This window comes from Mytilus trossulus, chromosome 3 (genome assembly GCF_036588685.1).
Source record: "Mytilus trossulus isolate FHL-02 chromosome 3, PNRI_Mtr1.1.1.hap1, whole genome shotgun sequence".
NCBI classification, from domain to species: Eukaryota; Metazoa; Mollusca; class Bivalvia; order Mytilida; family Mytilidae; genus Mytilus; species Mytilus trossulus.
In genome coordinates this window covers 31,593,281-31,651,963 of record NC_086375.1, presented here as the reverse complement: position 1 = coordinate 31,651,963, position 58,683 = coordinate 31,593,281, and the positions used below count along the sequence as shown (strand labels likewise).

General features: G+C 30.7%; 1 protein-coding gene across 8 annotated transcripts; it reads right to left on the bottom strand.

Annotated features, from left to right (window-relative positions):
- Positions 1-6,837: 6,837 nt before the first annotated feature.
- On the bottom strand, positions 6,838-53,958 carry LOC134711239 (leucine-rich repeat-containing protein 9-like). 8 transcript variants are annotated; one of them, XM_063571724.1, is made up of 35 exons: positions 53,921-53,958; positions 45,957-46,109; positions 45,202-45,423; positions 44,405-44,545; positions 43,833-43,896; positions 43,423-43,493; positions 42,069-42,248; positions 41,064-41,219; positions 39,720-39,812; positions 33,154-33,248; positions 32,270-32,401; positions 31,595-31,780; positions 30,655-30,778; positions 30,250-30,376; positions 29,848-29,908; positions 29,050-29,117; positions 27,462-27,568; positions 26,425-26,573; positions 25,555-25,741; positions 24,898-24,954; positions 24,380-24,511; positions 23,582-23,848; positions 23,202-23,312; positions 22,254-22,541; positions 20,291-20,413; positions 19,406-19,581; positions 18,778-18,841; positions 18,238-18,410; positions 17,660-17,733; positions 16,055-16,272; positions 15,229-15,297; positions 14,462-14,590; positions 13,746-13,893; positions 12,665-12,830; positions 6,838-9,247 (listed from the first exon to the last, which is right to left on the bottom strand). In XM_063571724.1, the coding sequence occupies exons 2-35, from the start codon at positions 46,074-46,076 to the stop codon at positions 9,217-9,219; spliced, it is 4,509 nt and encodes a 1,502-aa protein (XP_063427794.1). In that variant the 5' UTR covers positions 46,077-46,109; positions 53,921-53,958; the 3' UTR covers positions 6,838-9,216. The 8 variants fall into 8 exon arrangements, with proteins under 8 accessions (XP_063427794.1, XP_063427798.1, XP_063427800.1 ...); XM_063571728.1 differs by lacking the exon at positions 39,720-39,812 and adding an exon at positions 40,483-40,500 and having other exon boundaries at positions 53,818-53,947; XM_063571730.1 differs by lacking the exon at positions 12,665-12,830 and adding an exon at positions 12,893-12,908 and having other exon boundaries at positions 53,818-53,947.
- Between the last annotated feature and the right edge of the window lie 4,725 nt (positions 53,959-58,683).

Here is a 58,683-nt window from a genome sequence, read left to right as displayed (position 1 = left end):
ATCGAAAATGTGACAAGAATTCAAAAACAGGACCAGCAGACATCCTTAAATACTTAAAATTTTGTCTTTGCCGCTTCTGGGCTAAGTATATAAAATTACAGAGGATTTGCAGACACTGGTTGGGCTGGAGTCAGAATTATGTGTCAGGGTATGGTGAAGCATCTTCACTCAGAGTGTTACCCTGTAAACCAGCTCATTCTGTTGGTGTACTGAATATTTAACAAATCACCATCAGTGTTAAATATGCCAGTTTCAATTTTCAAACTGTTTAAGTTAAAATCAATAAAATTGAGCATAACTGTTGTATGCTTGAAGGAACATCTTATAAACTTTTTGGCTTTTGATAAAAAACTATACAAATTATCAATAAGCATCTCCAAATTTTTTAAATTAAAAAATTGTATACATCATGTACATCAAGATAATACAAGACTGTTAAAAGAGCCTAACCGTATTATCAGATGATAGAAGTTGTGCCTGTTCAAGTAAAGAATCTTGTCACAGAAGCAGAATTATAGGGGAGCCCATCCAATGTGACTAAACTCTGATCTGATTCCAAGTTATGTACAAGAGTGCTCAAGCTGAAATGTCCCGCCTGCTTTACTGAAAATTGATTTTATGTTGCAAGTCTTAAAGATAAAGGTTTAACTAATAACATCCCAGAAAATGGGTCAGAAAAATACTGTCAGACAGACATAAACACCTTACATTTAGACACAAAATATAATAGACCTAATGCTTATAATTTAAAAACAGACCATATGGAAAAAGACTTTTCATTGAATAATGAACCATGAAAATAAGGTCAAGGTCAGATGATACCTGCCAGACAGACATAGACCAAACATAGCTGACCTTTTGCTTAAAGTACTTAAACAAGAGTGCACACGTTGAAATGTCTCGCCTTATACTAATCATTGATATTATGTTGATAGACCTAAATATAAAGCTTTATTACAACTGTCACATAATCTCAACATTAGCCAAGAAAATGAAACATTGATCAATGAACCATGTGAATGAGGTCAAGGTCAGATGAACCATGCCAGGCAGACATGTACAGCTAACAATTCTTCAATACAACAAATATGGTTGATTTATTGCTTATGAATTAAGAAAAACATACCAAAACACAAACACTTAACACTTAGCAATGGACCATGAAAATGCGGTCAAGGTCAAGAAAACCTGTTTAGTTTAAACATATTTGTTTATAGTGGATTGGGAAACAAGTTTTACAACTTATATTAATCCCTTTCCACTTTGCGGGTGCGAGTGCTGCCTTGTAGCGGCATTAGCCTACTCTTTTTCGAAATCTACAAGGGTGTCTTTAACGTGCAAGAGATATGGCTCTCTCCACGGGTCAGCCATTTATCGTCCCCGTCCGACGGACTATCATCGTTTCCTCAAGACCATACTCGCAAATGGTGTCAAGGGAGAGCCGAAAATTGAGTTCCTGAAAATTTTCATCCCAAACGGGAATCGAACCAGGAACCTTTGTGTTAGTAGTCCGATGCACTAACCACTACACCACGGCTCTGTAGAAAACCTGTGTAACAGACATATAGATCATAAAATATTTTCATACACCAAATATAGTTGACCTAATGCATAAGACATAAAGCTTTATTTAGAGTCGGTATAAGCAAGCAATTACAAACATAAGCTCTGAAGAGCTTTTAAAACCGACATAATGCATAAAGTATTAGAAAAATAGACCAAAACTCAAACTTAACTTTGACCACTGAACCATGAAAATGAGGTCAAGGTCAGATGACACCTGTCAGCTAGACATGAACACCTTACAATCATTCCATTCACCAAATATAGTAGACCTATTGCTTATAGTATTTGAGACGTTAAAATACTAAATCCCTGTGATGTGTTTTAGTCGATTTTAGTCTCTGATGCATGATTTTTTACTATTAATTGGTTTTGGCTTTTAACTAGCTGTCAGTAACTGCGAGTACTCTCAAATGGTATTTTCTTGTTAATTCGACCTGTTGATACTGTTTATAATGCTTTTTTGTCATTTTTTATTTATATGGATCTTTGCTGTATACCAGCTTTGATTATTTGTAATATCTTCAATTTTTCACTTATTCTTACAACATTTGTATAAACTTCAAGATTATAAAAAAACGTTTTTTTTCTAAAGTGAACATTGATTGGTTAAATATTTCTCAGTGTGTTTGAATTTGTTTGTTAGCCTTTTGGTCATGAATGTTTGTCTCTAATATTTAATTAACTGTGCATTTGTATTCAGATATCGCAGATCAAATTTATTCGTTCATTGTGTAATCATACGTTTTTTGATTGAGTTAAGTCTGCCAATTGATATTTTATCGTATGTTTTTATATGTTGTGATGTTATGCTATTGTTTCAGAAAAAGGGAGAAGGTTTGGGCCCATTAAAACGTTTAATCCCGCTGCAAATGTTTGCACCTGTCCTAACTCAGGAATCTGATGTACAGTAGTTGTCGTTTGTTTATGTAATATATACGTGTTTCTCGTTTCTCGTTTTGTTTATATAGATTAGACCGTTGGTTTTCCCGTTTGAATGGTTTTACACTAGTTATTTTGGGGCCCTTTATAGCTTGTTGTTCGGTGTGAGCCAAGGCTCCGTGTTGAAGGCCGTACTTTAACCTATAATGGTTTAATTTTTGAATTGTTGTTTGGATGGAGAGTTGTCTCATTGGCACTCACACCACATCTTCCTATATCTATTGACCACCAAAACTTAACCTTGTTCACTGATTCATGAAATGAGGTTGAGGTCAAGTGAAAACTGTCTGACGGGCATGAGGACCTTGCAAGGTACGCACATACCAAATATAGTTATCCAATTACTTATAATAAGAGAGAATTTTAACATAACAAAAAACATTTTTTTCAAGTAGTCACTGAACCATGAAAATGAGGTCAAGGACATTGGACATGTGACTGACGGGAAGTTCATAAGATGAGGCATCTATATACAAAGTATGAAGCATCCAGGTCTTCTACCCTCCAAATATAAAGCTTTTAAGAAGTTAGCTAACGCCAGATCACTATCCTTATGTGGAGCTTTCTGCAACAAAAGTTGCAGGCTCGACAAAAACAGACCAACATATAACAAGAGTGCACACACTGAAATGTCTCGCTTTCTTTACTAATCATTGATATTATGTTGATAGTCCTAAATATAAAGCTTTATTACAACTGTCAGATAAACTTAACATTGACCAATGAACCGTGAAAATGAGGTCAAGGTCAAATAAAACCTGCGTGACTGACATTTAGATCATACTATATTTCCATACACCAAATAATTAGTTGACCATATAGTATTTAAAAAAAACCACCAAAACTCAAAAACTTAACTATAACCACTGAACCATAAAAATGAGGTCAAGGTCAGGTGACACCTGCCAGTTGGACATGTACACCTTACAATCATTCCATACACCAAATATAGTAGATCTATTGCATACAGTATAAGAAAAACTAGACCAAAACACAAAAACTTAAGTATAACCACTGAACCATGAAAATGAGGTCAATGTCAGATGACACCTGCCAGTTGGACATGTACAACTTAGTCCATCCATACACTGAATATACAAGACCTATTGCTTATAGTATCTGAGATATGGACTTGAACACCAAAACTTAAACTTGTTCACTGATCCATGAAATGAGGTGGAGGTCCAGTGAAAACTTGCAAGGTACGCACATACCAAATATAGTTATCCTATTACTTATAATAAGAGAGAATTTAACATTACAAAAAATCTACATTGGACACGTGACTGACGGAAACCTCTTAACATGAGGCATCTATTTACAAAGTATGAAGCATCCAAGTCTTCCACCCTCTGAAATATAAAGCTTTTAAGAAGTAAGCCAACAACGCCGCCCTGGATCACTATCCCTACATTGAGCTTTCATGTGTACTTTCCAGTATGTTCTATTATGAATGGACCTAATTTGGTCAGTACTGTTTCCTAGGTCTATCCAAATAATTTTGCAACGAATTTGACTAAAACCCTAACTCAACTGAGTTAAAAGTGGGTTTTTTTTGTGTTGAAGACTTCACTGTCTGTGAGATGAAGATTAGCAATAATAGTATTGTTGTTCCTTAGCTATTTATGTGTTTCTTGCTGTATATGTACTGTTTTGTGTCATGTATTAGATACCCTATCCTATCCTGTAGCTACTATATTTATGCGAATTTTAATTATATTGATAAGTAGCACCTCACGGCATACAAAAGTATACTGAGGGTAGACACAAATATAGAGCGATATTTTATATCTTATGTGGTATAATCGCCAATGAGACACAATCCAATGTTTTCAAATACAGCCAGTATTTCTTTTGTTTTTTCTACGTAGTTGGTAAAATTATAAAAAAACAAATTGCAAAACTATTTTTAAGATTAACTATATTTAATCCCCATAATGTAAAAACTTATAAATACATAGTATCATTCTAGATAATTTATTAGAATAATTTAATGTTTTCTTGAAAGGTATATTTATCAATTTATTAATACATAAATAATCAGGGAAGATAACTCTTTATGTGATGGTAAATTTTTACTCATGGTTTATTATTGGCCATGGTTCTTAATTATATGACACTTTTGTCTGTTGATAAACAAGATTAGTACATAGTCAAAATAGAATCATTGTTTTTCTTACAAAGAGACATACAAAATGAAATTAGCCAGCTGTGAGTTACATTTGCATGTTTCTTGAAAGCATATTATTTGTCCCGATTTTTCTTATCAACTTATTTTTAACATATATCGGACATATAATATATTGACAGTATAACAGTCCCAGGGTTTGGCAAAGATAACTCAATCAAAGCAATTAAAAGGAAAGATGTGACTGTTTTAAATACACTTCTGCCAGCCTACTTATTGATCATAAAAATGTAAATTGACAAGGACCTCTGGCAATTCATTTACATATGTTTTTAAAGTGCTGTTAATTCAGAAATACACATAATCGCTATTTATTCCATTCCGGATAAGTTCTAAAATTACACAACTTTTTCATCCAGTTGAAGCTATCTGGGACCCTGTTTAAACAATTCACCATGCATGATACTTTTTAATGAGACCTGTTTAAACTACCTAAAATACTTCGAACAAAATATTTTTTTACTTTAATTTTAATTTTGAAAAAAGTGGATCATACTATAACAAAGTTTCTTGATGATCACTTTCTAAAGTTTTTCCTCCCTCAGCTCACTGCTGATGACCTCCATTGTCGGCCCGCATGACCTAAACAGGAAGTTGTATAAATGACTGTTTTTCCAGGAGTGGACTAAATAGCGATAAGGTGTATTATTGCATGCATTTATTATTGCGATTTTTTCATTTTAAACTTAAATGCGATTTTATTTTTTACAATTTTTTGAAAAATCCTGTTTTAATTCATATCAAATATTTCAAAATGCCAGTTTAAATTATTGGGTTTACAACTTTGCAATAATAAAAACCTTGCAATAATATCTGAATTTACAGTAGTATAGAAAATAATAGGACTAAAACATTAGTTTGCTCTATCATTTTAATAAGTACATGTATTATTTGACAATAATTTTTTAAATATACTATTTATATAACAATATAATACTGTAAAGTATCATATTAATTTGATTATACATATCACAGATTGAAATCTCAAAATATTTTGATCAAACTTTTGTTACCACACTTAATTGACTAACAAAATATAAGTAATTTACACAGTAAACTAAAATATAGCAAATTGATCACCTTTTGATACTTAAGATTTTGAAAACTTTCTAGGAAAATTATGAAAAAGAAGCTGATAAAAGTTGAAGAGAAATAACAGATAAACAAACTGTATATGGCCTATATTTGTATAATTCAGCCGTGGCAAGACCAAATCTTATGGCACTTATTTATTAAATAATACCAGTATTCATACTGCTAGAGTGCAATTTGAGCTGTCAAAAGAATATAAGCTGTTTAATATCTGTTATATTTAAATTGCTTACTTTGAAGTTTAATTACAATGTGTTTCTGTTGCAATTTATTTATGGGATAACTTAAAGATGTAGGATTGGGAAAATGTTGATGTTCTCGTTTCCATTGCAATTTATTTATTGGATTACTAAGGTGTTAGATTAGCAAAATTTTAATGTCTGTTTTGTGTCCGAAATTCATAATTAGTATCATAAATGTAATATTCTACATACATCTAAATACTGTAGTAAAAGTGATTATTTCTATTAGATATAAAACCATACGAATCAGTTCTTCTATAACATATTACTTAATTTTTATTGGACCTTGTACATGATTTTATAAACCAGTACTGCTAATCTTTTTAATTACATTTAATGAATGGCTATTATTTATTTTTTTTATAATCCGTGAAGTGGATTATGTAAAATGTGAAGAGTCAAAAATTAATTTTATGGTTCAATAAATTCCAAAAAAATTATTGTCATTCATTATAAATAAATTTCTATCTAAAATAAGTCTCAAAGAACTTTTTATATTATTTATATCAACAATAACAACGTACACACATGTTGGCCTATGAATACACAACGTCAGAGTGGGTGTGTCGAAATAAAATTTACAACATTGAAAATAAAAGTAATATTTTTAACCAATCAGAAGACAGTTAATACACCAAATTTATTTATACACAGATAGCATCTAGAATACAGATAAAGTAATAAACAAAATACTTGGTTTTAAGATACTTCTAATCCGTTTATTATTATGACGTTGCATAAACAATAAATAAACAAGAATATATATATATTTATAAATTTGCATACATTGTATTTCAATAGCCTTTTCTTAACCTTTTTCCAAATACTGTTATACAATTCTCCATATGAAGTATCTAATTTATGGAAGCCATGATTCACTCACAAAATGTTTTCTAAAGTTTGGAAGATAAACTCGAAAACATTTTGAATTTAACCTTTACTCATTTAAATTGGTCTCAGCTTTTTCCCCTTTATAAAAGGACAAGAATTAACACAGATTTTTACTTGAACATATCATTAATAATTGATTATTTCCAATAAGGTACACCATGATTTATATTTTCATTTCCAAAGGAAATACATCAATTTACATTTAACAGATAAAAACAAAGAATAATACATTTATCAGTATTGAAATACCAAAACTATAAATCAGACTGAATTTCAACCATTTAATAAAACATATAATAAATACTTGGTTTGTCCTTGATCTTTCAGCAGAATTTAAAGGTCACCTTAAATGTTAACATGCATCAATAAAATACTGCAAATATAAATCACTACCTAAAATAATTTTCTACACATACAGCCTCTTACAGCTAAGGTCCAATAAAGATACCTTCAACAGGGTTAAAATATTTTTTGTATATTAACTAATTAATCCAACAAATGATTGTCTAATTATAAATTTTTCGTAAGTTTTGATGGAAAGCCAATTTGTGTTATGATACTGTCATGTGACAAATGTGTAAACAAACATTCAATTAAAAAACACACAAGTGTAACAGCATAATAGTGAAAAATTAATAGCGTGCTGCATCATCAAATATTAAAACATATAAGCTGGAATATGTATTCTTGTTCATGTTTCACATATTAATAAAAAATATGAAGAAACGAGTACATATTTCTTATACATTATCTTACAAAATAATTTTTAATCGATAAGAACTAGGGGTAGTAATTTTGCATGAAAGTACCAATACATACAATGGACTCCTTATATAAAAATAAGAAGATGTGATATGATTGTGAATAAGAAAACTCTCCACAAGAGACCAAATGATATATGGTAATTTCATTGGTTTTGTTTATATTAAAAGATAATGATAATCAAATGTTTCAATGCAAATGTATTTGTCAACAAAACAACAGTCAAATCCATTAATTCATTCATACAAAAAGTAATTTTCTCATCAGGCTTTTAATGATGAATAAAAGTATTGATCAGGAATGTAGTTAAAAAAAACAAAACTTAAAAGGTTTGAATGTTTGTAGATGATTGACACATATCTAATAATATGACAGCTGAAGTGAACAGTTGGTCATCTTGACTAGTATCCCATAAGATATCGTTGACTTATCCCTCTCAAATCTCATTTAGAAACATACCTACTAGTACATTTACTTAAATATTATCTAACCCTTTACGAAATAATGACTAAAGGAATAACAGAGCTGTATTTTTATTTTGTCGATGCAGTTTTTTTTTATTTGCGACATTAAGCAATCATATCCAAAATTGATGGAGGCAACTCTTCAAATCCATAACTGTAAATCCATTTCTAATGCATTACCATTAAAATATGTATTATTAAACTTTTCAAATATTCCATAATCATCACACTGGAATTGGATAACACTTGCTAATGACTTCAACAGTAAGACTTGGAATTGATGGCACACATCATCCAATAAAATTTGTTGTAACATGCCACATCGCATTAGAAACAAAACATGGATTGTTAGTAACACACACATTAAAAACATCACAAAAATGCTTTTCTAATGTGACTTAAAACAAAACTTAAATAGCTAAAAAACATAGACTAAAATATTGAGCAAAAAACGGACAGAATAACAAAAATCTAACAAATAAGTTACTACCCATATTTACAATTGTAAACACCAAAAAAAATCTTATTTACAGTCTATATGTACAATTAAAAATCATCAATGCTATGACATCTCTACAGAAATATAATACAAAGTATATACACATTTAAACGCCCATTAGTCCATCATTATTAAATAACCTGAAACAATACATAAATCATTTCATGTCATCTAACACAATAAATCAGACTCAATAAGAACTATTAATGCCTATTTTTAAAAATCTTGGACTGATGAATTATGGGAAATATGTTGTAGAAGAGAGCATGAGGATGACATTTCACAGATAAACATTAAAATGAGGATGCCCCATTTATAAATTACATCTTTTCATGAGACTCAATCAACTTTATTAAGTGTGACTTCATGGAAACTTTAAAACCATATCACAAAACTAAAGCTATTCTACTATAAATGTATCACAGATTTATTATGCAGAACAATCCTCAGATCTGAAGACTTGCATGTGGACGGATTTGTAATGGAATGTATAAATAGGGATTAAGCTGGAATGCAGTTTTTGAAGATCACTCACAACCATTCTTTAACACCATTGATTTTCACATCACATAGCTATCTTTTGTTGTTTTTGGCCTGGTTTATCCTACAAAAAAGAGTTGCTATGTTAAAACATAAGTTACACCAGCAGTTTCAGCAATATATGGTCAACTGAAATGTGAAACAACCAAAAACATTTTAAAGGAACAATCACATTAAAGTATTTGTACATATGCAAATTTTGTTTAGAGTGTAAGACATTCGGTCATAAATTTTTAAAGTATGATTATTAGAGTATAGTAATCATATTGAAGACTCAGAATTCAACCTGTCAATAAAAACTTGACATATCAGTTTAACCCTGCAACATGTGCCTGTCCAAATTCAGGATCTTTGTCAGTGATGTCATTTGTTATACTGTGGATTCTTTTATCTTCATGGAATACTAATTTTCCTGAATTGGAAGAAAAATACATTTTTAATGACACTTTATTTCATGGTTTAGCCAAAATTTGCATTCAATCATATGAGAAATGTATACTTTGTTCAATATATATATTTATGGTTCATCTATACCCACGAAACTAAAAATAATGAATCCTGGTTATATGAATGCATTTTTGTCTTGTATACAATTTGGTATTATTTGCAGGTCTTGAATAGTCTATGTTAAATTTATTTACAACTTTTCCAGACTTCAGTGTGAACTAAGGTTTCCTGTTGAGGGCCATACTTTGACCTATAATTGTTAACTTTTTATTCATTGTGACTTGGATGGATAGTTGTATCATTTGCACTCATACCCCATCTTCTTATATATATATTGATAGGATTTAGACATATTTGTATTGTATGGATGAAGATTGCATAATGATTTCAGTTGTATTTTGTTTGGTTTTATTTGTTGTTAGGTTGATATTGACCCAACAAAATTCTCTTTTTTAGTATTTCCTATACTCTTATCTACCGTAATGTACTGAAACAAATAAAAAGTTACTTTTTCTGTTTTGTAGTTAAAGTAAGTACGCAAAAAAAATATTCAAATCATTTTCAACTACATTTTACTGTGTAAGAAAGGCACTCATAAAAGGCACAAACAACACACAATACATTAATATATATACACACACACAAAAACAGTGTTAAATAAATTAAGCTAATTAGTAGAATTACTATAACATGTAGTAGAAGAATATAACCAATTGTGGATGGTTAGTTGAGAGGACATTACAAAAACTATAGAAATTGGAACACATTCTGTTATCAAACTTGGGAGACTACCAGTTTTTTACTTTGCCATTTTCTTATCAAATGGGTATTTTTTGTGTGATTTTCCAAAGCAAACACCAATAAATTATTGGTAAAGGTTTTCAAACAATGGACAGATATCCAATCATGGTGTAACATTATTTAACATTTCAATTAGGTTTATAAACAACAAAATTATCTATCATCCTGAGATGCAGCTGTCTGAACATTTTATTCAGGGCTTTTTAGAATTAATTCATATTTGAAAGAGAGGTGGAGGAGTGTCAGAAGGCATTTTTTTTTTTAATTTGACAGGGGGTGGTTATTTTAGTCAGGGTAAGATAAAAGTAACTACCCCCAACATTTATTTCTTCAAATTCAAAGTAAAATTAATTTAAAAAAAAATCCCCATCATTTATTTTACATGACCAAGGAATAAATATAAAACTGATTTTTTGTAACTGTTTTTGAAGTAAAGATATTGTATCATATTGACAAATTATCAAAAGCTAAAATTAAAATTAATAGAAGCATTATTTTTCACACAGAATAGCTAGCTACCTACTACACAAACACATAAAACTTGTTTCTTTTTACACTAAAAGCTGCTTCTACTTTAAAGCTATCTGAAGCTCAAACAACAAACCTGCCAGAGTTGGAGAGAGGTTATTTAGTAACTATGGTATATATCTGATTGTATTACAGCTATATACCAAGTACCATAGTCTCTGTTACATTTTTGTATTAAGTCTACAAAAGGCTCAATCAGATTTTTTAATACATTTAAGTTAAAAAAAATAATACATCTATTTCGTAAACTGTTTAAGATTCAATTTAAATATCATTATTATATAGGTGTGCACATTAATCGAAAAGTGATCATTAATTACACAGCATCTATTTTTAGAATTACACAAAAATCTTGAAATTGCTAGTTTCATCTTATTTTAGCAATTCTAAAATTTTACGCTTTTTCAAATCTATTACTTAACAATAAAGACACTACAATGATATCAGAATTCAATTTGTCACGAAATGTACATCATTTACAATTTTAATGAACTTTATAGAATTTTATTTTATAAACTGAATTTTAAAAATCACTATAATTGACTATTTAAAACTATGATTGATTTTTTTTTAATTCAGAAAGTATTCTAAAGAATATTTTATATTACTGTCATTATCTCATCACCTTTGGGGTATTTAAATACCTATTGCCTGACCAGAATAAAAAATTGTCAACACAATTTGTCCATTTAAATTGTACATTAAGTATTGTGAGAGCTCATCAACAGGTGGTCATTTAACTACCCAGTAAAAAAATATTCACTATTTCTAAAAGGTAAAATTTATATGACCGATAGCTAGCTTGCTTTCCTCATGCATCATGACCAATGTCCTGAATAAGATATGGGACATTTTAAGCCATTTCTTTTTGTGTCTCTAAATAGTCAAGATGGAAATTTCAATCAGTGGATTTAGTTTATAAAAAAGGAGATATATGTTTGCTTCATGGTGTTTTTAATGTGGGATGTATTTTAAGTTTTTGATTCCTGAATGGAATTAAAGTGTTTGTGAAATGGATTTTTTGGGATATGTGAATAATTCTACAAGATGAATTATGTGTGGCGTAGTGTTTTCTAATGGGATATATTTTCATGTTATATTCAGATTCCTGAAATGGAATAGAAGTGATGCTGAGTTTCATTTAATATTCAGGATCTACTTCAATTGGAATTACTGTTAAAAATTTATTTTCAATATATCAAAAAAAGTACAAATGGCTTATAGTGAATAGAAATTTCAGTGCTTTATTCTTCATTATGAAAGTGGGATATACCAGCAATGATTTATTTGTGATTGTAAGCAAAATAAATAAATTTACAATAAATATCTTGATTAAAAAGAACAAATATTGTATTTAATGTAAAATGTCCCATACCTAAATAGAATAGTTCATTCAGGACATTAAACATGAGGAAAGCAAGCTAGCTACATGTATCATTCATTTAAATTAGCTCTGTCAAAAACAAACCAGGTAAATAAATCTACAGGTAGTTAAATGACCACCTGTTGATAATAGCTCTCACAATACCTATTGTACAATTTAAATGGACAAATTGTAATGACAATTTTTTAAACTGGTCAGGCAATAGGTAATTCTCTACCACAAAGCTTATTGGATAGGCACAGTAATTACAAAAAGTGCAGATAAGAAGTTTTTTTTTTGTAATATTAGTAAAACTCTCTGGCAGGTTGGTATCATAGCTACCTGGAAAACCACTCAACATACTCGCTCTGTGAAGGTGGCGTGACATAAGGTATTTGATTTAGATAGTGACGCATGCCTCCATAACCTGGTGCTACGATCGTGTTTCCACGATTCAAAACACCTGTACCATTGTCTGTTTTACTATTTCCTCTTCTTCTACCCCCACCTAGATAAAAATAGAAGTGATGCAATATAGACCACACCTGGCATGTACTAATATATACTCACCTTGATAGTATCCATTCTGTTGGAATAAATAACTTGTGAAAATTATCAAATCTTTACTATAGGAAATTATCAGATCTTCATCTTAGAAAATTATCAAATCTTTATCATAGGAAATTACATCTATATACATTGTAACCGGACTCATAGAATTTTATCAAATATATGCAGACTTAGATTCACTAGTAATCATGATACACTAATTTTCCTGCATTTCAAGTGAAAGGTTATAAAAAAATCTAAACGAGTTCAACAGAAAAAAATTATAAACTTAATATAGGATTGCAAGATATAAAATATAATATCATATTCAAAATTTTTAAATATTTCCCTAAACCCAATGTGATTAAAGTACAAAAACGCTATGGCCATGCTTCACATACAAGGATTTGACCAATCAACCTTTTACTGGTTAATGATTAATTCAGAATCCTATGGATTTGCCTTAAAGAAATATGCTTCAAATAATATAAGGACCAATTTCATTGGTTGTGACAATAATAATTTGTTGTTTAAAAAACAAGAAGAAAGCATAGTCAGATCCATAGCTAAGCATGATCACATGTTCTGTATTTCAATCAGTTTGGTCTAAACCCCAATCTTGATCACAACACATCTAACAATTTTTAAGCATGACCAAGATTTTTACTCCATGTAACTCTGGAGATAAGAAACTGTACTAGATGTCTTAGCTACTCACCCCAATCTAAAAAGGATTGAAATTGGCCCCTTAAAGGTAATGTCTAACATTTCTGTGCATTATGATCAAGATCAAAGCATGCTTCCCAATGCCCACACAGCCATCTTATGATAAAATCTACCATCAAAATACTTTTGAAAACTACAATTGACAAACCTCTCTGCAGTGACTCAGGAGTATTTTCATCATATATGGCACCTCCATTCCAGATGGGTGAAGATCCTAGATGCATTGTTGTCACTTTGACTGGTACCTGTGTTTTATACTGACTGATTCCTGGCAGTGTTCCCTCAACCATGTTAACCTTCAAAACACAATGTATTTAGAAAGGTCACTCAAGAATACGTTTTTGTTTATGTTTGATTGAATAAACAGTTAGTTATTACCTGTTCATGTAATATTAATCATGATAATTGCATACTAGAATTTAAATGCTTATTGTAGTAGAATGTCATAGTATAGTTTCTTTTCCCACCCACACACCATTGACCTCAGAAGAAATGTTCAAGGTCAATGTTAGAAATTGCTACCCATTATGTCGTTTGTGATAAAATGATTCTAAACACATCTAGTTAAAAAAAATCAATAAAAAATAAACATATATCTTGGTAAAATCACTTTTTGAATATTTTTTGAAGTGCTAGCAATTCAGTGTTGATATATACCTAACAATAACAATTTCTTTGATTTCCACAAAGAAATTAAAACCTGATAAAATTTCGTGTTTTATAAACACATGGAAACACTTTGGACAACATCATTTTTCAGTTCAGCCCTTTTTCTTGACCCATGAAAAATAGCACGATAACTTTTGGAAACTAAGACTTGTTCTGAACAACACACCTGTCTGATATACCCCTCGTGAGACATACCTGTTGTTGATCCATGTAATATAATTCAGCTTTTGTCCTTTCCTCCTCATTGACTGGTATACCATCAATAACCATTAACTGTTTTAATCTGAACACTAATAGTGGTCTGTGAAGATGACGTCTGGCAGCCTAAAATGTTAACAATAATAACAGGGCTTATACATGTATTTATATGTTATAACAAGAAATTTTTCACCCAAAGAAACAAACACTAATGTTCATGCACATATTTTTTTCTCCTTTTTATGTGACAGCATAAATATGTAATTGGTTAATCATGGAATGCGTTAAATATGAACTGATAATCATTGAATGGCTTCAGCATAAACCTGGTTATCATGGAATGGCTTAAGCATAAACCTGATTAATCATGGAATGGCTTTTGCATAAACCTGATTAATCATGGAATGGTTTTTGCATAAACCTGATTAATCACAGAATGGCTTTTGCATAAACCTGATAAATCACAGAATGGCTTTGGCATAAACCTGATTAATCAAATAATGGCTTTGGCATAAACCTGATTAATACTGGAATGGCTTTGGAATAAACCAAATTAATCATTGAATGACTTAAGCATAAACCTGATTAATCATCGAATGGCTTTAGCAAAAACCTGATCAATCATGGAATTGCTTTCGCATAAACCTGATTAATCACAGAATGGCTTCGGCATAAACCTGATTAAGCATGGAATGGCTTTGGCATAAACCTGATTAATCATGGTATTGCTATGCATCTAATAATAATACTGATTAAAAACTTACAGGATTGTTGACCAAAGATATTTCTATCATGTTTACTAAATTATCTAACTTCTCCAGTTCTGATATTTCCTGTAATAATAAAAAACACACATTACAAACACTTGCACAAAAGGAGTTAGCAATGTGTTTAAGAGAAGACTATTGCGATTTTTATTCTCAAACTTCTTTGCCAAATAAAGCCTATTTCACCAAAATATTCATTTTATCTAACTCTCATTTATCTGTTTCTATATATTTCAATTCATTCTACTTTATCCCCACATTTGCTCTTCTCACTCCATGTTTTGCAATCTTTCATTCTGTATCATTTACTCTTCCATATTGTGAAAACAAAAACTTGCTGCTGCGTTTTAGTCTTTGATAGCATTATTTGTATTCTTGATTCTTGAAATTGCAATAATTAGTATTTTTTTTTACCTTGGTTCAACAATCACAATAATAAATGAATAAAATTGAGAATGGAAATGGGGAATGTGTCAAAGAGACAACAACCCCACCATAGAAAAACAACAGAAGGTCACCAACAGGTCTTCAATGTAGCGAGAAATTCCCGCACCTGGCGGCGTCCTTCAGCTGGCCCCATGAATTTCTGAGTTCACAGTGCTGTGGATTTATTATTATTTGTGGGATACCAATTTTAATCGATTTCATGGGTACAGGTGACCCACAAAATTTAATGTTCAACAATAGTAAATATTTAAGAGGCTTGTAAGCAGACTGCAATACAACCATAAAATTAAATAACCATGTAAGTTTTCAATAATCCACGAAAATTGGTACCAATTAAAATAAATGAATTCACAATTATAAGTAAAATTTGTAATACCTGAACTCTATTAGACCCAAGGTAAAGCCTCTGTAAATGTTCCAAACAATGTAGATTTGATAAATCTCTGATACGATTCTCTTCAATATGAAGTTCCTGTAGATTCCATTGGTTAATAAAGGAAGTCTCAAAAATGTTCTTTATCTTATTTCTATCCAGCACTAACTCTCTTAAGTCATGCAGTCCCTCTAACCCTTCTACTTTCAGAATTTCATTCCCTGAAAATGTAAGTTTAAATAATTAACATTTATGATTGGAAATAAGAGTCAAAATCTAACCTTGTTTTTTGGTGTAGTATAGTGTTGCTCAGTCAATAATAGTATATGCAATTTTCTGTGGCCTGTGTTTGTCTTTTCATTCTTTTTAATTTATTAACATGGTATTGCCAGGTTTTTTCTTTGTCTTAAGATTTGTTATTGTCCATGTGGTATCTTTTGATTCATTTTAGCAAGTAAGTAATGAATAAATTTAGAGGGTTACACAATCTAGAGGGTCTTTTTTTATGTCAATAAAACTGAACTATCATTCATTATGCATTCAATAATCTATTTGTTTGTAAAAGAGCTACATTAAGGTGGTACCTAACACTACAGGGAGATAACTCTGTAAAGTTAGCTAAACATTTTAATGACATTGTGTTGTAAAAGGAATATAAAGCTTCTCAATGATCAAAATTGGTGTTTGTCAAACTGCTATATAACCAGTGTAATTTTTCGGATAAAACGGTTGGTTCCAAATTTTTGAAATTTTTATAGTTTTCATAAAGGGTCAAAGTAAATACTTTGACAAAATTTTATGAAAATTAAACGAGCCAAATTAATTTTAGTGAAAGTGTTGGGTACCACCTTAAGGTAGATTGATGGTATACCGCCATCTTGGATTGTACAATCACAGTACAAAATCGGTCTAATTATTTTGCTAAATCTGCAAATTTAGAGACAGATTTGCAATTCAATAGTTAGACTGCTTTTTCTATTTCAACAACTCATTGCTTGAAAAATAGCACAGCGACTCATACTTTTTATCAAATTTTTGAAAAGAGCATGGAAAAATCTTCATTTTGGCAAATTATAAATTATAAAAAAAATCTGTCTCAAAAAATATGTACTTGTGATCTACCTTAAATAGATTACTTAGAATATACAGTCATAAACACATAAGCTTAACTAAATTTAGTTTTATATAGTTGGGGTAACATTGTTTTGTTCCTACAGCATTTTTACTTGTCTCATAGATTGATTCATTGAATGCTGTTTAGCAACTTATAAGTACAAAACAGCTGTACATCGTTATCTAGTAGACAAATTATCTTAGTGGTAAAAAATTCTTTTCACAATGTTACAGAAAATTAATATAAAGGAAAAAGAAATTGGTCATGTGAAAGTGCTTAAATCAGGTCACTTTACCTTAAAATCACCAAAGTTTCACACAGGCAACCAACAATTTTAAAAAACATTATTACAACAATATTAGCAAAACTGAACTTTGAAACCTATAATGGTTAAAAAAATAAATGATTTGAAATCCCCTATATATCTACAACTAGCACACATTTGTTTTACAGAATCACCATTGACTGTTTTAGGATTAGATATAAAATTTTACCTTGTAAAAACAAAGCCTTGAGTGATGTCAGTCTACCCAACTGTAAAGCAGCCATATCTTTTATATTGTTATACCTAATAAAGTAAAAATATATAAATTGATAACGAGTAATACATCTGTATTTTTCTTTTATAAAAAATTGTATATACAATGAAATAAAATGTAAAATTAAACATCGTTTTATCTTTATTTTTATATTTCAACTCCTAAAACATGCAACATTGGTTCAAGAAGTCGTAATAAAATTCTCCCAATTCATAAAAAGGGATTTTTTATTTACATACAAATTAAATGTGTAACAGTAATCATCAATTTTAAATAAAAATAAATAAGAGATAAGTGTATGGAATATCACAATCATATAGAAAATAAAAAAATTAATCACAAATAATATTACAAGTGTTGTAATATGAATAAACCATATGATAAATAAAATCCTCTTTTACTTACTTGATCTATGAATACACAAAAAAACATTTGTAATAAAAATATTGTCATTTTTACAGAAATGTTAGTTATCCATGAAAAATTGGGAAACAAAGTATAAAGTAGTTTCACAGTATACAAAAAAAACTTACCCAAGATGTAAAACCTCTAAGCTCTCCATAACTGGTGTCATAGAGTCTGTACTGTTATTATTGAAGAAATCTCCTGATCTGTTATTGTTTATTGTGCTTACAACTCTTTTGTTCTGTTGTGGCTTAGAACGAGGCATGATGCATTCTATATGATTGTGATTTAAACAAAGTACCTGTAATAGATTTCAATTATGTCATGTTAACTGATATCCTAAAATAAAAGCAGCAAATACACTTTTTTTGCATTTTCATTGATTTTCTAATTACTGATTTTTGACACCTGAATTAAGATTTTTTGAGGCACTTTAATTTAAACTTGAAAGGTGGGATATTTAAAACAAATTGCTTCAAAAAAGAAATATAGTACATTTCCCCTCAAATTAAACCAATCATAAATCTGATTTTACTTTTTGTTGTTGCTCATAATTAACATAGTACCATGATGTCCTCCACAGAGTAGGTATCTTGCAGAAAATAATTGTAGAAACGGTAGTCAAAAGTCCTTATTATGAAAACGATCTATTGAATTTCTGTACCTACCCGTAAATTTGGAAGATGAATCAGTCCACTAAATGATGTCAAATTATTGTGCTCAAGATTGACACTAAAAAAATAAATAAAAAAAAATCATTACAGTTTGTTCAAGTAATAAATTCTCACAGAAAATACAATTTGTTCAACAAATATAAATTTCTAGACTACAATCTGGATTTGAGAATAAAACTCACAATGGATCACTTAATATTGATTTTAAAAATTACATGTGATTAATTTAAATGTTATTTTCCTATGTAAACAATTCTCATGTATTGATTTAGAAGAACATGTTTTTGTGTAACCCTGTAGAAAAAGATTTGAAATTTGTTCAACCTGCATATGTTGCACACTAAAAATGAGGTATCTTTTAACTGACAGGACTAAAAATATATAATACAATTTAATTCTGAATCTTTTTTGGGGCCTTATGAACAACAGTGTTTTCTAAGTGTCATCTCTAATTGTACTGAAAGTCTACATATATTAATCAACCTGTTCAATTTACATTTTATTTTATGTTTTTTTTCCATCTTTGAGATGAGGCTTAATTCTTACACACAAAAAAACATCACACATAGTCATAGAAAACTATGCTATGGATAGATCTTAACAGTCACGATTTGATCATTACCTTCTAAGATTAAGGAATGTATCATTGAGACCCAAGTCAACAATACGAATGGCACTGTTTGGCAGATCAAGTTCTCTAACATCTTCAAAGTTAGAATGACCTAACTTCTCTGCAACAAAATCTGGTGTCAACCGACCACCAAATGTATCCTTGGCTATACTACCCTCAGTAGCTTCCTACAAGTAAAACATTCTTTTTAAAATCTATATTCAAAATATACAAAAATCCAGTAACAAAGTATGGTATGGTATGGATCCTTATAGTTATACCAGTTATCAGTTTCCAGTCAAAGTCAAAAAATTTAATCTATATTCAAAACATACGAAACTCAAGTGAAAGAGTATGGTATGGATCTTTTTATTTATTTTTAATTTCTGCATTGTCTGGTCATGGACAATGATAATGATTCAAAAATTACGTAATACATCTGAATTACTCTCATTAATTGCAATTCCAAAGTGATCAAACTAATCAAGTTCACCAAAGCAAAATTGATTTCAATGCCTTATACTTTTTTTGTTAACTTTTCGCTCAAATAAACCAAATTGTCAAAGTTGAGAAAATCTGCTTAATGTGCTAGATAAGTTTCCATGTTTTTATAACAAGTGAAAGAGGTGAAGACTTTTTGTTTAGAGAAAATACATAATAATAGAACTACTGTGTATTGATTTATTTTCCTGGGTACTAATTTTTGTCGATTGAGAAAATATTGTATTCTTGTGAATATTTAACTCTGAGTTTTATTTAAAGTCTGTATACAAGCCTATAGATAATCTGTACCTCAATGATTATTCAAATTAGAATTTCTTTTATACCTGAGAAATCCACAAAAAGTGGTATCAAACAAATAATAATGAATCCACAGCATCTCATTTAACAACTTACAATGGCTAAACCATCCAAGGCTTTTAATGTCTTCAGATGATAAATAATAAACAGCCTGTAATTGTCCATTTCATGTACCACAGGATTTCCATACAGGTCTATAATCACAAGATTGGGTAATGTCTACAAATAGAAAAAATATCCATCGTTCACTGGTAATAAATATTACCTTAAAAAAGAATAAGCAACATCAATATACAGTGAAACCTGGGTAAACCGAACCCTGATAAAACCAAATTTCAGTTTAAACCTAACAATTTTCAAAGTCCCACAAAATTTCCCTATCAATTAACGTAAATGTAACCTGAATAAACCGAATCCTGTCAACACCGAACTCCGAACGCTTTTTGAAGGCTCGTTATTGAATTTGTATCTAAAAATTACCTGTCAAAATCGATCAATACCAATCAACACAAAACAATATTATTAATTATTTGCATGATTTAATTAAACAAACACAGGATGTCAGAGTATTCCCGAGGGTATTTGAGGTTTAATGAACTTATGAGTTGTTATTACAAACTAATTAGCATGTCTGTGTCCATGTATAAAGTGATTTTATGGTAAAGAAACTTTGAACTGGTCAGGTACCCCCATCGCCGATAATGACACGAACTTTCCCTCAGATTAATTAAAGGCACTTAACTCAAAAACTCGTAACTGCCATCCTGTAGCTAAACTGTTTAATTAAATAATAGTTTAAAAGCCTTTCACTGGATTAAGAAGACATGCAACACAACAACGTCAATGGATTTCGATTGCTGAATTCCCTTTAGAGGCCGTATATATTTGATTGGAATGCTCCCGAAAACTTCCGTTGGCTATTTAGAAACGATAAATACCGAGAATAAACTGGATCCCTGCTTTTGTTACACTGTTATAGTGTGCCAAAGTATGAATCAGCGGGTGACCAGTTTAGTCCGAGAAATCATGTGTACAATGACGTTCCCGATTTAACTACGGAATCGTCATTTGAAAGTGACTGTGAATCTGAATTGGTCAGTGAATTAACGGATGAAAAAATAATTATAAAAAGCAAAATCGCCCCACGTCGGACATCTTCCAACGACGAGCGTGATTGACGGAGTGGCGTTTGATTTGTAAACAAAAATGTAGCAATACGTCTATCTTTATCTTCTTTTATTTTTACATTTACATCTAAATCACCACATAAATAAACTGTCGTCTGTTGGTACACCTATTATCCCTTGTCAGTAATTGTAAATGCCAACATTATTTTGGTGTTGACTTCCGTTTACCTCTACAATCCGAACACCTGCGAAAACCGAACAAAACGCAAAGTCCCGTGGGTGTTCGGTTTGGACAGGTTTCACTGTACTTGTGTCAAAGATGTCCTTTTATTTTTGGGTGTTCTTATATATTTTAGAAAAAAATATAAGAAACTATCTTAAATAATCCTTAATTTTCATTTGATGGTATATCTTCATTTAAGGCAGTATACTAAAATACTTATTCTACAGATTATTGCTTTTTTCTTTAAACTGATCTGGATTATCATTTGTATTTCACTTCTATGTTATTTGTAAATGTATGTGTATTTGTCGCTCCTGTTACGCAGGAAATCTGTGTTTGAGTGTATTTTGAATAAACAGTTAAACAGTTAAATTACTTTCATCAAAGAATCAATCAGTATTAGAGAAGTTATAAATTTTGAGATTTTTTAACAATAATCTGTGTACATAGAAATGCCAAACACAGCTTGCACTATATATTTTGTGTTCAGATAGAGTGAGGTTTAGGTCAAATTCATATTTTGTAAAGTTCACAACATGAATTACATATAAAATTCATATGATCATAAATTCATGGTAAACTACTTTGACAAAAAATCTTTTAACTGATATAGGAGGACTCACTAAAAAGATGGATGAACAGACTGAAAACATAATGGAACCTTCATTGTAGGCAGGACATAAAAAAAAGATGAAGAATGTTATCTTACCTTTAAAAAGAAGATTTCTCGAACAGAATTCAGTATATTGTTGCCCACATATAATTCTACCAACGACATCAGTTTCTGTACACCAGCAAGGGAGACAATTTTGTTATTTTCCAGGGACAGATAACACAAGCCAGTGAGAAACTGTACCCCTGTATTCTCTAGTGTGGAGATATAGTTTGAGTCCAGACTTAATCTGCGTAGCTGAATCAATTTACCGATTCCTTCTAGCTTTGATAAACAGTTATTATCCAAATATAATTCATGTAACTTTAAACAGTTTTCTAGTCCCTACAAAATGAAATTTGAAAATACAATTATATTAATCTATGCAAAGGTATTGTGAAAGTAAATTTTATAAAGGAGGCAGAAAGTTACGTTAAACCTGGGAGAGTTTAGAGCGGCAATCATATTTATAAAACATGCAAAATTAAGAAAAATAATAATTCATTGTCAAATGTAATTTGTATCATTTAAAAAAATATATAACAGCCCTAATTGAATAAATAAAATTTGTCCGCCAACTGTGCTCATCAAAATTTACTCATTTCAGAGTAATTGATAAATTAAATCAGTAACCAATAAAAAAACTAATTTTCTTTAAACATAAATCTATATTTATCAATATTCATAGAAGAACATTATCTAACTCAATCACTTGAAATGAAATTTCTGGTGGAAAGATGTCTTATTGGCAATTGTACCACATCTTCTTTATAGTCTTAAATTGTTTTACATTGTCTTATCGGGGCCTTTTATAGCTGACTATATGCGGTATGGGCTTTGCTCATTGTTGAAGGCCGTACAGTGACCTATAATTGTTAATGTTTGTGTCATTTTGGTCTTTTGTGGATAGTTGTCTCATTGGCAATCATACCACATCTTCTTTTTTATATTAGATTTATAGATTAAAACGACATCTAGCCAATCCATCAGTTCTTATTAACTTACCTCTATCTTCGTGAGATCATTATCAGCAAAGGATGCCCACTTTAGATTCTCTAGTTTTTCCAGTCCTGATAACTTTGTTAAATGTTGTTTGTCTAAGTTCAGTGATGTAACCTAAACAAAAACATATTTTATATAAAAAAACATATATTTATATCAATGCCAATGCTACAATAAAAACCTAATCTCTTATCAATACAACATTACTCTTGAAATGTAAGAAATGCAAGTATTTTTTTTAATAAAAAAATTAAGGATCTATTTTACTACAAAACTACAGACAACTTTTTAAACAGCATTCTTCTCTATGCATGGTTGCTGACATAAACCCTAAATATTCTTTCCTGGTGAAAACAAAAAAATATTCCAACTATTTTTTTTACCTTGAGAAACCAGTGGCTATCATGTTCATTCATTTTCTCTGGTTTACTCCGACTGATTTTCTCCAGTATATGTGGTGTTGTCATTAGACTTAATGATCTTGGTTTATTGTTGTCTGTCCTTGTATGTGTCAGTAATGACAAATGGGATATCCGAGAACCAGCTGCAATACGTAATGCACCTGTAGCCTCAGTCTCAGATACACAAGAGCCATCTAATAATGTCAGTGACTTTAATCTTCCTATGATTCTGAGACGAAGATTTTCTGGCTGAAAAATGACAAAATTTAGATTTAATTTAATAATGCATGATTTAGTACTTTAATTCATACTGCTTATTGTGGAATCACTATCTTTCGTGGTTTACCATTTTTTTGTGAATATACGTTAACTACAAATCAAAATGTTCAACACATTACCAATTTTCTTAGGGAAAGCCATGAAATCAAATACAAACTTACACACAATTTTTCCTCAATCTATAAAAATAAATAAATTTACAGTAATTGTTAACTATGATACTTAGGGTTGAGCATCACGAAGCCTAAAAGTATAGGTAATACTTGTAAATAAGAATATAGTTACTAATGAAATTTAGAAATTATTGCATGCATTTATTATTGCCATCTTTGAATGGACTTAAATATGAGATTAATAATTGTGATTTTAGGAAAATATGCATTCAGATATATGTATCAGATATAAGAATGCAATTCTTGGTATACTTATCCAATGTCATTATTCACAATAATATAACCCTCACAATAATTTTTGAATAAAAAAAGATATTTCCTTTCTCACCTTTTGCCAGTTATTATGTCTTGTGTCCAGTATCAGCAGGTTTGGCACATGTTTTCTAAGTATTGATAAATCTTCTCTTGTATTGCACAATTTATTCCAACTTAAATCTAAAAACTTTAACTTGTGGACATTCTGTAATGGAAAGATTACCTCTTTTAGCAATAAAACATAAAAATATTTAGATATAAAACAACACTCAGTGCAATTTAAGAGTCTTGAAAAGGTCATATATGGTTAAAATTATCTAAATTAAAACTTGTTTGACTAATATGGCAGATTGGGATTTAGGAAAGATTTTTTTTTTTACAAAAATTTTGATTTGAGTTCATTGAGATTGGGTTTCTTAATCACAATTTCGCATATATTTTTGTACTGCAATGCAAGGCTTTTCTGGTAATAAAAACCTACTCTCAAGATATAGCATTTGGTTTAAATTTTTTGTAGTTGTAAAAGTAGACACAATCATTAAGGAATTGTTTATGTCAAAATAAAAAGAAAGAAATATCTTTGATACATACCTTCAGACCATCCAAAGTACAAATTTTATTGAAACTAACATCTAAATACTCAATACACTGAAAAGACAAGATGACAATATATTATAGTGTATAAAATCATATATCACTAAAATATAATAGCATTTAATTTCATGAATTTAAATTTTTTAACCTGGATATGCATTATATTTTTAACGAACAATCCTTTAGTTCTCCATATCTAAATACAAAAAAACGTAATCACAAATACACCTCTGGTAAATTATTTACAATAATTTACAAGAATTTACCATTTGACTAAATATTGCTTTTTAATTTCTGTTATATCTTATGAACAATGAATGTCCCCTTTTGCAAATACATTTGAGTTTCAGCAGTGAAGATCCTATGCTGTCTCTTACATACTAAACATTAATATTAATTGTATCCTTTATGTTAAATGCTGTGTTTTAAAAAAACAGATTACAGTAATACTAGCCAAACATCATTAACCCTTCCTTCCATTATGAAGCCTTTTGATGCACCCCTCTTCTTTTACCTGAAATTGACCCTTGTATGGGGTACTGCAGTTGAAACATTTTCCCCATCTTAAAATCTATTTCAAACTTAATCAAATTTGAATACAAATTTTATTAACATAAAATATTTTTTATAACCATAGATAAAGCTTGTATTTACCATATTAGACAACTCATCCAGTTTGGTTAACTCGTTACCACTGACTACCAGACGCTTCAGGTTATGTAGGCTATGTATTGGTTTTAACTTTGACAATGCATTTCCATGGAGATTTAGTGATGTGATACTGGACATGCTATCTACTTTGGCAAGTTTCAGGACTAGTTCTTCTGTCAAGGCTATTAACCTATAATGTAGATAGTCTACAAAACTTATTTTCTATTTTGATTTGCAAGCATCAATCTAAGTTTGAAAGCTCAATATTAAGTTTTCTAGTGACATATATAGAACAAGAATCTTGTCTACATTTTAATGAATCAACAAAATTCATTTTCCTTCCATTTATAAACAAAGCAACATTTCAATCACTGTATTTAGCTATGTATAGGATAGTAGTTGATAAAATGCACCCCCATTACATTCCTCAAACTCATGATAAAAAAAAAAATTAAAATAGAAGAAAATAGAAATGTAAAAAAGAAAAAAGAAGAAATATTTCTATTATGACACAGAATCAATATCATGTTGTGTCTCAAATATATGGTTTTTCAGACTTTAATACAATATCAAATCCCCTCCCCAAATGTACTGATGGTAAGATTGATATTAATTTTACATTGCTCTTACTGAACCGAGGATCAGAATGTTCTACAACAAAGAAGGTAACCAGTCGAAAAAAAATTGAAACTTCTGAGTCAAAAGCTGGTAATGTAAAATAATCTTTAACACAGAATTGAATTAACAATAACATATCAATATTTTTTTACATATAAACTGACATCAAATTATTAATGTAACATCTCCTATAATTGTTTTTTAGATAAGACACAAATCAAATTGGATCACTTTATTTTGACTTGTCTATAGTACCTTGGTCTAGGTTTACATTGAGGTTCCATGTTTAAGACATCATCATCAGCTGACTTGTCATCATCCGCATGAGGTACTGCCGGTAACCGACATTCTCGATTGTCTAATAACATATCATTGAAGTAACTAAAAGGCGACTTGGATCTAAACTGTAACAAAAACAGAAACAAAATTAAGTTCAATAACATCAATGTTCTAATATGAAATCCTGTTCTGGTATGTTCCCTATCAAGTAAGTCATAAATAAAATACACCATTATCCAAATAGATTTTATTCACAAAATCTTCACAAATATTTCAAATGTTGTCATTTGATAAAACATGAATAACTGGAGATCTTTTTTTCTCGACAAAATAATTAAAGACATGCCATTGGTTACTGCAAATATAAACATAGGTAGACTGGTACTGTGTTCCACTTTGGGTACAATTTAAACAAAACACGACCTACTTATGGTAAAGTCTTCCATAAATCACCGGAGTCAGATAAACCACTTATGATTGTGACTATTAGTATTATCATCGTGTAATGTGTTTTCGTACTAATAATAATATAAGAACCCTGCTAATTTCAACTTGCTGGTTTGTAATTAAAACGGCAAAAAAAAACACATGACAGTCGTATGTCTTGAAGATCTGGTGTCTGACTTGCAAAAAACATATCTGGACTTTATTTTAACCCTTCAGAATATTTTTCCACAACTATTCTAGTGATACATATTTTTGATATTAAATAACTAGACGGACGCCAAGTGGTGAGAAAATCTTACTTGGCCCTTTGGGCCAGGTGAGCTAAAAATGGCTAAATAGGTCAGTTTTATTTAGCTGTATTTTATTTTTTCTGTGAAATGTTTTTATAAAATGTTTAGGTTGGTACCCAATAAAGGACTGAAAAGAGAGTTCACATCAAGGTTAACAAAGAAGGTATTCATAGTTCATGCATATGGAATAACCCCCTCACACTAAAATTTTCTATGTTCAGTGGACCGTGAAATTGAGGTGGGGCATGGAAAAAAGTCCAAAAGATTTTGTCTTACCTTAGTGACATATTCAAACTCTACCACATATTCTGGCAGTACAAGTCTGTTGTCAAATAAATACCACTCACATTGTCTGGCGCTACATTCACATAAAGTATCACCTTCTGAAATAGAATAAATAAATTATATGTAACTCCTCCTTATTAACTGTCAATCATAAAAAGAGGCAGTTCACTAGGAACATTAACAGAGCAATCCTTAAACTTCTTGTGAACATGAATGTTTGCCTAGTTACTTTTTCAACAGGAAGACATTTTTTTACAATATGTGTATGAACACTCTGCCACTCCTGAAAATATCTTGTACCTATAACTGGTGTGATCACACAAACCATTTTCAGAGGACATGAATCACTTGCTGTCACTAAATAAAATATAAATAGAAGTCATTTTTGTCGAGCCTTCGACTTTAGTCGAAAAAGCGAGACTAAGCGATCCTACATTCCGGCGTCAACAAATATTCACTCTGTGGTTAAAGTTTTTGAAATTTTAATAACTTTTTTAAACTATACTGGATTTCTACCAAACATGGACAGAAGCTTGTTTATGATCATAAGATAGTATCCAGAAGTAAATTTTGTAAAAAAGAAATTCCATTTTTTCCGTATTTTACTTATAAATAGACTTAGTTTTTTCTGCGGGGAAACATAACATTCACTTTGTGGTTACAGTTTTTAGAATTTCAATAACTTTCTTAAACTACCCTGGGTTTGTACCAAACTTGGACAGAAGCTTGTTTATGATCATAAGATAGTATCCAGAAGTAAATTTTGTAAAAATATAAATCCATTTTTTCCGTATTTTACTTTTAAATGGACTTAGTTTTTCTGCGGGGAAACATTACATTCACTCTGTGGTTAAAGTTTTTAAAATTTTAATAACTTTCTTAAACTATCCTGGGTGTGTACCAAACTTGAACAGAAGCTTATTTATGATCATAAAATAGTATCCAGAAGTAAATTTTGTAAAAAGATAACTCTGTTTTTTCTGTATTTTATTTTTAAATGGACTTAGATTTTCTTTAAAGTTAACATTACATACAGTTTGCAGTTAAAGTTTTCAAAACATTCATTAGATTTATTAACTATCCTAGAGTTTTACCAAACCTAGACAGAAGCTTCTTACAATCATAAGATGGTATTAAGAGGAAAATTTTATTGATTTTTTTCCTCATTTTTGTTGAGCCCGCGATTTACAGCAAAAGTAGGCGAGACACTGGGTTCCGCGGAACCCTTACAAATTTTTTTATGTGGTCAACCACAATAATTTTATGAGGGTCTGGAGGGGGGCATTCATTTATGTATTCTTTAATTATTTAGGTTTTTTTTCTCTCTTCTTTGTATGTTTGCCCATCATTCTTTATTTTTTTTATATATTAAAGCAATACATAGTTCTCTATTCTTTATTTTTATGGCTCATCTTTCCCTTTTCTAACTTTCTAGTAATCTGTAAAAAAAAATTTTGGTCCTGTCCAGCTATGGAGTTGGAGATAAACATAAAGGATGACACTGACCAAGGCTAAAGAAGGTATTCCTATGTGTGTCTAACAACAGCTAGATGCTTTCAGGCAACAGGATAAGACTCACCATTAGAAATACACATCTTCCTTGGTTTGAACACAGCATCTATTTTTGGATATGAACTTTTGCTTATTCTGGAAAAGAATTATAGATTTTGAGAAATTTGTCATATAAAACCGTATTTTTTGGTAAATAAAATCAAGGACTTAAAATTTGTGCACAATCTTAAACATGATTGTAGCCTGCAGAGCTATATCAGCTTTTCTTAGAAAAAATTTACTCAACGCTTTTTTGTGCATTTTTCCTTTGATCTTTTTTTGTGATAATTTTTCATATCATGCTACTGGCTTGGGATTGAAAATTATGGCTAGAAACTAAGAATACACGTGGCGTTGCTAATGAAATTGACAACGTTGTTGTAGGTAAAACAGCAATTAACAAATTATCATTGGTCAACTCAACCTCGATTGCTTTTCTCGCTTTTGCCGTACCGGCTTAAGTGAGAAAAGCAATTATTGTTGATAATCTATAAAGAACAAATGTTTGCTAGACTTGAAATGCTGAAAGCTTTTCTGTTTGTTCTGGTCAATGTAAGAGTGAGGCATTTCAAGGAATTATAATTAGGTGCATGTTTATCTATTCAAGTTAAACATTTGTTATTGGTTAACAAAACTAAAATGAATATGGTCTTTTTTTGAATTTGTGGATCGTAAAATACTCCAGCAAACTAAAAGTTCTGATTCCATGTATGACAGTCAAATTTTGAAGCATAAAACAAAAATTGAGAATGTACAGGGATATTAGAAAATTATAACATTATTTTCACCAATTTTTTCACCTTAAAGTTTGTAAAAATTAACTTACTGTCTATCATCTAAAGCTTTGACACTTTTACCAAGATAAACTTTAGATATAACCAACTGACCTGAAAATATTTAAAGAAATAATTAGATCATTTTCATTCCATCTATGTTTTTTCTAGCTTTAATAGTGTTTTTCTTTTTCATTTTTTTTGTGTCATATTCTTTGGTTTAATTCTATCCTCCATATCAAATTTAGATGAAATTTATCAATGTTGTCCCTGAAAAACTATAAAATCAAATGCAAAAAAAAATCCCCCCAAAAAACACCAAATATACATCCCATTTCATTTCACAACAATTTCAACACAGGATTTATGGTTGCCATCATTTAGGTAGATGTTAAGCTTAAAAAGAGTTTTTTTAAAACAGCAAAAGAGATTAGGATTTTTGAGTATTTACTTACCATATCTAAATGGACATGAATCACTATAGTCTGAATTCTTGCCATTTTTGGTTAAATGTTCTATCCTATGTCTATCAGCTAAACTCAAACTATTACTAAGAGAAACAGCACCATCTCTTCCCAAATCCTGAAAAAGTACACAATGTATCAGCACACAGGAAGTAGCTGATAATTCAAAAGAGCTCAAATATTACAAGTCATCACTATTTAGTTGCTGACCAAATAATAAAGACATTCTGTTCAAAACTTTCTGAGAAAAGTGTGATCAAAATATTTTTAGACAAACTGATGGGCAGACAAGGTAATTGCAATATAACCTCAACTCCAACACTAGGGTATAGTTAAAAAAAATAAACGTAAAAAAGTATAATAAAATCTGTTAGGAATTTTTGAAAATCATCTTACACTGTATGTTTGAGCCTCTAGGAAACCTTCCTCTAACAAATGTCCTGGTTCATTAGCACCATTAGATAACTGGGGGTCCTGCATCCAAAATAAATATTCTAATAACTTTCTGTAGCCTGTATTTCTGAAAATATAGGATATATCTAGCTATTGTAGAATTTATCATTTAATTTAATACAGATGACTTTTAAAAATATAATAAATTGTATTTTCCATGCTTTAATATATGAGTATTTAGACCCCTCTACAACGAAATTTGTTTTACATGCACACATATAAAAATTGCTGTTTTATCCAACACAATCATAGGCTTGAACGTTGTATTCAATTTAGACTTGTTTATATGAGTTCATATTATATGCCTTTGTAGCCAGTTCTCCTGAAGCATTATTGCCAAATTAACTCATTAAAAGCAATAGTCAAATTTAATTCAAACCTGTTTGACACATAATGACATGAACAAAAAACTGAGTGAACAATACTTATCACTTGTTTCTTGCAGAATTGTTTTACTTGTCTCAATTTCTATGATACTGAGATTCAATTTATTGCTAGTAGAGGATTGAGCACTCACAAACAGGTTTAGCCCGCAAAGTTCTATATGAGCCTGTCCTAAGTCAGTAGCCTGTAATTTACATATTTAGTGGTTGTCATTGGTTACTGTACTACAAATTTTGTGTTTGTGTATTGTTTTGTAAATATATCAGGCCAACATTTTTTGTTTGAATTATTTCACATTTTATAATGATATGGCTTTTCATAGCTGACTGTACAGTATAGGTTGAAGGCTAAACAGTTACCTTAGATGCTTTATTCTACACCATTTGGACTCTAGTTAGATGTTAAAAGTTGTCTCAAAGGCAATAACACCACATCTCCATTTTTTTTTTATCAGAAAGAATAACTAAATGAATCTTCATGATATTTAACATATACACACCTGTTACATGGATAGTATTCTCCATCAGGATCATCCACGATGGAAGACAAGATATCGTCAAACCGTGTCCGTAACATCCTGTTATGTATCCGTATAATTCTGTGGATTTTGATTCCCGATACATTGTGATCCTTATAATCACTAGCACAAAATCTGGACAGCACCAAATCATGACATGAGGAAAACCTGGTAAGAGATATCATGATTATCAGTCGCCCATAGATAAATTATTGGTGATATTAAACATAAACTTAAAGTTTTTTAAATTTCATAGTACATGTATTTACATCTGCCTTCTTGCCCTCCAAAGTTTTAGCTTGAGTCTGATAATTTGTATGTTAGCTGCTGGATCTTAAGCTCACGAGATTAGATATTCAATATTTTTCTAGATAAGTTTTCATGTAAAAGAATTCAAGAAATTTCAAAGTAGTTTTTCATGAAAACAATAACCTACTTTATTTTACAGCTGTATAAGATGATACAGCAATGAAATTGAGAAAATGTTAACGAAACAGGTAGGTTTGATGAACCTTTAAATTAGGTTATGATGAAATTATTGTGAATTCATTCCACAGAACGTTTTATCACAAAAAATTAAGCAGCCTAAGTCATGTAAGTAGAGCAAACAGATTGTTGTAATCTTTAAAAGCTAGATTATTTTCATTTTCCCCTTACCAAATATCTGTAGGTGAACCCTCTTCAAAGCGGACATTTCCTCCAGATTCTAGTTCTATTAACATTCTATTAACAATTACATCAGCACTTTTCTTTATTCTAGCAGCAGCCTCATTATAATAACACTCAATTCTATAATAATAAATTAAAACATTATCAAAAAGCATACAAAACTTTTTACTGAATCCATTTATACCATTATAACAAATATGCTGTACTATAATTTTTTAAACATATAATAAACTTCTAGTTGTCGTTAGTCTTCTATGTTTTTTTCTAATTTAGGTTCATTTGTATGATTTGTATGCTTCCATTTCCCTGAACTAGTATCCATTATTGTTCAGCTGCTCTCCATATGGAGGATTTTTCTTGCTGCGTTGAAGACCCATTGGTGGCCCCTGGCTGTTTTCTACTATTTGGTTAGGTTTTTGTCTTTTTGATACATTCCCCATTTTGATTCTCTTTTTTTCTATTCTGAACAACTTAACTTTCCTAGTTGTTTCCTTTCTGATTTTAGTCATTATTCCCATTTTATAATTGATTAGTTGTTTTTTGCTTTATGTTATGTAGTAAAAATTTCATTCATATCTAGGATAAAAACAAATTGATAAAAATTAATTGGTGGATTTTGCAAAGTGTGTCAACAAGAATGAAGGGTAACGCATAGCTCTAAGATACTAGATAATAGTATTCAAAAAGTTGCATGAGAGCAGGCCACGTCTCGTACAAATACATTAAATATCTTCATTCCTATACTGCCCTCAATTATTACCTGTCATGTTTATTTCTTAAGCTTTTGTCATTGTTGATTGAAATTTTTTAAAGGGGTGCTTTTTTTGTAAGCAGAGAGTAATTCAGTCTAATACAGTAATTAAAATACTCACTCATGGCACTTCCTTTCCCATTTTCTTATCCTTTCCTTTAGACATGTATGTTTAGCTACAAAACCACCTGTTTCCTCTAATTTCTGGGCTTTGGCCTGCAAAGTATATAAAAAGGCATACATAGTTCCTTTGTACACAACTTTTCAAATGATAAGATATTTTTTGTAGTAATAGCATAATGATATGCATATTCATTTTTTTCGCAAAAGGAGAAATCTAAATGATTCTTATAAACAGATGCCAACATGAACAAAGTGATTTATGAAACAAAATGGCACCTTAAAATAATAAAAAGAGGCTCTCAAGAGCCTGAATCGCTCACCTTAATTCTTTTGGTTAAATCTCTCATCAATGATTATTTTGGCTTTTCAATTTATTTAAATGTATTTTGGATCGTCCTATTTTCTTCAAAAGCCAAAAAAAATAATCATTTTCTCCTATGTTCTATTTTAGCCATAGTAGCTATGTTTCTTGACATACAAGGAAATAAAATATAAAATTTATACTAAATACTCTGAAACTCATTTAGCCTAAGTTTGGCTGAAATTGATACAGCAGTTTCAAAGGAGAAGATTTTTTAAAGTAAGTCAACATGATGAACAAATTGCGAAAAAAGTCCTTAAAGGGCAATAACTCCTTAAGGGGTCAATTGACAATTTTGGTCAAATTGACTTAATTGAAGATCTTACATTGCTGAACATCATTGCTGTTTACAGTTTATTTCTATCTATAATTATATTCAAGATAATAAACAACTAGAGGCTCTAAAGAGCCTGTGTCGCTCACCTTGGTCTATGTGAATATTAAACAAAGGAAGCAGATTGAAAATTGACTACAAAGGTCAATAACTCCTACAGGGGTCAATTGACCATTTCGTTCATGTTGACTTATTTGTAGATCTTACTTTGCTGAACATTATTGCTGTTTACAGTTTACCTATATCTATAATAATATTCAATATAATAACCAAAAACAGCAAAATTTCCTTAAAATTACCAATTCAGGGGCCGCAACCCAAAAACAGGTTGTCCAATTCATCTGAAAATTTCAGGGCAGATAGATCTTGACCTGATTAACAATTTTACTTCATGTCAGATTTTCTCTAAATTATTTGGTTTTTGAGTTATAAGCCAAAAACTGCATTTTACCCCTATGTTCTATTTTTAGCCGTGGCGGCCATCTTGGTTTGATGGCCAGGTCACCAGACACATTTTTTAAACAAGAAACCCCAAAGATGATTGTGGCCAAGTTTGGATCTTTTTGGCACAGCAGTTTCAGAGAAGAAGATTTTAGTAAAAGATATATAAAATTTACGAAAAATGGTTAAAAATTGACTTTAAAGGGCAATAACTCCTAAAGAGGTCAACTAACCATTTTGGTCAAATTGACTTATTTGTAAATCTGACCTTGCTGAACATTATTGCTGTTTACAGTTTACCTATATCTATAATAATATTCAATATAATAACCAAAAACAGCAAAATTTCCTTAAAATTACCAATTCAGGGGCCGCAACCCAAAAACAGGTTGTCCAATTCATCTGAAAATTTCAGGGCAGATAGATCTTCACCTGATTAACAATTTTACCGATGTCAGATTTGCTCTAAATGCTTTGGTTTTTAAGTTATAAGCCAAAAACTGCATTTTACCCCTATGTTCTATTTATAGCCATGGCGGTCATCTTGGTTAGTTGGCGGGGTCACCGGACACAATTTTTAAACTAGATACCCCCAATGATGATTGTGGCCAAGTTTCAAATAATTTGGCCCAGCAGTTTCAGAGGAGAACATTTTTCTAAAAGATTACTAAGATTTACGAAAAATGGTTAAAAATTGACTATAAAGGGCAATAACTCCTAAAGTGGTCAACTGATCATTTTGGTCATGATGACTTATTTGTAGATCTTACTTTGCTGAACATTATTGCTTTTTACAGTTTATCTCTATCTGAAATAATATTCAAGATAATAACCAAAAACAACAAAATTTCCTTAAAATTACCAATTCAGGGGCAGCAACCTAACAACGGAATGTCAGATTCATCTGAAAATTTCAGGGCAGATAGATCTTAACCTGATTAACAATATTACCCCATGTCAGATTTGCCCTAAATGTTTTGGTTTTTGAGTTATAAGCCAAAAACTGCATTTTACCCCTATGTTCTATTTATAGCCATGGCGGCCATCTTGGTTAGTTGGCGGGGTCACCGGACACAATTTTTAAACTAGATACCCCAATGATGATTGTGGCCAAGTTTGGTTAAATTTGGCCTAGTAGTTTCAGAGGAGAAGATTTTTGTAAAAGTTAACGCAGGTTGACGACGCCGGACGCCAAGTGATGAGAAAAGCTCACTTGGCCCTTTGGGCCAGGTGAGCTAAAAACAGCAAAATTTCCTTAAAATTATCAATTCAGGGGCAGCAACCCAACAACAGGTTGTCTGATTCATCTGAAAATTTCAGGGCAGAAACATTGTAGATCTTGACCTGATAAACAATATAACCCCAGGTCAGATTTGCTCTAAATGCTTGGGTTTTTGAGTTATAAGACCAAAAACTGCATTTGACCCCTATGTTCTATTTTTAGCAATGGCGACCATGTTTGTTGATAGATCATAACTTCGGATACAATTTACAAACTAGATACCCTAAGGAACATTCAGTTAAAGTTTGGAAGTATTTTGCCCAGTAGTTTCAGAGGAGAAGAATTTTGTAAAAGATTTTCAAGATTTACGAAAAATGGTTAAAAATTGACTATAAAGGGCAATAACTCCTAAAGGGGTCAACTGACCATTTCCGTCATGTTGACTTATTTGTAAATCTTACTTTGCTGAATATTATTCCTGTTTACAGTTTATCTCTATCTATAATAATATTCAAGATAATAACCAAAAATAGCAAAATTTCCTTAAAATTACCAATTCAGGGGCAGCAACCCAACAACGGGTTGTCTGATTCATCAGAAAATTTCAGGGCACATAGATCTTGACCTGATAAACAATATAATCCCCATGTCAGATTTGCTCTAAATGCTTTGGTTTTTGAGTTATAAGCCAAAAACTGCATTTGACCCCTATGTTCTATTTTTAGCAATGGCGACCATGTTTGTTGATAGATCAAAACTTCGGATACAATTTATAAATTAAATACCCTAAGGAACATTCAATTAAAGTTTGAAAGTATTTGGCCCAGTAGTTTCAGAGGAGAAGATTCTTGAAATAGTTTACGACGACAGACGACGGACGACAGACGACAGACGACAGAGAACGACGGACGCCAAGTGATGGCATAAGCTCACTTGTCCCTTCGGGACAGGTGAGCTAAAAAATAGATTTCAATGCATGTAAATACTGATAGAAATCAAAATATTTTTACATTCGTGTCAATAATATTGAGAATTTCATTCATCATATCAATAAAACAACTGATAACATGACTGATATTGAGAATTAAACTAATAAAAAGTCCTGCAAATAAAATAAATTATGTTATTGTTTACTAAGAAAAAAAAAAAATTCCTCCTAAACTGAACCCCTTTATTCAGAGTGAAACAAGAACTATTTTTACATGTCTATATAACAAGGGTGTTTAAGCTCTTCATCTGTCAAAAATAAGGCTAAAATCAGAGACTTTATCAAATAAAAGAATATAAATTGTCAAGATATTGCATTTTATCATTACTTAATGGAAGCTTAAATTGATTAATATTGGAGCATGTCGTACAATTTCAAATTTTTGTTGAAATTGTTTAAAATAAATTGCAACAGAAAAGTGTCATTTATGTATCACAATTGATACTGAAATAAAGTTCAGTCAAATGTGACATATAGGTCACAATGACCAATTTGTTACTTTTGGTTTCAGCTGAATGGCATTTTGAAATGTCATTTATAAATATTCCTGAGTATATGAAAATATTGTCCTAAGGCCACACCAATTTGATTCCTTGTTCGACGGACCCGCCCTCACCTATTTTTTTCAAAACAGATTTTTTTAATTTTTATTATATTCCCACTTTCCGCATTCGGAAATGAAATCATGTCCATTTCCCGCACCGTTTTTTTGTAAATATTATATAAAGATCTCAACATTTGTTTTTTTTAAATCACAGTCTAGCCTTTATATAACGATTTTAAACCTATCAGCACCCCACAACACTGTAAATATCTGCGAGAATATTTTTTTCAGCATGAAACCAATTTATTCCAAGCGGGAGTGCTCTGATATAAATAGAAATACCAGTACAGAACAAAATGTTGGTTTCTTGTGTTGTTAAAATAAAGTACAAAGAACTTCTGAAGGATTTGCCTTCAACTGTTATTATAATGTATGGTTACGGTCATACCCGCTGCAGGTTTGTGCACCCGTCATGGTTGATTCAGGGACCTGTCGTTCAGCAGTTATCGTTTGTTGATGTGGTTCATTGGTATTTTCCTGTTTAGAAATATAATTTAGATCGTTGGTTTTCCTGTTCGAATTGTGTACAATACTAAGTTGTGGTCCCTTATAGCTTGCTGGTTGGTCTTGATCAAAGCTCTGTGTAAAAGGCCGTACTTTGACCTATGTTTGTTATTATCAGGTTGGGACCAACCCTCCCTCAGACAAGGGCCTTGAAGGAGTCATTTTACTTTACCAGTTGTAGTAAAGAAAATAGAAAAACTAAGGATGTGTACCGTGCTACTATACAAAACCTTTTGACAACTTAGAATTTTTTACTCAAAAAGAGGAGAAATACATTATATTTTAAACAACTTTTCTAAAAGAGGGAGGGTCCACTTATTTTGAATAATATTAAACTGTTAAAGTAAATGTGTTAACATATGGTTAAAGTCCAGGAATATTACAAAATTCTTGGACATGTTTTGACCATTTAATACCAAATATTATAGTTCTTTGGGAAAATATAAGCCCTTTTGTACTTAAAGTGTTTTTACAAAAAAAATATATTATTTTTTACCCCTCATAAAAGGGATATTCATAACATTAAGGGGTTGTTCTGAACCTGATTATGACTTGGATGGAGAATTGTCTCATTGTCAGTCACACAAACATAGACCAGATTTAATTATTCAATTATTTCTTGATGAACAGGGAAAAAATACTTCATAAATTAAAGAAATGTCAAGGTACAAGTGATAAATCAAGTTTTAATATAGTCAAAACCTACTATTTTATGTTTTCTAAAAAAAATTATAATCGCTCACCTTTACTTTTTAAGCTTCCCCTAAAAAATTTGCAAATTAAATATTTTTTTATTAAAATTTTCAAATCGCTCGCTCGCCCCAATTTTTGGAGTCCAAAAATCCGTAGAACAAGAAATTAAATTGGTGTGGCCTAAACACAACTTAACCAAGACACTGTATCATGAAATTTAGGTCACAGTGATCCAACCCTTGCTAAAGTGATATTCTTTAGCATGATACATTATATGTCATCAAAAGATTCATATGCCTGAGCCACATTTTGTAAACCACATAAACTAACAGCTAATGAAATGAAACTTGTGGCGACCAACTTGTTCATGCTGATTTTACTTTGAACAAGTAACAATTTTCACATGGCTCCTGCAGTGCTGATCAACAAAATGTAGGTAATGTAGGTCAGTGTTCTTGAAAATACTGCTGTCAGGGGAAATTGTTGTTTGCAGGTGAATTTGGGTTTTCAAGTTGTGATTGGTAGGTAGTTATCCTTTCTTACACACATTTGTATCACGCTCACAACAGTTAATCATGTAATGTAAAAAAAAATTATCCAGGTCTTAGATGAATTCTTTTTTGTGCAACAGGATATGAAATGAATCTCTCTCTCACAATGAAAAAGACTTATTTGACCATTACTTACTGAGAAATAAGATTTTTGTCAAATGTTAAAATGTATGTGAAAACAACAGGTAAAACATATCACAAACATGAAAGTGACCTAAAAATTTTCAGACAACATTCATGAACAAATCACAGGTTTTTACAGTTTGTTACTGATTAAACAAGTAAAGGCTTAAAGAATCATTACATCTTAGCTGGTGGAATTTTTTAGCATTTTTTCCCCCCTTTCCTTTATGTTTACTTAATTGTGTTTTTATGTTTATAACATTATATATATCTATAGGTCACTGTATGGCTTTCAAAAATTAGCAAAACCTGTAATTCAGTGTCTGAGAACCAGATAATTTATCTAACATGGACCTCCTTTTTTGTCAGATGACAGGGAATAAATCTGATACATGTATCACTTTTTAATATACATGTATATAAAAACTTAAACTTACGAATGCGAGTCTACAAGTTATTAACTACTACACATTTATAAACTTTAAATAAAGCAGAAAATGAGCCTTTAATAAAGAAGATGGGTATAAAAAAGTAGAAGTGTTAGAGGAATATTAGAAGCTGAATATTATAAAGTTAGATATGATGCCACTGTTAGGTAGGAAGGATTTTTAATCATTTCTAATATATGCACAGCTATCTAATATAGTTTAGAGATATAACATGGACTGAAAGGGTGGTTATATATTAGAAAGGGCAAATGTTAATCCAAGCAAGTTAGGTTAATCCACAAAGGTGAAGGTCACCTGTGTTGCAATATCCATTTTTTCAAGGTCAACAACCTCTTCAAAGTCAAGGTCAACATTTAAATCCCAAGTGTCTTCTAATTCTGTTTCAATCTACAAGTTCAAGTATAAATCTTAAAAATCAATTATTTACTTTTAAAATTAGACCTCTGAGTTAAAATGTAATAATAAAAGAATAAACAAAAACAAAAAATGTGAATCAAAGCAAAAATAAAAATTTTGAATCAAAATTGCCTGATAAATCATTATACAGTCCCTTCATTTTCTAAATGCATATTTTGTTCATATCTCCTACACATAATAAATATTGTTGCAAAAGTCTACTTCCCAAATACTGATTTGATTTTGTTGCACTTTCAACATAAATTGTTTATCTTTGTAATTTTCACATTTTTTTAAACCAGGCACACTAAGTTGCAGCATGTTTAAAGTATGATATTTGAAAATTTTACAAATTACACACATTAAATATAAAAACACATTATACACTGATAAGTTTAGTCTTTCCGCTTGCTCCACTTCATTGGCAATAAAAATTTAAGTCCCTCCTAAGAGAAATAACTCACGCCAATGATCTCTAATTGCAAAGTCAATTATGCATTTTTTCATGACTACTCTATGAGTTTTATTTATTAATTAGACTGAACTGAAACTGATGGCAGGCTTATACAATAACATTGGTGCATATATAAAGCCATTAAAATTTAAGCAAATTTAATAAAAATCAAATATGAAAAAAAATGTTTGCACTAACATAACTTACTTTGAAAATCACATTGTCCTCCAAAAAGAAAAGGAAACATCAAAATATTAGAGCAAAATGATGTTTTAAGGTGGTACCTAACACTACAGGGAGACAACTCTGTAAAGTCAGCTAAACGTTTTAATTACGTTGTGTTGTAAAGGGAAGATTAAGCTTCTTAATGATCAAAATTGGTGTATGTCAAACTGCTATATAACCAGTGTAATTTTTCTGACAAAACGGTTGGTTCAAAATTTTTGAAATTTTGAAATTTTTGTTAAAAGGTCAAAGTCAAAACATTGTCCAAATTTTATGAAAATTAAACGAGCCAAATTAATTTTAGTGAAAGTGTTGTGTACCACCTTAATCAAAAATGTTTTAAAATAAACCATCTTTAATATACTTTTAGATAATAGGAATGGTGAACACAGCAGAAACAGCATGAACAAATGATGACTTTCAAAACAAAATACATTTTTCTTGAGTCTTAATAAAAAGAGATCACAGAGACAATAAGAAATTGATGTAATCATGTGACACCACTGTGTGACAATGAGCTTTCAATACCCATATAATGATAATTCTTATCTAACAATACTCACTTCTTTTAACACATTATACAAGGATTTTATTCTTTCATGTGGAAATTCTTCTAATTTGGTTTTATACACATCCATTTTTGTTAGAATATCTGTCATATTTCTGTGGACTGTCTTCACACGCATGTGATAGTACATTCTTTTCTTCATAACTGTAGCCTACAAAATATGATCCAATATACGATAACTTCATGTTGGATAGCATGCATTTATCAAAACCAATTTATCTATAATACTTAGAAAATATTCTTGCTTATTTACAGAAAGTAACAGTTATGAACTTCAATATTTTACCAACTTTTAGTATCAGATAAATAATTGTTAAACAATGATGAATATGATTGTGTTTTTTTTTAAATTGTTTTGTTTTGAAGTTATTGAATTAATTATTCAATAATTAATGTTCGGTTGAGTTTAAACATATTTATTTGAGATTGGATTGAGAAACAAGTTTTGCAACTAATAATAATCCCTTTCCACTTTGCAGGTGCGAGTGCTGCTTTGTAGCAGCATTAGCCAACTCTTTTTCGAAATCTACAAGGGTGTCTTTAACGTGCAAGAGATATGGCTCTCTCTTAACACGGGTCAGCCATTTATTGTCCCCTTCCGACGGACTAGCATCGTTTCCTCAAGACCATACTCTCAAATGGTGTCGAGGGAGAGCCGAAAAATTGAGTTCCCTGAAATTTTCATCCCGAACAGGAATCTAAGCAGGAACCTTTGTGTTAGTAGTCTGATGCACTAACCACTACACCACGGCTCTAATGTACGGTTGCTGTCTTACTGATGTTTACCAAGTTTCTGTTTTCACATACATGAGTTATACAAACACAAAATGCTAGAGCAGGATTAAACACTTTTTCTACTATTGCATTGATTTTCATTCCACATTTGCTGTTGGTCCACAGTCATACTAATGCCTACAATGTTTCTGTTTTTATTTACACAAGTATAGATTAGCTACACAAACACACATAGCTCTAAGGAATTCCACACTTATTTACTCACCTCTGCCACATCTGTGACTGTTTTACTAACATCATATGTGTCTAGTGTATTGAGGGTTGGTAAGTGAAACAAAACATGGGTAGAGTAATTACACAACAGACTGACAGGTGCTGGAGTGTACATTGGATCCTTTAAACTCAAACTGTGTAAGGTCGGTAACCTCATTAACTGAGTCAATTCCTACAAAATATAGAAAGGTAGCATGATAATCAAAGATCTTTCATAGAACACACTTTCTGTTACTGTAAACCAGGAAATTTTCGCGCCGTCTTTATTTTGCGATTTACTTACACGATCCTAATTCGCGCTGTTTTGAATTCGCGATTTCCAAGAGGCCTAAATAAATATTTTCATAAATGATTTGGAAAGTGAACAGCTTTACATATATCTTAAATCAAATGATAAAATCAATCAGAAATCTTTTGTTTTCGGTTCATTAATGTTAAAGTAGATTAAAAGTTTGGCATGTTTCAATGCTCGTAAAAACACATACACAAATATAGAAAAGTAAACTTAATTAGGAATAAATTAAAATAAAAAGCTGTCAGGATTAATGCTAATTAATCGATCTTTTGATCTGATCAATCTTTGTAGTAGATTCAACGAGGTGATACCTTCATTACTGATTGACAGGTGTCATTAACATAATTTTAATGAGTGTTGTTTACATAACAATATCCGTAATGTTCACTTCAGTGAAATAACTGATTTGAGTTAAAGACATGACTTTTAACATTGCTTTTCATTAAGAGATACAATTATAATTTAAGTTATATATTTGTCGTCTTTAAAAATCAGTGTTATACAGTAGTCCTATAGATATTCTATTCATATACATAGATATAAGAAGATGTGGTATGAGTGCCAATGAGGCAACTCTCCATCCAAGTCACAATTTGTAGAAGCAAATGTAATTAAAAGAGTTTTTCCTTGATATTTTCACGGTCGTTTTATTTTCGCGTTTAACTTCTTACCGAGAAAATAGCGAAAATAAAACTACCGCAAAATTTCCCTGTTTACAGTACCCGGAATGCATCAAAACTGGTTCTAACCATTTTGATAAAAGCCCCATTTATAAAAAAAAATAGTAATTGATCAACTTTAAATTTGTATACCATCAAATTCGGAACATAAGCTAACAGAGGAATGATGTTTATTTACTTGAAATCAAATGATCTTTTGTTAAAATTGAAATGACATCATTCAATATCTATAATGTGATGCTGAGAAATAACCAATAATAACATCACTGGTCATCTATAATAAAATTGAAACCATCATGTCTGAAACTGATTCTCACAAATACAAATATTAAACACAAGGTTAGCTCCCTTATAAAGCTATTTATACCTACCCTGAGTGAGGTAATATTATTTCCTGACAAGTTCAAGTCTTCCAACTTTTTATTACTGTCTAACGTGTGACCTACAACATCAAATAATCATATCTTAAACATTTGATAACAGGAATAAATAAGAAAATTCTAATATGCATTCCCTTATCCATGATATTTATATGTGTATGTCATGTACATGATTTTTAAAAAAATAAAATATGTTTAAAGTAATCCATGATAACTATAGATTGAATATCTCATACTATTAAATAACAAATGCATCACAAATTTTATTAATCTTTTAATGTTAAAATATAAAACTGAAACAAGAGAGGTCTTTGTATGCTTTTCAACCATTCAATTTGTTTACATTCTTCATATTTTGCTTCTTCAATAAAATGTTTTTGATGAATAGAAACTTCTGTTACCTATTCTAGTTATTTTGTTTTCTGCTAAATTCAACTGTTTCAGTTTGCTCAGCATGGAAATATTCTGAAACATAAATTAATTTCATTAGTTAAACATTTAAAACTATTAATGCACCTTTGGTTTGATTAAACATTGTGAACGTAGCTGAGAAGTATAAAACAAAACTTTCTGAATAACAAAAAATGAATTTCAAAGTTTGTTTGTTGTACTTGTAAAGTCTGCTTATATGATGAAGCCCCGACACATTGTGTATGCACCTCTTCCAAGTCATGAACCTGTAATTCAACTGTTGTTGTTTGTTGATGAAATATCATATTTGTTTTTCATTTATTGTTTTGTACATAAATCAGGCCCTTAATTAGCTTACTCATTTGAATTATTTTATATTTGTTGTTTTCAGGCCTTTTCTAGCTTACTATGCGGTACGGTTTTTGCTCATCATAAATGACAGCACTAAACAATTGACTCTTAATGTGACAAAAGATTTATAAGCAGTTTTGCATAAAAAGTATACAGGAAAAGAAATGAATGTAAAAGTATTCTATAAATACATAGTGTACAACAATATTACCTCAATATTAACTATACAATTATCATTTAACCACAGAATCTCAAGTTCTCCTAAGTGGGTCAAGTGTTCAATTACTTCAATCTTGTTTCCATATAAATACAGTTTCCTTAAATTCTTATTCGCCTCCAAATTTTCTATTTTCTGAAATAAGAAATAATCATTGAAAGAACAATCACAATATGTAAGACTGAAAGACTCCTTTTTCTGTTTCCTATGTAGGTTATTTGATAATATCTTATCCAATACCTCTGTGTATTTCTTGACTTTTAAAATTAAGTTTATTGGATTGAAGCTACAGAACAAGGTTTTAAATGTGAAAGAGTATGAAGTTAGTAAATTGCCCTTATTCCTCATGATTGTCAGCAAAAATAAAACAATGAGTGACTTGTTTGTGCAACATATTTGTTTTTGTTAAATGATTTCTTATGCAGCTGTCTGTTTTATAGCAACACAATGGCTGTCCCTATTTTTTTTTTTTTCAAGTATTATGTTTTTATGGTGATATGTAAATCAACATAAATTTTTTATTTTCTATTTTTTTTTTTCCTAGAAAAAAAAATGAAACTAACTATTATCATACAGAACATATTAGAAAGACTCTTCGATAAATAATTATTTGATAAGATTTTGATTAGCATCTTCTCAAAACTATTTAAAAAAATTCTTAAATCACTAAAACAAATGTAAGACCTAAAAATGTCAAAATATTTAAATTGGTCTGAACAGAACTTATTAAACATCCCTGCAAAAGCTTCATGATTACCTCAAATGCAAAATTTCAAAACATTGTTTTTTACCTTGACTTGACAATCACAGATCCAAAGCTCCCTAAGGAGGGCTAATGTTGACAGACCCTCAATCTTGGCAACCTGTTGGTCCATTATAACCAAACAACTGAGACTGGGAAAGAGGTGCATGCCAATAATCTTTGGATACCCAGAAAAGAACATCTCCAGTTTGTCAACGTTACAAATATCTCCATTTTGTATCTTACTGTAGTTAATTCCATTGTTGGCGCACTGTAAAATATAAAGTGTAACAATGTATATGGATAAACACATCAATAGACAGGTTTCAATTGACATTTGAATGAGAGTAACTTCCCATTGCCTTGTTACAGACAAAGTGAACAATTTCTTTCATAATTGACCCAAACGTGCTATACTAAAAAAAAACTAATATCAAAATTAACAATATGATTAGACAAAAACATCAACATCATTTGTTGTTACAGGGATTTTTATTATTCATTATATAGTATATTTGCTCATACAGTGACCTATAGTTGTTAACTTCTATGTTATCTGGTCTCATTTGAAGAGTTTTCTTTTTGGAATCATATCACATTTTCTTTATATTTTTATATTAAAAAAAAATTGTTGCTGTTGGTTATCGTGACATTGCTGGTTTAAAGATGGAGAGTGGACATAAATAACTTTTTTTGTTTTATTTAGTCTTTTGATGAAGATAAAAGTGATATTGTTTACTGGGTATTAAATTGGTAATTACAGGTTAGGTTAGTGCAAATTGACTTTCTCATGTGAATACATACCAACTCCTTCATGCAGTCATCCTCTTCATCTTTGTTGCTTCTACTTGGTTCTGTTGATATTGTAGATGGCGTCACATTGCCATTGGTGACAGGACCAGAAGAATCTGTTGACACAGACATTGTGGTAGCTACTTCAACACATTATATTTGGCTCTGAAAAATGATAATTTTCAAAATAAAAATTTATGTTGTAATGCTGCTACCAGATATCTACATGTATTTAGTTTTTTATGCAATGAACATGATGAAATGTACAGGAATAAAAAATATTGTAAATACAACATAATTGAAAATCAAGTTTATCCGAATCTTTTTAACAGTCCTAACAACATTATTTTATTGAGAACAGAACTGAAATATTAAATAAAAAATTACTAACAAGAATGTGTCCATAGTACACAGATTCCCAACTGGCACTATCATTTCTATGTTAAGCATTTTAAATGGACCATGATACTGGGGTTAAAATTCTAATTTGGCATTAAAATTAGAAAGATCATATCATAGGGAACAGGGGTTTCAGTGGCCAAGTGGTCTAAGTAGTTCTTCTACTGTAATCACAAGGAATTATAGTTATCCCGTACAATTGCAAACTCGTACCAACGTCAACTCGTACCACTTGACAAAAACTTGTACCAATGCAAACTCGTAGCACTGCTAACTCGTACCAACTTATTTAAATGCATTTAAATGGTGTTTAATGATGTATGTAATTTACTTTCACTCAATACCTCTCAAGTCTGTAAAATGTATATGATTTGAAAGTACAATGACCAATTTGTAGCTACATGTAATGTTCCCTGTCTATTGGATAGAAAATACCGTGGCAGATTTGCTTTGTTGTCTCCTTTGAAAAGACTTTTAAAACTTTTACTGATAATTATTGACTTTAATTTTTAATCATTCCAAAGTAATTTTTCATGAATAAATCCTAGCAGTTAATCAAAATGATTTCCAAAATATAAATTCTTACTTTTTATAAAGAACAAGTTACAATGAAATGTAACCGTTTCCTGTTCCCGAATTTTCCCGCCAAAAAGCACATGGCTTTCAACAATTGTAAACAAAGCATTCAATTTATGATCATGGATTACAGCATTAATTAATTTAATTTGGATATAGATATTCAACTTAAGGTACAGTTAAAGCAATGTTTTTTCTTTCTTCTGGATTATAACTACTTTGAAAGACTAGCTTAAAAAATAAAGCTTTTTAGAAAAAAAACATTCGTATTTTTGTCTATAAAATCCAGAATAAAATTCAAGTAATTCAACATTATTAAGTATACAAAATGAAGGAAAACTCACATGGTAAACTATTGGAAAACTGTATGACAACTTCAAATTTAATATGTACAAATGATGGACAATATACTAGAAGAAATAGTTCAAGTGTAATTGACATAGTACTTGTCTCACAAGAAATATACAATTCTGTCTCAGACTGCATAACCCTTACTCATGAAACTGTACAATCTGACCATATTGCTGTATACTTAAACATCCAAAGTGAAGAAAATGTTGAAATAGAAGAAATGGAGGAAACCTGGAACTTAAAAAAAGCAGATTGGAAAAAATGGAAAGAATCAACAAAAGAAAAATTCCAACATTTTATATTTGATAGAGAGGAAAAGGTACAAGATTTGTATAACAGATTTGAAAAGGAAATTATGGAATGCATGGAAGAGTCAATTCCAAAAATTGAGAAAAAAAAGTTCTTTGCTCATAGGCACCCGGTTTGGAGGGATGACGCTGTAAAAGATAGTAAAAAAAGCCTTAATCAAGCACAACGTAAATTCAAAGTTAAAAGTACTCCAAATAATTTTGAAAATCTTAAACAAGCAGAAATTAATTTCAACAAAGTAAAGGATTTGGCCCAAGAGGAATGGGGAAACAACCTTGCAGAAAAGCTATCAAAAGCATCTAATGTCAAGGACAAATGGAGTGTATTTAGAAAAATGACAAAGAAGCAAAATAATAACATGGTACTTCCTTTTGTTGACGGAAATGGAAATGTAACTTTTAAAGAAGAAGAGAAATGTCAACAACTAGAAACAACTTTCTTCAAGGGAAAACACTTAAATCCCATTTCCTTTGATGCAGAATTTTATACAGAAATTATGGACAAATATCATTCAATCTCAGAGGATAAAGAACAACATTTAGAAGATAACAATGATATTGATATTAACTTTGCCATAGAACAAGATGAGCTGGCTGGTGCAGTTTACAGACTAAAAAATGAAACTTGTCCAGGACCTGATAATTACTTTTCATTATTATTTATTAATGGGGATGATAATCTGTATAGCACTTTATTATATATAATGAACAAATCATGGGATGAAGGTTCCTTACCAAAATCATGGAAACAAGCAAATGTCAAGTTCATCAAAAAAATTGGTAAACCAAACTACAATAATCCCTCATCATAAGTTCATGCATCGTTTCACTTCTGTAGGTATTGATCAGTGTACACGGCCGATAACTTATAACTTTCCATTTTGAACTATCCGGTGCATGTATAATATACATCTCTGTCTTGCGTGTCCGAAAGTGATATAATATACTAGTCATTACTAAACTCATACGCTTGTTTATAAATAAAATTTCTGGTGTAAAGAATATTATTTTTTAAAAAAAAAATGGTACAAAAAAAATAAAAAAATTGAAGATATACAAATATACGTATTTTTTTCCAAGGGTTAATTTGGGAAAATCAGAGACATATAATTGTATTATATGTCTCTGGGAAAATGTAATATTTACTCGTTGTCAATGGTAAATGACATAGTTGGATAATTCCAGAAATGTTGATTAAAAAAATGTGCGCACCTGTCGACGATTCGTTTATACGCCCGGATAGAAAGTTACGGAACTATAGTGCAATTTAAAATATATACATGTATACATTGAACATAAGAAAGAAACATACATTTTGTGCAAATTGGTGTAAAAGTTTTGTAAATAGACTAGTTCACGGATACTAACAGTATGTAATCATCCAATTCGATAGACTATTGTATACCAAAAGAAGAAGAAGAGGACCAATTTGATTTAAATACAGGTCGATCTATAACTTGCTTTGGTTCATCGAAGTTATGAACATAGTAAAATCACAGATTTATATATCAATTAGATTGTTCTCGAATAAAGAAAGACATTCGTCATATGCAACTGGACGTACACTAATAATTCCCGAGGGATGTGAATATTTTCTAGGAAAGCTATTGAGTATTAAAGTTTCAAATCATTTTCCGGATTTATTTTCTGTCTTGATATTCAATGACAGCAAATTTAAAGAATAAACTGCTTGTCAGATATTTTTCCGCTTTAGGGGTATTCTTGCCAGTTGAACAAACTTATAATTACATTCAAAAATAGGGAAGGATGACATTAAATTCGTTGTCTTTTGTTTTTAAACATCTTTGGTCAAACAGTTATTAAGTATTATACGTTGTGAGACGAAGACTATTTTAATAAGGACGTCCCCGATTATGATTAAATTTGGTTGACGTTTTTCACACTTGATAAAAAATATCTATTCGTAATTTTTCGATTCCATTCCAAGAAGACCTTAAATTTGCTGTCAATTTTTTAAAACTTCTCAAGTAGATTTTTTTTTTCTTTATTCGTTCATATTATATTCCGCTTCGGTAGAGTTATCTTAAGTGAGTTCCAGTTATTAATTTATTCATGGCTTTTAAAAAGTCTAAATCTAAGTGTTCTCATTCAGTTATTGCCTAATAAAGACAAATAAAAATACTTTGGTAAACATGGTAAAGCTATTTATAATTTCTAAGTTCTCCTTTTTATTAGACATCAATCAAGGACAATAGGTGTAAATCATATCAATCGGACATATGATTTAAGTTTCCCGTCTTTAACCGAAAATTGTGTATTTCTTAGTAAATTAACTTATTTGAATTCAAATAAATAATAGCACCAAACAAAATTAAATAATTCCACGGCGATCAATTTTTATTTGTCACCAACTTGAATATATATTTTAAATATGTGTATTGAATGCTCCCTTTTCTTATAATTCACTGATCCGAATAGACAGTCACACCTGGCAAGGTGTGCCCGAGGGGCGTGTTTAAATACCGAAGTGCAAATAATAATTTACTTTTCAACAAGCCATCTACTAGTATTGCCACAGAACCGTGAATACACACATCGTATCAACCAAGTCATAGCAGAGATAGTAAAAGGTCAATAAGAGTACACCAACATATTGTCTTTACAGATTATTGTACTTTATTTTGTTCACCTTATCAGTCCGAAAATATATTAATTAAAAATAAATTTATAACTTTTTGTGTTGTCTACAAAAATAATTCGAATATATACGTTTAACATAGAAAATTTATCTCATGAATATGTACAATTGAACGCCTGTGCGTTTTATCTTCTTATTATCGGATGGTTATTTAGATAAAGCATAAATCATCGGCGCGCTTACGATTACGTTAAAATATGATTAAAAACCAAGACTTTTAATGATTGTATTTTAAATCCCGGCATGCAAAAACCAGGAGAAAACGTCACGACCTACAGGAAGTAGTTAATATTTTTTCATTAAATATTGAATTTCTCCTTTATTACTGCACATATAGCGATAAAACTTTGTGAATATATATATTATGTCATAATGAACATATTTAAACCTTAAGTAAAAAATCGTGAATTTTCCCTTTAACAAGCATACTTGGTAAACTAATGGAGAGAATAGTAACATCAAGGTTAGAAGGTTATGTAGAGTCAAAATTTATATTAGATAAAGAACAAGAAGGTTTTCGACATTTCCGCTCCACCGACAATGCTTTATTAACATTTGTTCAAAACATCTTTAATGGATTTAATAAAGATGAAAGTACTATCGCATTAATGATTGACCTTGAAAAAGCCTATGATAGTATTTGGAGAGAAGGACTTTTAACAAAACTACATGGATATGGAATAAAAGGTAAAATCTGGATGTGGATAGAAAATTTTTTAAAAGATAGAGAAGCAAGATGTAATACAAACAAGCATCAGGGACAATGGTTTAAAACTCAAATTGGGCTTCCACAAGGATCAGTAATATCCCCCTTACTTTTCAACATCTTTATTATTGATATTTTTGCCAAAATTTCCTCTAACAAATGTAAATTTGCTGATGATGGGACAATCTGGAAAACAGGCAAAGACAAACATGAACTAGTAAAGGAGTTACAAAAAGATATTAACTCTATCCATGAATGGTCAACAAAATGGAGAATAAACCTTAGTATAGAAAAAACAGAATTTTGTGTATTTTCCAGGATGGTATGACAAAAGAAAACATCAAGATAATGTTACAAGGAAAGGAATTAAAATACAATCCAAACCCCAAAATTTTGGGCCTTACTTTAGATGAAAAATGTAATTTCAACAAACACATAGACACTGTTGAGCAAAAAGCACAAAAATCCTTAGGGATAATCAGAAACATCAAGGGAATAGCAAAGGTATCTACAAAAATTTAAATACAAATATATCAAAGTATAGTGCTATCTACAATGTTATATGCTAGCAGTGTATGGCAAATCAACAACAACACCCATATAAATAAATTAAATGCTATTCAAAGAAAAGGACTAGCCTTATGTCTCAACCAACCAACAACAGCTAGTATAGAAGCCTTAGAAGTAGTAGCAGGAATACTACCACTGGACCTCAAAAGAGAAGAAGCCGGTATCAGACAAATTGCAAAAATAAAATCATATAAAATCACTATCCCTATTAAATTTTTTTTTGAAGATTGGAAAAATATAAATGAACCTGAAAAAATAATCTCACCAATTGGAAGAATGGTATTACAGGCTGAAGACATGAAAAGGTCAACAGAGATTGATTCTGACTGTATAGAGTCTCAATTTGAATTCCGAGGGTTAGCAGCCTCAAAATCACCACCAGAGTATTGGAAAAATCTCGGACGTTCAAAGTCTAGATCAGAGGAACAAGCATTTCAGGGAAAAAATACATCAACTTAAAAATAATACAACATTAGCTTTCACTGATGGCTCCTGCAAAGGAAATCCAGGTCCATGTGGTGCTGGGGCAATTAGTAGCTATCAAGCTAGTAATAGATTTTCTTATAATTCCAAACAACAGAAAAAAACACTGAATCCATCCAAATTTTCTCAGACAGCCAATCAGCAATTGGAATTTTAACTTTAAATTGGAAATCAGATAATTATGGCAAAACTATTCATGATATTAAAATTGGTATATTGGCACTTAAATCTGAAGTATTCATTGTTTCCATTGAATGGACCCCTGGACACGCTGACATACAAGGTAATGAACTAGCAGACCAACTAGCTAAAAAAGCAACACAGGAGGCAGAAAAAATACAAAGCATTCCAATATTTACAAAACAAGATATATATACAAAAAGGAGCAAAAGACAGTGTTATGGTAAAATGGCAAAACAGATGGGACACCAGTGATAAAGGAAGAAGATATTATGCCTTTCAACAAAATGTAAAAAATACACTTCCAAAAGACAAGCCGTCAACTGAAATATATAGAATAACTACTAGTCTAAGAACAGGATATTGCAATTTAAACTTTTACAAATCAACAATATGCCCAGCACTCATCGACAAATGCAGCTGTGGACAAGAAGAAATAGTTGACCATTACCTACTGGATTGTGAAAATTATGAGGAGGCTAGAGAAAAACTCCGCTCAGCACTCTACTTCATAACAGCAAAACTAACACTTGAATCTGAAGTATTGTTAGCAACAACAGAAAATGATAGTTACAAACATCACATAGAAGATATTCAACATTTGTTAGGGGTCTTTATTAAAGATACAGGAAGGTTCACAAAATAGATAGTTAAGGTTTTATAAGGGTTAATTATTTATTCAATTTTAATTTAATTTTTTTGGGTAATTAATTATTTAATTATTTATTTAGTTATATATTTTTTTCTGCAGTGCCACATTATAAATACAAATGTACCAATGAGTTTTATACAAAAGTGACGTAAATTTACCAGTGTGATTCAAATTACAGAGAGATTATAGTGTCAAGTTGACACTTCTAAAGACTAAAGACTAAATATTCGTAATTTTTAATATATTTGATGGTACGAGTTTGCAGTGGTACGACTTCCCAGGGGTACGAGTTAACTTTTTTGGTACGAGTTAACATGGTACGAGTTAACTTGCTTCCATCACATGCCAGTCAACACCTACTCACTGAAGTTGTGAGTTCAGATGCACTCGATTACAATCTCAATAGACTCTGGTTTATATTATTTTTCGACAGGTTAGCTATGACATCCTGGTACTCTGTTTAACTTGAAATTAAATTTGGGATTTCACAAATGAGCAATAATTTCTTCATGCAAGATGTCTTGTAGGAAAACATTTTGATTCAGAGTAAACTAAACTGTATATCTGATTACCATGATTACTGATAGTCCAAATAATTAATTGTGACGTCTGGCAAGGCTATTTTATTTTTTGGGATGTATTTTGACTAGTTATCAGAATAAAATCTTTAGTTTTTAAGTTTATTCTGGAAATTAATGCCAGTCATTGGACAAGTTCTGTAATAAATGGTTTTAAATATGTATAATATTGCTTTTAAATTCAAGTTCATAGTGGATTAATTGTTAATACTTCCTTCATTTATAAAGGTAAACGGACTGAAGTCATGTATGGTACTGCAATTTGGCTAACATTGCATGAGATCGGGTTAGGACAGTGCACACCTAAGTGTAAACAGGTAAAGGAGACGTTGAAGACAGTACCCCACTGGCAGAAAAACATGATCTACTTAGTCGTAATAACTTTATAGACACTTTTTTCAATGTATATACCTTAAGTGTAAGGAGAACTATCAGAAAAGTGTGTTTATGAGACAAATTAAGCACACTGAAAGACTTATTTGGTACATTTTCAAACTTCGCACTAGAAAATTACCAACTTCCGGCCATAAGTTCGGCCATATTGAAGCTTTCTCCGGCGTTTTCATTGGACCATTCCTAATCACATGTCTAATCAGTTCCCTGAGAAACAATGAGGCACCATTGAGGACAATAAATTTAGGTATTTAACGTATATTCCTTGTCACATTTTCATTAATATATAACGTTAAAGTTACAAACCTTGGTTGTTTGTTTATGTTTTTATGTTATCTATCCTCTAAGTTGATTACCCTCTTTAATCTGAGAAGACAATCAATTGTCTCAGCTCTAATAAAACAAATAAATTTTAATAATATTTTTTTTATATTTTTTTTAGAAGAAATGTCTGGTAAATTGTCTCATTAAAGGGTACCAATTATCCCTGTTTCGCTGTAAGTGATTTTCCTCAAAGATACGTTTGCATTTTAAAAACAAATGGATTTTAAAAATGTGGTGTTATATTTGGTTTAAAATAGAGAACAAAGGTGAAAGCATGTTAAAAGAACAAAGGTGATCATTTTGCGTAACTGAACACAGTCGTTTGGGGGAATGGAATTCATCTCTGAAAAAATCCTTCATACCTTAATATAATGATAAGATAAGATATTTTTATTTCCAATTATGGGCCCCAAAGGGCATAAACATTACAACATCAATAATTTTTTTCATAATACAATACAAACAATGAGATAATAAAAAAAAAAAGTTAAACGAGAACTATTTAAGTTCTTAAAGAATACGTAGATAAAGAATCTATAGTATGTTTTTTTTTTAATACTAATGCATTTTATTGCAAGTGTGGTTGATATAGATAACAAACAAGCAGCCCAAAAAGAAAAAAAGAAAAATAGATATCCACATATGTATAGTACACAAAAAGTTGGATCAATTAAATATATTATTTTAATAGACCACTTTCGAGTTCATCCGTCACCGGAAAAAAACTCGTCAATTATACGCGCCTTTATCATCGTCATTTGTGCGTTTAGGGGCGTCGTCACTTCCTTCCAATGTTGAGCGAGTGGTTGGAAAACTATAATTCTATATTGTACGAATTATTCGGCAAATTGAATTCTCAAAATTGACAATCAATACTGCTGTCATTAGGAAAATGTCAGTAAGTACCTACAGAGCAACCATTATTTCTAGTTTATCCTGCACAAAGACGATCACTAAGACGCTTGATGAACGTAAATAGTGCAGGGATACAGGCGAGCCCCTCTATCTGGTAAATGACGTCATAAAGGCGTGTATAATTGACGAGTTTTTGCCGGTGACGGATGAACTCGAAAGTGGTCTATTAGCCAAAAAGAAAGTAGAAATTAAACATGTAATAGACCTCAGTCTCAGTGCCTCACTGCGGAATATGGAACCCTTTTATATTTATTTGTTTTTGTTATTGCGTTTTGATTGACTGTGTTTATCCACACAAACTCATAAGTTCTTATACAGGTTAAAACTATTGTTAACATATTTTACACCGAAAAGATAAATTCAAACAGACCTAAAAGAATCCAATGTTATCTTTCTATCTATTGCTATATCGATATTTATGTTTATATCGGGTCGTATGACAGTCGATAGTCTTCGGATGACACCGCGATGGTAAATCAGATGGCGTTTAGACTAAAATACACACAAAATGCTGATACTTATTAGTAATCCCATGCATCGTAAATTGTTGATTTTAGACTTTTTATAATTTGGATATACGTTTTAGTACTTTCAATATCAAAAACTGAGAGAATTTGATTCAAATCAGTGAACATGAATTTGACAGCTAACGGTCTTTTAAGGGCTCATTGCATTTGCGCCAATTTTTGAAAATTACAATCTTTCATTTGCACCACAAGGTAATATTTCATTTGCGCCAAAAAAATGAAAACTTCATTTGCGCCATTTTACAGGTAATTCAGGTAAGCAATAACGGAAGCGTTATATATGCATTACTCTAAAAGGATTGTCTCTACAGTATTTCTCTGGGCAATGGGGTGCGTTCAATGCCGCCCTCATTTCAGAAGTTGAGAGTCACTAAGGTTTATAATTATATATAGTGTCCACATGTTCGATGTGTCAAGATTGAGATTTTCAATTTAGACATAAAACAGGAGAATAATTTAAAAGTGTGTAATATTTGATGACCACACTTTTTGTTTATTATCAGAACACACGTTCTGACAAATGGAGTGTACCCCAAATAGAAAAAACCTTGCAAAATTGACTGCAGTTCATGAAAAAACGGACTATATTTTATCAATATGGTATGCACTTGAGAGAAGGAATTTTCCCTAGACATGAATACATTAATGATACTAACTTTAATTATCAATAGTCTTATTTTTTTTTTTAAATATAATATGTTTTATACTATTTAACTGTAATTACCTGTTATATTGGCGCAATTGAAAGGTTTTATTTTGGCGCAAATGAAATATTGTTTTGGCGCAAATGAAAGATGTTTTTGGCGCACATGAAATGCCAATTTACGCAAAAGCAAAGCACTCCGTCTTTTAAGACTCACAACGAATGTAAATACGATGATTATTAATGAGTATGCAAGGAAAACATTTATGCTCTCACGCACTATCTTATAAAAGGGTTAGTTTAAACAATATTTATTCAAAAAAGTGCATGAAATATAATAATACAATATAAATACAGGGATTCGGAAACAAGAAAAACTTATATAAATCCGTCTCCCTTTAAAAAGAAATGACAAAATTAGGAACATAGTATATGAGAAACTCGTATAATCTAATTTTCAATTCACATTTAACATGTCTATTCTGTGGTTTGCCCGTTACTCAGAAGTCAGTTTGATCGAAAAATGTGATCAACTCTTTTTATCATAATTATGGTTCATGTATATGAGATATATGTAAATATTCCAAAAAAAGAGTAACATTAAATCAAAGTTTCAACATCTAAATCGACATCGATATAAAGATAATTGTTATGGACCAAATCTTCTGTTTCTAAAATAAATCTTTGTACAACTTTAAAAATATTTTCGTTTTCCTCATCACTGATGAGTTCACTACCTGATACTAATGTTTGTACATTATATATTGGTAGTGTAGAAATGGTTTGTGCCCTGATGAGTCTATAATTATGACATTCTAGCAAATAGTGTTTGCTGGTCTCAACTTGCCCACAATTACATAGGCTGGAAAGAACAATATTTTTCTGGAAAAGGTGCTCATTTAAGCCACTACAATTCAACCGGAGTCTGGCATGAAGTATTTGGCCTTTTCTACAACCAGTATTATAATATGTAGGGTTGTAACGGGGATAAACTTATATACTTTTATGACGAATAACGGTAACAATTCTTGCCATATGGCGTTAGTTAACGGTATTTTTTTGTGCATGCCGATAAAATGCACACTTTCTTTTAGACGATAAAAAAAAGACTGATTTTAACAAATCCCATTATTTTTCCCCCAATAATAACAGTGACGATAATAACATTTTAGACTCTGACAAATCACTTTGACAGTTTAGCCAATTAAATGCATTAAAAAGAATATTTCAAAATAAGAACAATAATTTTCGATGTTTAACAGTAATCTTGCTTTAAAGTCATTATACACGAGTGACCGGTGAAAAATAATGTTATTCTAATTCTTGAACCAATGCATACAAACATCATAAACTCAGTCTTCTGTGCACGATTTTATCATTTTTTATTTACTAAATTTCGTTTAATCGTCACTTTTTTTTCAATCGGTCACCGTTGTTGTGAAAATATGGCGGGTAGTTAAAAGTTCGTGTTTTGAAGCCGAAGTTTAACGGTTGTCACCTGTTAATAAAAAATAAACAAAAAAGGTATGGATATTGAGCACGTGTTTAACATGTACAATCAGATAATAAATTAATTTAAGGACATCCATACGTAATTGCGATCACCGGATTTTTACGAGATGGGTCACACTGAGGTCACTTTGCATACGGAAACTAGGTCGGGGAATTGCTTCCCAGGATGGCAGCAATTAAAATAAAGTAAACTTCTTCTAAATATGAACATATTAAAGAATTTTCTTCAGACACAAAGTATATAGATATAGGAAGATGTGATATAAGTCACTTACAGTAAGTGCCAATGAGACAACTCTCCATCCAAGTAACAATAAAAAGTAAAACATTATAGGTCAATGTATGGCCTTCAACACGGAGCCTTGGCTTACACTGAACAACAAGCTATAAAGGGCCACACAATTGCTATTGTAAAACCATTCAAACGGGAAAACCAACGGTCTAATCTATATAAAAAAAGAGAAACGAGAAACACATATAAACTAACAAAATTAAATAAACAAACGACAACTACTGTACATCAGATTCCTGACTTAGGACAGGTGCAAACATTTGCAGCGGGATTATGTACATTCGTTTTATAATGACAACTTTCCATTGAGTTAAAAAAAAAAAACCCAACATATGCATTATTTATTTTTAATTTGAGGCTTCTTAATTATGATTTTTTAGTATTGTAAAATTGATATGGGAAATAATTAATCTCTCTTTACAAAGGTAACTATGTAACTATATATATCTAAATGAATTAGACTTGTGTAAGCATTTTTATATATTTTTTCCAGTGAAATCATAATAAGAAAATTGTATAAATATGTATAAATAAACAACAGCGGTAAATTCGTAATTCGCGGAAAAGGAACTTTGAATGATATCTTATTGAACCCATGACCGATAACTCAGTTTATTTACAAACTGAGGTGTCAAAGGTGAAAGTAAGCAAACTAAATCTATAGTATATAA

Coding starts and splice junctions, on each gene's coding strand:
- LOC134711239 (XM_063571724.1), bottom strand. CDS start 46,076: ATGTCTGTGTCAACAGATTCTTCTGGTCCTGTCACCAATGGCAATGTG. Junction 45,424..45,956: donor ATGACTGCATGAAGGAGTTG/GTATGTATTCAC, acceptor TATATTTTACAG/TGCGCCAACAATGGAATTAA. Junction 18,842..19,405: donor ACATTCCTTAATCTTAGAAG/GTAATGATCAAA, acceptor TTATTTTTTTAG/TGTCAATCTTGAGCACAATA.